This window comes from Triturus cristatus, chromosome 5_1 (genome assembly GCF_964204655.1).
Source record: "Triturus cristatus chromosome 5_1, aTriCri1.1, whole genome shotgun sequence".
In the NCBI taxonomy this organism is placed as follows: Eukaryota; Metazoa; Chordata; class Amphibia; order Caudata; family Salamandridae; genus Triturus; species Triturus cristatus.
The window spans coordinates 822,143,718-822,215,806 of record NC_140587.1 but is presented as its reverse complement, the minus strand read 5'-3'; the positions used below and the strand labels follow the sequence as shown (position 1 = coordinate 822,215,806).

At 47.4% G+C, this 72,089-nt stretch overlaps 1 long non-coding RNA gene across 1 annotated transcript; it reads left to right on the top strand.

Moving 5' to 3' along the window:
• Positions 1–19,795: 19,795 nt before the first annotated feature.
• LOC146831530 (uncharacterized) lies at positions 19,796–27,998 on the top strand. The gene is made up of 3 exons (XR_014961308.1): positions 19,796–19,905; positions 20,290–20,531; positions 27,727–27,998. It is a non-coding gene; the product is annotated as an uncharacterized LOC146831530 (long non-coding RNA).
• The last annotated feature ends 44,091 nt before the right edge of the window (positions 27,999–72,089 follow it).

The window sequence follows — 72,089 nt, the reverse complement described above, 5'->3', positions numbered from 1 at the left end:
CAACTTTCTAGTGATACGAGCGCTTAAACATTTGTCCACAATTATGTGTTGATAAATAAATATATGCTTAGTGCCAACCTGATCCCTTCATGCTCAGTAGATGTCTGTTGAGCCACTTTCATTGACACTGTCTTCCCCAAGCACCACGCACACCTGCGAGCACCACATGCATCAGAGAAACCTGGTAACGGCACACTCCTGCTCACTAGATGACTTTGGCGCATTTGGGCATGGTCACGGATACTGCTGCTCATTGTCTTTGCCCCACAATGTTCTCGCCTGCGGTATTTGTGGATCATGTTGGGTGTGCCTCAGGAGTCTGGTTTGCGTGCCTACCAGCCACGTCACTTCCAACACCCAGATATGGGCTCCGAGTGCCATGCCAAAACAAGAAACAAAAGTCACTGTGGTTATTGGTGTTATGCCTTTCACATACACTACACCCTGCCAATGGGGGTTTCTTGGGCCTACCTGAGGGTTGCCTTACATGTGAGAAAAAGGATGGGTAGAGCCTGGCAAGTGGATACACTTGCCACGTCGACATGGTAGTTTAAAACTGCACGCAGACACTACAGTGGCAGGTCTGAGATACATTTACAGGACTACTGTGAGTGGCACAATCAGTGCTGCAGGCCCACTAGAATCATTTGATTAACAGGCCCTGGCCACACCCAATGCACTTTACTAGGGACTTATCAGTAAATCAAATATGACAATCATGGATAACCAATCATAATCTACAGAGAGAGCAAATGCACTTTAGCACTGATTAGCAGTGGTAAAGTACCCAGAGTCCAAAATCCAACACAAACAGGTCAGGAAAAACAGGAGGAAGAAGCAAAAACAACTTGAGAATAACCCTGCAAAAAGGCCATTTTCAACAGCTATTCAGTACTGTTAATTAATGGTGCCTCCTCGTGCATAATGTCCCTAGCTGCTCCAAATGGGCATACTCCTGATATCACCTAAATTAAGTGAGCTACCCTTTAATTGAAAAGAGGGCCACTATTTTAAAACGACAGAGTGCAAGTAATGAATGTAAACTGCCACTCTGGATGCCGTTTGAGTTATGAGATATAGCATTAATCTGGATAAAATGCTCCACCCCCACCTTCTGGGCCCTGTTGTCCCAGCACCTGCTGCAGGAATGGAAGCCATCCCCTGCCCTGTGAACTCTCCTTCAGTGTGCCCGTCAGGCCGAGGTTCTGACTGAGCGGCCGATAATAAACTCGCCACGCTATGTGGGAACCAAGGGGCATATCAACAAGGGCTTTATCTCTGCTTTTTTGGCTTTAAAAGCCAAAAAAGCAGAGATAAAACTAGCACCCTATCAACAACAGGGTGCTAACATGCAAATTTGCATGTTAGCACCCTTTTACTCTACGCTTCCCCTTGCATCTCTAATGAGATGCAAAGGGGGCGTTCCAGAGTAAAATAATAGGAGAAATGTCGCTAAGCGATATTTCTCCTATTATCAAGAATATCGCTAACCCTGTTAGAGACAAAAAAAGCAGCGCTAACCTCGGTTAACGCTGCTTTTTTACGTCTGGTATTTTTCTGACTTAGCCATGATATCCTATGGAAGGAGGATATCATGGCTAAGTTTGTGAGTCCCTATCAACTAGCTAACATGAGATTATCGCTGGGTTTCCAGTGATAATCTCACGTTAGCCACTTAGCGTGAGGATTTTTATCGCTATTGAGATAAGCATTGCTAATAGCACGCTATCTCAGCGATAAAAATCCACGCTAGCCGGCGATAATTATCCTCACGCTAAGAGCGCTGAGCGATAATTATCGCCGGTTGTTGTTGATATGCCCCTAAACTTGTGCACATGCTGCCTGATAGCTTAACACCACTGACCCCTAGCCCAAAGAGACACATCAACTGGCCACTTAATACACAGTTTGGTACAGGCAGCCCCCTGCCCCGTCTGCTGACCGGAAACAGCCTTACTCCATTAGCTTTCCTCTGACATTCAAATAATGGATTTGAGCATGTAACCATGCTGTCTTTAAGAGGCGCGCTATAGCTACTTCATGCCCCCAACCAAATAGAAATGTTATTTAAATAAATAAATAATAGTAAATAAAATGCCAGGTTCTTCAGCCCCCGTATTACCCCCATATAGTGAAAAGAAGGAAAAGCCAGACAGGTTCGCAGGATCGCACCATAGAATGTCTGTGAATATTATTAGGGTAGAGATTCAGACATGCGGTTAAAATGATGAAATATACCCGCACATGCGGAGAGGAACAGAAAAGGAAACTTTGAAAACAGCAAACAAAGAGAAAATTAAGGCTAAAGATGAAAACACGGGAAGCGAAGAGTCCAATTAGCACTGTGCATAATCAAGGTCTGATGATAACATTTTTACTTTTTTTGTAGCTTTGTCAAAGTAAGGAGATGCAAACTGCGTTTTTTTTAGGATTTTATCTTCTGTGCTGCGAATTTGCTATGTCGAGGATGACCTACAACCACACTCTACAACATCCCCAGACTCACCTTGCTTTTGGGTATATTATCAAGCCAGGCGATGAAATTATCGCCGCTTTATCGGCAGAAAACTGCCGCTAAAACGGCGATAATGGGCTTGATAATATGCTCTATGGAATTCCAATTGAAGCCCATGTTAGATGTCCTTCAAATTTAACATGGGCTTCAATTGGAATTCCATAGAGCATATTATCAAGCCCATTATCGCCGTTTTAGCGGCGATACTTTTATCGCCTGGCTTGATAATATGCCCCTTTGGGGCATATCAACAAGGGCTTCATCTCTGCTTTTTTGGCTTTAAAAGCCAAAAAAGCAGAGATAAAACTAGCGCCCTATCAACAACAGGCTGCTAACATGCAAATTTGCATGTTAGCACCCTTTTACTCTACGCTTCCCCTTGCATCTCTAATAAGATGCAAAGGGGGCGTTCCAGAGTAAAATAATAGGAGAAATGTCGCTAAGTGACATTTCTCCTATTATCAAGAATGTCGCTAACACTGTTAGAGACAAAAAAAGCAGCGCTAACCGCGGTTAACGCTGCTTTTTTACGTCTGCTAATTTTCAGACTTAGCCATGATATCCTATGGAAGGAGGATATCATGGCTAAATTTGCCTGTCCCTATCAACAAGGTAACGTGAGATTATCGCTGGGTTTCCAGCGATAATCTCACGTTAGCCTGTTAGCGTGTAGATTTTTATCGCTATTGAGATAAGCGTTGCTAATAGCACGCTATCTTAGCGATAAAAATTCACGCTAGCCGGCGAAATTATCCTCACGCTAAGAGCGCTGAGCGATAATTATCGCCGGTTGTTGTTGATATGCCCCTTTGTTCGCCTACGACGCGGCTTCCGGTGCAGGTCCGGGGCCTCTGGAGATGTTGACTGTCATGTGGTCATGGGACAAAGAGGGAGCACGTTGGGCCCACCGACTTCTCAAAGGCCCTGCTGCCTCAGTGCCCCTGGATGACGTCACACCTGTCACAAGAAGAGAAGTCACTGGAGACCCCCTGGTAAGATCCTGGCGCGACTAGTGGTGTTCCTCTGCTATGGGTAGGGTACGCGGGCTCAAATGAATTGGAAGCGGCACAAAGGCAGTGGTGGACTTTGCATCCATCAGATGCCTCCATGCCTGAGCTCGCAGGCATGTGTAGGGGTCACAAAATGCATCCTGCATCATTTTTGCAGCCTCCTGTGTAAATGTTCTGATGCCAATGATACATTCAATTAATGTGAATGATTCAGTCACAATGCAAAATTAATCAAGATTTGTGAACAAACTGATACTAGTTTTCGAACAAGATTTGGGGGCATATTATCAAGCACGGCGTTAAAATTATCACCGCTTTAGCGGCAGAACTGCCGCTAAAGGGGCGATAATGGGCTTGATAATATGCCGCAGAGAATTTCCAATAGAAGCCCATGTTGACACCAGAACATTGGTTTCTATTGGAATGCTCAAGGGCATATTACCAAGACCATTATCGCCGCTTTAGCGGCAGCTTTCTGTCGCTAAAGGGGCGATAATCTTAATGCCGTTTCTTGATAATATGCCCCTCAGTAATTTTGGTCCTTAGGGGCATATCAGCAACAACCGGCGAAAATTATTGCTAAGCGCACTTAGCGCTAGGATAATTATCGCTGGCTAGCGTGGATTTTTATCGCTGAGATAGCGTGCTATTAGCGATGCTTATCTCAAAAGCGATAAAAATCCTAGCGCTAACTGCCAAAAGTGTGATTATTGCTTGAAACCCAGCGATAATCCCACAAAGTTTGGCGATAGCTTGCTGATAGGGCCTCACATACATAGCCATGATATCCACCTTCCATAGGATATCATGGCTAAGTCATTTTCAAAGCAGGCGTAAGGAAAGTAGCGATAACGGAGGTTATCGCTACTTTTCCTGCCGCTATGCTGCTTTGCGTGAGGCTTGATAATAGGAGAAATGTAAGCGACATTTCTCCCGTTATCCTGGGGAGGAACGCCCACTTTGCATCTCATTAGAGATGCAAAGATGGGCGTTAAGGGAAATGGAGATATGGCAAGGTTTCACACGATAGCGTGACCTTGCAGATAAGGCGATAAAATTATCGCCGCTTTTCGTCCGAAAACAGACGTAAGAGCGGCGATAATTTTTTACCGCCTGCTTGCTGATATGCCCCTTGGTTTCTTACACTGATTAAAAAAATAGACCATGCAGTGTCCTGCTGGACACATTCTAGTGACCCAGCATGGACTATTTTACCAGCCACACCCTTGAGGGCTTGCCTTGACACCCACCCCGCATCCATCCAACACAGGCGTCACCGGTCAGGTGACCCTGCCAATAAACGTGCCATAGTGCACGTGCTCGTGGCCAATTCAGTACAGTAACTAACATGTGTCCGTGGCATCATTCACTAAGTAAGTGTGTCTAGGGCCCACATTGGCGACAAGGGTTCTGACCCCCCCCTTCCTTGCATTGCAGCTCGCCGGCTCGGCCACTATCGCCAGCGCTATGGAGGAGAACGGGCTCAGCCTTGTGGCTGCAGCCCTCTGCTGTAGTGGAGGAGTGAACGGAGATTGGTTGCCTCCTACCTCCGCATGCCCCCGCCAGTCCCGTGAGGAGGGAGGAGAGTGACGCTGCGGGCAGAAACCCTGACAAGTGAGCAGTGCACCAAGCACTCATGGCAGCCGCCTATCGCTGAATACCACGTGTGGTGTCTTTGAAGATGTAATGCTGCCCAGTGAGAGGCGGCCCACTGCGCAATCCCAGCCTAGAAAGAGGATACCAGAGCAGGGTCACTGCAGCCCATGTGCACGCACCAGCAAGAGCTGCCTCCATCACCTGTTGGAGACCTAAGAAGCCGTGATGGGCCACTTTTCAGCGGAACAAGACCGGTATGCCCCCCGAGCAGTGTATCGGCCCAGCGAGAGGTGCGCAGCTGTGCATACAAGCAGTTGCAACACCACCCAGCCCGCAGTTAAGAAGAGCACAGCCTGACCTGTGGCTGCACCAGCTCTAAGTGTCAGCCCATCGGCAGCCCTGCGAGAGGTAGCAGCACAGACTGCAGCGTTGGTGATGCTGCTGCGCACCAAACATGTGGGTGCAGTGCCACCTAGTGGCTACTTGGTGCATCACCCACATGACTCAGTCTCAGGGCGGTCTTGGACGGGGCAGCAGGCAAAAAAAACAAATCATACAAAGGTGCTCAGCATTACCAAATAGCCTGCAGTGTCCCCCGCATACCTTCATCCATGTTTAGCAGGTGGCCCCCAAGCATTGTCAGCCCATCTGTAGCCACTGCCTGTATCACTTCTGTGAGCCTGCACCAACACTGAACATGGCCCGTGGCCACGCCAGCACGAATAGTGTACACCGCTACTCTTGCATCCCAACAGGCCCAACGCTCGCAGCATATGGGAAGGCTGCCGCGGCCTAGTGAAGCTTTCGCAGTGCCACCTGGTGGCCTCTGTGCCAGATTGCACCCAGTCCAGGAGACTGCTGCCAGGCCTCTTGCCCCTCTTGCCCCAGTGTGGTGTGTTCCTGCAGCGCCACCTAGTGGTCATTTTGCTACACCGCTGCCAGCATACTTATATAAGGCGAATACAACAGCAGTTTCCCCAGCTGCACACGCTGCCTCCCAGTTGAAAGCATGGCCCATTAGTCTGATGCCCTCACAGGTGAGCATTAGAAATGCACTAGTCATCATTGGTCAAAAAGAAGAAACAACCCATGGAAGAATTAGCAAAGGCTACCTGGGAGAGCCGCAGCATGGAAGCGAGTCCCCACCGCCTTTCACAGGTGCCCATGACAGAGTGAGAAGAGAAAATGACTTTCTTGTGAAAGGGGTAGGACAGCATGTACAACCCCTGGTGGCAATTGGTCACCACAGCAAGTTAGAAGAACAGCAGTTTGGGAGCCAGCTGAGTGCTCCCTTAAAGAGACTGAAATGCAACAAGCTGTCTGCCGTCTACCACCCAAGCACGGACAGCATCACCAGTGATCCCTAGTGACAAGAGGGGAGGACAGGCCTAGTGTGGCCCGAAGCCAGGAAGGGGATCACCTACACCCTTACTGCACTAGCACTGCCCTGCAGTGGGCAAAAGACTGAACAGGGAGAGACCTACCACACACTGCCTTAAGACTGAGTCACTTACCAACCAATTACAGACATGAATGAATGAATGAATGAATGAATGAATGAATGAATGAATGAATGAATAAGTACTTATAGAGCGCATTGTTACCAGAGGCTTCCCAGCGCTAGAGACAAAGCCACCAGACAATCAAGCGATCAGAAAGCTCCAGAGAACAGCAGAGTCTTCAGTTGTTTGCGAAAAGCGAGATGATTGGCCTCCAGTCGGATATGATCTGGGAGCTGATTCCAGCCTTTAGCCGAGATGAGGAGAGTGACACGCCCTCTAGCGGCAAGCTGCGACCACGGCAACCTGAAGAGGAGAAGAAACCCAGTCCTACAGACAGGACCGATGAGAGGTCCGTGCAACCATGACTGGCACCACGTGGCCTGATGCCACCTCGCAGCATGTGCAGAGAAGACCGGATGTGGCTGGATATCACATCACACTGCATGCTAGAAGAATAGAGCATGGCATGATTCCACATTACGAAGGACTGAAAAGGAGAGGAAAGAAGAGTGTGTGACCAGACCTGTCACTCTGAAGGACTGGACGGCTGCAGACTTGCCAGGTCGGTCGCTCCCCCCGCTGCGTGCGTTCCTGCTGTCACTGCCGAAGTCGAGGCCCTCCTCCACCCGCAGGCTACCACCTGCGCCTCATCCCTGGTGGCCAGAGGTGGCCTTAGGTTTGTATGTTTCTCTGAGTGCCCTTGTTGCCCCATTGCCGTTTTCTTCTGCTCTGTGTGCCCTTTTGTTCCTTCTGTGCCCCGCTGCCCATTTTTGCCTTCTGTTCCCCATGCTCTTGTGTGCCCTTTTGTTCCTTCTGTGCCACACTGGCAATTTTTGCCTTCTGTTCCCCGTGCTCTTGTGTGCCCTTTTGCTTCTTCTGTGCCCCGCTGCCCGTTTTTGCCTTCTATACCCCGTGCCCCATGTTGTGCCTGCTCGCCCCCCTTGCTGCTCCCGTTCCCGCCGCTGCATCCCCTGCGGCCCCGCCCCCCTCCGTGCCCATTCGCTGCCCCCTGTCACCCGCCTCCCGCCTCCCAGCAGCTCCTCCCTCCCACCTTCCCTTAAATGGCAGCTGCACAGCGGGCGCCCTGCTGGCGTGCGTGCCGGTGGTGTGGCGAAGGTGTGCCTAAGATAAGCCCGTCTGCACCATCCGCGCCTCGACCGCGCCCAGCACCAGAACCCCTGGCCCCCGCACCAGCCACGAAGACTGCCTCCGATACGACGCCAGCACCCTCAATGCTCACAACTCAGGATGGACCCTCACCTGCTGCATGGCTACCCCAAAGCGCACCCACGGTCCCTTCGCCTGCCGGAACTGCAGCTTCTCCTGCATCAAAGACGCTGAGACACCCGCCACGGCAGAACACAACCAGCTCCGATGCATCCTGATCAACACCCGCTCCGCAGGCAAACACGCCGTCGAGCTCTGGGACCTACTCGACACCGCATCACCAGACGTCACCTTTCTGACCGAGACCTGGATGAACGAAGCCTCTTCTCCAGACATCGCCATAGCCATCCCCGACGGATACAAGATCGCCCGCAGAGACCGCACCAACGAAGTAGAAGGAGGAATCGCCATCATCCACAAGAAGACCATCAGGGTCTCAACAAACACCGACTACACTCTCAGCACCGTGTGGTAAATAATTTAATTACCGGGACTTAATTTGATACAGAAACATAATAAAATAGCTCAGTAAATAAGAGGCAGAATCCGTGGTATTAGAGGTTCGGAATGGGCTTTATTCCAGTGGTCGATTATAATCGGTTGCTCCAGGTTCCATCACCACGAAGGTTCAGGAAGTGAAGTACATACATTATTAACAATCAATTACTTTTATACAATAGGCATTACAGTGAGGCAAATACAAGAGGCGTAACAATTGATAGTGGTGATAATGTATTCGTACGTAGCAAAAATAGGCGTAACTGGGAGTGATTTAAAGAACGTCATCAGATGTGATGTCATAAGAGGGTGGTTACATGAAAGAATTTCGCAATGTCAGCAGAAATACTTGGCAGATATGCGCGCGCAGCAGCATGACGTGTAATTGACGTGCAACTAGGGGGTGAAGGGGACTTGACATTTAGCTCTACATGTGGCGACAGAAGTCTGGAGGGTCAAGTCAACCTAATCCCAAATCATATCTAACATCCTATGTTTAAAGAACTAAGTTATCCAAAAGAGAGGTCTCTTCGAGTAGAATCTTATTCTATACTGACTATACTGACTGTTAGTGCGTGTACAAGCGTCTAAGTGTCTATACTAGATGCGAGGGCGGAATCTTCCATAGTAATAGGGCTATGAATTACTTGCATGAAGACAGAGAAACCGGGCCTTTGCTCGGTAGCTGGCAGAATGTTTACTTAAACTACTAGACAGGAATGCATTGGGCAGGGATCGGAGCAGATAACTTCGAAGGTGAAATACAGTTTTTGGCAGGCAGCAGGCTGATGTCAGGCTTCGTGAGCCGCGCAGAGAATGAGACAAAGTTCATGGTCACAGATGCAGGCTCAGACTGGAGCTTTCAGAGGCAGAAGGTAAGAAGAGTTTGATGACAGAATCAGGGCCTACTTGCCTGGACTGTAAAATGGCATAAGTGAACCATATAAAGCCGGTGGCCTTTCATACTTAGGAATGGAATATCCGGCCTATTCATGGCGGATCTGACAGAGGACATGTTAACGGTGGACGCACATGTATTTGCGTCTTCATAACTGGAACTGGAGGGAACATACATGTACTTGTAACATGCACATAGAACCGTTGGGGTCCAAGATAGGGGACATAACTGACCAGAAAAATCCATATTTCCACATTCCCTCCTTGTCCCCTACTTGCCCGTCAAGAGATATCAATCTTCATTAATCCATTGATCTGTTCATATAGCATCATTTGTTCTTCTTTCTTCTTCCGGGATCTTGAATGAAAATCTTGATGTGGAATGCACGATGTGGCACACAGACCACAAATCGCTGGTCCACATTGTAGACATAGACAGCAACTGAATAGTATGAGAAGGCCAATACCTAGGAAAGATAGGACCTTCCATCCAAAGGTAGATAATACACTCCAAAACCAACCGGACCAAGTCCAGGTGCCTGGATTCTGGTGTATCTGGCTTACAATCTTATGAAGACGAGTTATGGCTTTATATACAGATGGCGAATTTTCTGGTATGAAAATGCAACAGCTTGATCCGATGACCCTACAAGCTCCGCCCCTATCGGCCAGGATGACGTCAAGGACAAGACGATTTTGAAGCACAACAATCCGCATAGCAGACTGTTCTTCGGTTAAATTGCCTAAGGCGGAAATAGTTTCGTTCACTACTGCTTCAAGGGTTCTAGTTAATCTACGTATCAGCTTACTATTAGTAACGGTACCTATATAGGGAAAGAGACCTTTATTGAAATCTGTGTATTTTTCCCATGCTGTTTCAGTGTAATCGACTATCGGGAGATCTCTCCTTACTCTATTATATACTAAATGAATATTTCTGTGATAATCAGCAGGAGCTAGAAAAACAGGTGGCAAAAGGAATCCAATATAGCAAGTACCATCCCAATCTAGAGGTAAACGTACATATGCCGTCTGACCACATATGAAATAGGAATGGCGGGAAGCTCTAAATGTAGACTTGCCTTGATCACTAAATTCTACTACAGTGGTGCATTTACTATGGCCCATGTGTATGGAACCATTCTTTCTTATACATAATTCACCTTTTACTGGAAATATTGACATAGCGGGCAAAATTGAAGTAGCTTCTGATTCGACATTTAGGATCATAAGATTGAGCGTAAAATTACCTAATCCATACACTTCATTTTCTAGATCAGTTCCTGTTCTCTGGGGAAGTCCCTCCTTGTTAGGGTGGCAGACTTTAAGCAAAACTAAGTTCAAATTTCCCCATACCCAGTTATCTTGATAAACTGCAGAATTCGAATCTAGAGAATTAATTAAACTAAACCATGCTCCACAGGAGCCGTTGTGTGTGAACGGGTATGGAAAGAGAGGTAGAATTCCTTTATAATTCTGATAGGGAGGGAGTCGGCCACATATCCAACAATTTGTAGCATTGCTAACCTGATGGGAATGATGCAACATACTAATAAACGTGTTATTGCGCAGTGCAAATCTATAAGACAACTCAAGCGGAGGTAATTCACTAAAAGAATGTTCAGCAGTAACATTGTAAACATGTCTAGAAATAGGATAATATATGTGCAACAATATACTTGCAGTAATTATTAAAAGACTTGAGAAAAACAAAATTAATAACGTCACTATGCAATGACTACGCAGTGATTTACAGTACGCCTGTCGTTTCAACATTTTTCGGGTGCTTTCTCTATTCAGGTCCAAGGGATACATGTCAGAGACAATTCAACCGCTTCACCTTGGAGAGGACTTAAACAATCAAATTGCTCGACTGATTGGGCCTGAGCTTTAATTTATAATGTTCGGAATCACTTTTTTCCACAAAAGGAAGTTTTGAGTCAATGGGTGAAGACACACAAGGTGTGGTATTCACATCTGATTTTAGTCCATGAAATTTCTTGATATGACTTGAATGAATCCATCCTTTTCTGCCTTCGATCTTCACGGCTGTTCTTGTGGTGAGCAACACCAGCTGAGGTGACCTCCACCTAGGTTCCAGCTGAGTCTTTCGATCAAAGTTCCTCACGAGGACCAAGTCTCCCGGAACCACGTCATGGGGTTTCACCTCAGTGTTGTCAGGAAAAGCTGCAGCTACCTGTGAACGACAAGATTGTAGTGCAGACATCAAGGAAGCCAAGTAATCTGTCAGCATGTTACAGTCAATATCAGTTATTTTGCGTGGTATAGGCGTCCCCCACATATTTGGTGGTCTGCCGAAGATCACTTCATACGGGGATAGCCCTGTTCGAGAGTGTGCTACCATTCTTGTGTAAAAGAGTGCAACTGGTAATGCTACTACCCAGTCGACACCTTTCTCTCTGCATATTTTGGATAATCTTATTTTCAGAGTCCGATTATGTCTTTCTACGAGACCTGCTGCTTCGGGGTGTCGGACACAGTGGAATTTCCACTGATAGCCTAACAAAAGTGAAACGTGTTTCATTAATTCGGATGAGAACGGCTGGCCGTTATCTGAGTGAACAACACGTGGTAAACCGTATCGTGGGAAGAATTCTCGAACCAACTGTTTGGCAGTAGTCGGGGCAGTGTAATCTGAAACCGGGTATGCCTCCGTCCAACGGGAAAGAGCACACACAACTACGAGAACATATTTGAATCCTCTACATCGTTCCATCTGGATATAATCCATCTGGAGGACTTCAAAAGGATGATCAGGAGGATGAAATCCACCCTGTTCTACGGGAACGCTTTTTCCTGGGTTGAACTGGCAACAGATCATACAGGTACGAACTTTTTGTTTGGCTGCAGCTCGTAAATGTTTATTAAACCAAATGTGTTGAATGCTATCTAGCATAGCTTTTTCTCCTAGATGTGCTGGACTATGTACAGTGTTAATTATAACTTGGACCATTGAATCAGGAAGGAACCACACAGACTTTTCCTTCATCATCCATCCTTGATCGGTTTGGATCCCTCCTAATTCAGTCCATTTCTTTATTTCGTCTGGTGTAGCATGTGTCTGTATGTCAATTACGTCAAGAGTAGGATCTTTAACCGTCATACAATGTGTTGGCGTCGGGACTATTGTCTTTGTCATGTCGGATGTTTGAGTTTGAGCAGTCTGTTTAGCTGTTCTATCAGCTAAATCATTGCCTTGAGAAATGATATCAGTAACTTTCGTATGAGCTTTACATTTCATAATTGATATTGCAGTGGGTAGATGTATTGCATCTAATAAAGCATGAATGAGGGGTCCGTGCTGAATGTGGGCACCGTGAGAAGTTAAATAACCTCTCTCTCGCCACAGCACGCCGAAGTCATGTACGACTCCGAATGCATAACGTGAATCAGTGTATATGTTGACTTTTTTATTTGTGGCTTGAATACAGGCTTGTGTCAGAGCGACGAGCTCTGCTGCTTGAGCGGACAAGGTATTTATGCAATTTGTTTCAATGATTTCAGTGTCTGTTGTGACTGCGTAAGCGGCCACTAGTTCTCCTGTACCTTTTCTCATACATGAACCATCTACATACAACGTCAGGTCTGGGTCTGATAATGGGACATCGGTTAAATCTTGTCTGGGTTTCGTCGTGATTGTAATAACTTCAATACAATCATGTGCTAGTGGGTCTGTTCCATTTACAGGTAAAAGTGTGGCAGGATTCAATGTGTTACAACGTCTGATTTCTATATGTGGCTGAAACAGTGTTAGTTCATACCCTGTAAGTCTTGCTATAGTCAAATGTTGTGTTTGCGTTCGATTCACAAGAACCTCCACTGCATGTGGTACTTGTACTGTCAATGGATGTCCTAACACTATGGCATCGCTTTGTCTGATTGCTAAAGCTGTCGCTGCCACTGATGTCAGGCACGCAGGCAGAGCCTGAGCTACGGGATCTAATGTACTAGAAAAATAAGCACATGGTTTGTGTGCTCCTGCTTGTTCCTGTGTGAGTACTGACAAGGCAGTACCTTCGCGTTCTGTAATAAAGAGTGTAAACTGTTTACTGTAACATGGTGTTGCTAAAACAGGTGCTTGACATAAAGCTTTCTTTAAGCTTTCAAAAGCTTGTGTATGTTCCTGAGTCCAAGGGAGAACAGTCGATGTGGCTGCCTCCTGTGTTGTCAACTGAATGAGTGGTTTTGCTAGAAATGCATACTGAGGGATCCACTGCCTACAATATGAAGTGAGGCCTATGAAAGCCCGTATCTCCTTTTGTGTCTTGGGTATTGGCATGTTAGCTATTAACTGAATGCGGTCGGGTGTAAGCTGCCTTCCCTCCTTGGACAGCGAGTGTCCAAGATAAACAACTCGCTGGACACAGAATTGCAGCTTAGAAGGGGACACCTTGTGCCCCTTTTCGGCTAGAAATTGTAAAACTGTCAGTGATGCTTTCTCACATTCGGGTTCGCTTCTAGCGGTGATCAGCAGATCATCGACATATTGAAGCAAGGCAGTGTTAACTGGCATGTGGATACTGTCGAGTTCTCGTTTCAGTGCTTGGCTATAGATGCTGGGGCTTTCTGTAAATCCTTGAGGTGCGCGTGAGAATTTGAAGCTACGTCCATTTAAACTAAATCCGAACAAATATTGGCTTTCCGGATCTATTGGGACGCTGAAAAAGGCATTTTTGAGATCAATTACAGTAAAGAATGTTGCTTCGGAATCAATAGCTGTCAGTAATGATGAGATATCGGGGACCACAGGGAATTGTGGCACAATACACTTGTTTAATTCGCGCAGATCAATAACCAATCGATATACTGGCGGGGCCTTCGGATCTGTTCGTTTGAGAATCGGAATTATCGGTGAATTACATACATTGGAGTCTGTTTCTACAACCACTCCTTGGGCAATGAGCTCGTCAATGATTTGTAGTAAAGCCACTACAGCATCTGGTGGTAACTTGTATTGTCGCATTCGTGGTAGTACCACTCCTGCCTTTAGTGTAACTCGATATGGTGTAATATTCATGCAACCAACATCAGTAGGGCCTTGTGCCCATAGATGTGTAGGTAAAGTCTGCAATCGGGGATCCATGTCTCTAGACACATAATGACCTTTAAAATCACGTAAAAACAATCTTACTCCTTCCGGAGAACAACATATTATAGCTCCTAGAGCTTTCAATGTCTTTATTCCTAACAGGTTTTCTGGACATGATTTAGTAAGCAATAAATCTGTAATTCGGGTCAAAGGTCCTATCGTAAGTGGAAGAGGTTGTGACACTTCATTAACAATAGGTTTTCCTGAAAAACCAAGGGAAATATTCTGTGAGCCTGAGAGGGGTGCCCCTGGAACTTCACTACGTTTTATAGTTGTTCGACTTGCCCCTGTATCGAGTAAAAATTTTCTGTCTTGGCCTAATAATTCACTATGTACATAAGGTCCTTCTTGATCTACAGGGATCTCGATAAGGGGTAAGTCAACTTCCCTCTCTAGGCTGGTTCATGCATATCGTTGATAATCAGGATAGTCATACTGTGCGGTCTGGTACAGTTGTCGTGTCGTGGTTTGCGTGGCAGCAACAGGCAGCGCTGGTGCAGCTGGCACAAACTGTATAGTCTGTTGTGGAGCTGGCATGGACTGTGCATGCTGCAAGGCTCCTTGTTCATTCTGATCCTGTCTAAGTGGCCGTGGTCTTTCTTTTGTAATACCCGTGGCGATATTACGCTTCAGGACTGGACAATCGTGTACATGATGACCTAGTTGTTTACAATAGTTGCATGTCCCTTTTACAGGTCCTGCTAAATCGCCAGAATGTGTCGTACCCTTTTTATGTCCTTCAGCTGGGACTGTCTGGGAGACTAGCATTTTCATTTTCGTGTCTTTCATGCATCTTTGTTCATGATCTTGTTCCTCTCTAATTCTATTGTGATGATACTGTAACATTTGTAACATTTGTGATGGAGTGTTACCTTGCCAGGTACTCTCGAATTTTAATACTCTATTCTTCACTTGGGGCAAGGAATTTTCAACTAATTTTGTCACAAACAGATGTGGGTATGATTCGCTACTTGCTTTTATGCCACTATTTATACCGAAACATTTTTCAAATCGTGCATAGAAATCACTAGTGTCTTCATCTTGCTTTTGTTTACAGGCTGAAATTGCACCCCAGTCTTCCTTTTTAGTGGTTAATAAACGTGGCAGTACCTGTACTAGTAAACCTGGTAGTGCTTTAGTTTTGTCCCCAAGCCCCGAACCTGGACCTCGGGCCTTTTCTTCATTTTCTAATGCTGTCCAATCTATCTTTTGGTCTCCCACCTCCCACTCTTTTTCCTTGAGTTTTTCATAAATGCCAGCAGGCATTAATACCTTTAATATTGTCATAATGTCGGGATAGGTATACTCTCCCATGAGTAACATGTCTTTAATTTCTCGGTGGAAACCCGCTGGGTCTTTGTCATGACTGGGTACCACTTTCTTCATTTCTAACAATTCTATTTTCGATATGGGTGTATATACAAATACACGTTTAAACTCATTGTCCTCGCCTTTTATTGGGTGCACTTCTCGTAAGGGATTCTGTCTGTCCATGTAATACGTGGTTCTTTCCTTAATGGGCAGTGAGACATGTCCTGTACATACAAAAAGAATGTACTGCTTTCTTGATTCTAGTATTTCTTTAATTAGCTTAGTACCTGAACCTCTCCATTTATTCGTGAGTAATTCAGTCAATATATCAGGTAAGGGACCAGGATCTGAATGTTGGCTTTTATATAGTTTAAGAAGTTGTTGAATCATATAAATCCCAGCTAAACGCTGTTCATCTGGGGTGAGATTCAAAAATGTGTGTGCTACTGTATCATCACTATACTTCCCGGGACTGTCAACCCAATGGACAGCTGACCTGGCTAATTCTTGTTCATCCATAGAATCGAGAAAATGATAACCCCTTCGTTCTCGCAGTAATTTGTCAGCGGCTTGGAACGAATGCTCGGGGGACCTTCTATTTATTATAGGTGTTTGAAAATTCCTGTTATTTTCTAGACATATCGGACGTATCGGGTCAGTAAGACATCTAGTATTATTACAAGATCTTCCTCTACCTACATAGGCTATAGTTTCTGACTGTCCTGTGGGCAGTCCTGATGTTTCTTCCTCGCTTTGTTCGAACTGGTCTACCGCTAATCTTTCTTCGTGTAGGCGTTCTATTTCTTTACGGATCTTTCGGCACATGGCTATTATACAGTTTTGCTTATCATGTCTCCCTTCTGATATATTCTGGCTCCATCTGGTAAGAATTTGCATTGCTTCCAGGTCTACCCCCGGTCGGTCTTGATTTCTGATCACACAATTTATGAGGAAACGTAACAGTTCCCCCTGTATTTCCACTTTCTGGTATTCCATAGCTCTGTTAATACATTCAGAATCTCGCCCTGTTTGGACGAAATGGTATATATTATCGAGATGCGCAGTCATTCCTGGTAACTTCCCTAAATACACCGCGGCTCGTCTGATACGTAATGATGCTAGGGTCATTTCGTCCTCTTTTCCGGGCACAGGGTCATATCTACAATCTATAAGAAGTTCCTTAAGCGTACGGGCATTTATGAGTTTGGGGGTACGTGAATGTGCTGACTCTTGAAAAGTAAGTTTATTTATTCTAGGTGGCGTAGAAAAGATATTGGTAGCACCTCCGGTAGCCCCGTCTGGGGTATCGGGTGTGAAAGGATTCGTTGAACGTGATACAGCAACTATAGGTGTGGATACAGCTATAGAAGTAGCTGTAGGAACAGATGCAGAAACAGATGTGCTTGCCGGAACTTGTGTCAGAACTTGTTGCTGTAGGGATACGGGTACTGGATCTTGGCGTTGAACCTCCCTGGCAGGCGGTCTATGTGGGGCGGGATTAGCATACTCGGGAGCTGCGTCATCTAAATATGAGGAAAGAAAAACATCTTCTGCGGTTCTAGGATGCCCCTTAGGATGTACCTTTATTGGAAATAATGGGGTTGGCAAGTCTTTTGGTATCCCTGGAGTAGCCTTAGGTAATCCTTCGGCCAGAAGGGGATACATACCATTCATAAGGGCATTTCTTTGTCTGTCTACTTGTTCTGATTTCACTCGTGCACCTTCTTCAATTAATAGATTTTCTCGGACTTCATTTGAATTCTCTTTACTCTTCTCTTCCTGTCTACGTGCTTTTTCTGTACGTCTATACGATTCTTTACGCCATAATTCAATGGCGTCTTTCTGTGATTGTCTAGCTTTCTTTTTCCATAATTCTTCCTCTACTTTCACGATGCACTCTGCATCCCAGGTCCCAGCCGCGGGCCACCTCTGACTTTCTGGTAATTCCTTAGTGTAGTCTACCCATAAATCAAGAAATAATATAGCGTCTAAGCCATGTTTATGATACATAAAGTGCCCTGGAGTGTCCCTAGGAGGAATAGGAACGGCTTCTTCGAGTACCCCTTTTCTTGTTGTGATCTGTCTTAATTTCGAAAAGAGCGGCATATTGAAAACTGATCTGATACTTGATTTTGAACAAACTTAATACATTAAACACAATAATGAACAGTCATTCACACCACAATATGCAGAACGTTATTAAAACATTTAACATTTAACATTTAACTGAGCAACGATGATGATGACGATCTAAGAAAAACTTAATCACTAAACATAATACTCGACTTGAACTGAATTATTCTGAATTTATATACTTGATATACTAGATATACTGCTAAACAGTACAGATACACTGCTGAAACAGTGCAGACCGGATTTGTGTACCCAAACCCGTCTGGACCAGCACAACTTATGTGCACGCCAGAACGCCTCCCCAGTAATGGTACTCACCGGGTAGCTCGGAACGGAAGGCCTCGGAAACTGAACTGAACTTGAACCGGACTGGACTCGACTCGAACACTTCGGACACTGGACTCGACTTGGGACTTCGGAAAACTGGTGGGCCTCTGTATACCTCGGATCTTGCTCTCTCAGCTAGGCTCTGGTCGGGATACTTCGCACTTCTCACCGCCTCGTCTGGGTGTTGATTGCAGCCTCAGTCGCCCCCGCTTGACCGGAGGGAGATACAGGAAATCCTGCTGGTACGCGTTATTGTCCGTCCAGCTGTGGCAGGAGACCGGGCCTGCAACGCACCGCCGGCGCGTGAGATGAGAAAGTGTCCCTGTTCGGGCGCCATTCATGTGGTAAATAATTTAATTACCGGGACTTAATTTGATACAGAAACATAATAAAATAGCTCAGTAAATAAGAGGCAGAATCCGTGGTATTAGAGGTTCGGAATGGGCTTTATTCCAGTGGTCGATTATAATCGGTTGCTCCAGGTTCCATCACCACGAAGGTTCAGGAAGTGAAGTACATACATTATTAACAATCAATTACTTTTATACAATAGGCATTACAGTGAGGCAAATACAAGAGGCGTAACAATTGATAGTGGTGATAATGTATTCGTACGTAGCAAAAATAGGCGTAACTGGGAGTGATTTAAAGAACGTCATCAGATGTGATGTCATAAGAGGGTGGTTACATGAAAGAATTTCGCAATGTCAGCAGAAATACTTGGCAGATATGCGCGCGCAGCAGCATGACGTGTAATTGACGTGCAACTAGGGGGTGAAGGGGACTTGACATTTAGCTCTACATGTGGCGACAGAAGTCTGGAGGGTCAAGTCAACCTAATCCCAAATCATATCTAACATCCTATGTTTAAAGAACTAAGTTATCCAAAAGAGAGGTCTCTTCGAGTAGAATCTTATTCTATACTGACTATACTGACTGTTAGTGCGTGTACAAGCGTCTAAGTGTCTATACTAGATGCAAGGGCGGAATCTTCCATAGTAATAGGGCTATGAATTACTTGCATGAAGACAGAGAAACCGGGCCTTTGCTCGGTAGCTGGCAGAATGTTTACTTAAACTGTAGAAGCCACGTTCTGTGGTGATACCAAATGCAGCAAATTTGTAGGCCCTGTTAAGTTAGCATGGCAAACTCTGCGCACTAGCATTTTTGTTCTACAAAGAAATAGCTTCAGTAACGCAAGGCTTGCTCATAAACAAATACGTGGCAGGACAAGATGCTCGCTTCAGCACGTACACTCGCATATCACATTTCTCAACCATGTCTTTGGACATCTCTATTGTGTTGCAATCATTAACTGGAAAAGCACCAGACTGATATCTTGCATTATAGTGGAAAGTCCCAGAAGCAGATTAGGGTCACGCAGCCAGCAACAGTACTTCTCGGTCCTTAAATGGTATGCAACCATTTAGGACCTCGCTAATTGGTCAGGCGAACTATGCTTAATTTGTGCAACGTATAGTATGATGCTACATCCTTTGTGGTTTGGGCCTATAAAACCTGTCAAACACGTCACCTCAGTGGGCACTCAGCATCTAGGCTGGTACCCCCGTGCTGCACGTTATCCTGTTGTTGGTTTTACCAATAAACGCTCTTGTTTCACCCTTGACTGAGAACTGTTTGTGCGGATTCATTTCTTGCATTTATTTCAGATTCCACATTTGGTGGAGAATGCAGCTTCCAGAACATTGACGATTTCGCTGACTGGTGACCTGGACTCCAGCTTCCTTCAGGGTTCGGAGACCTGAGGTTCAAGGACCTTTTTTACTTTGTCTTCCTCTCTCCTCCGCCTCCCTTGGAACGCTGGGGGCCTGCCTGCCAGTAAATTGACTTCGCCTTGCCTCTGCCCTCCTCTGCTCTCTCTTCTTTCCCTGTCTCATTCTCATGTCAAGGGTTGTTTGCTTATGCCCTGGCGGCATCTATCGGGCCTGTGTTACTGACTGGTCGGACACGCAAATGGCCATCATTGCGCCTATACTTATCACCTTCTTCTGTGTTCTTTTTGTGGCCCTCGTGATTTATGTTTCAGTTTGTCACCATTCACGTGAGGACTGCGCTCCTGTTTAGTGTTTTGCTCACCGTTATTACAAATTGATAGTCTCTCTCTCTCTCCCTTTTCTCATGCCGGGCGTGGTTTTGATCTCTGACACTGCTGCTGCCCTCTGCCAGAATACTTTACATGTGCATCTTTGCCCTTTGACACAGTTTCTGGTCCGGACACCCTCCCCACCTGGCCGGTGACAGCGCCCTTCTGCAAGTTCCCAGCCCGCGGTGACTCCCCGGTGCCCAGCAGCTCCTGCCTTACGGTGCATCACGGAGGGCGACCTACTGCATCCCCTGTCTTGCTGGCAGAGAGTCTTCGGCCGATGGGGGTGGTGGACGACCAAGGATTTTTTCCTTTGACTGCAACAGAGGTCGGTACGCTTTGCCAGACTCAACAGACGCCGGTAAGTCTTCTTTGGGAGTTACATACTCCAGTTTGGGTGGTAGCGGGTAGCTCCTCGTTTTAGAGTTGTGGCAGTTAAGCTCCCCAGGTTTTGGGTGGTAGCAGGTAGTCCCTCGTTTTAGAGTTGTGACAGTTGGCTCCCCAGGTTCAGGTGATGGCGGTTTTGCGCCCCTGACAGCGCGCTTCCTGTTGGTACAGGTACAATATCGTGGAGGCTGCGGTCTAGGTACTGCCCTCTTGTGGTTGCAACGGTCTCTCTCTCTTTGGCGCCCGTTCCCAAGGTCCCGGTACTCCGGTATAAGTCCCATTGACCAGCCCCAGCACCCCTGGACCCGGGTACCCAGTGCGGTGCTGCCCCTTTCTGGACACCTGAGGCGGTCTCCAGCTGTGCCTAGGGGATTCCCTAGGCACAGAGGGGGGGGAGTATCGCATGACCTGTTTGTTGTCCTTAATATCTTTTGATGTTGTTTATATTTGTGGGTGCTGCCCCATGGGTTGTTTTAGGTCAATTTGCAGGCTGCTGTAGATTACATAGATCTGTCATATATATTATAACGCTCTCTTTAGGGTTCGAGACCACCGCTGGTCCCTGTCAGAGATAATTCCTCCTTTGGGTATAACGACGCTGACATAACTGACACCTTGATGCTGCTAATATTTCTGACTGCCCCATATCATCAGTCCGGTACGCCAACGCCCAACATATAACATAGAACACCTAATTACTCCTCTGGGCTTAATGTAAATTACGTACACATATACTCAGCACACCACATCTTCCACAGCGCGGCGCGTTTGTTTTTATGTTTGCCTGCGTTGCATGTAGAGTTCACCACTTGCACTATCTAGCACATTGCCTGGAGGACTCCAATTCCGCCTAGCCGCCCCTTCCGCCAGCTTATGGGATAACGGAAGATTGCAAGGAGGCGGAATTACTATCTTTCTTCCTCAACACTTTCTGTCACCTTCCCCTTCATTCATGGGACGCCAGTAACAAGCACCCAGAACTTTCTTCCTAAACACTTTCTGTCATCTTCCCCTTCGTTCATGGGACGCCAGTAATAAGCACCCAGAACTATTTTTCTTCCTTACTCGTGCTGGCTTGGGTGAACTTGAAGTGAATGTTCTGTCCGGCTGCCTGACGAATGGCTCCCTTGCTATCTCACCAGCTGGAGAGTGGCTGCACAGTGTATGTTTATGTGCGTTAATAAAATTTTGGGGGCACTTGTTCTGTGTCCAGCGCGAAGCCCCCACCCATCTGTCTGGTGTGTCTGCTTTGTCCCTGTTTAACGTCTACACTTGACGCATTCCACACTGACCTTGCACCATGGGGACATCACTAGGAAAAAGTAAACTGGATACCGCCCAGCCAGCACCACCGAAAGATTCCCCGGCGTACCAGGTGGCCCTAAGCCAAGGACTTCACTCTATACTATATGTACACAAATGGCATGACCTGACTGCTAGGAGACAAGACTTACAATTCCCACGCCACGGAACGTACGACATAAAAAAATTACTATATTTGAGGCAAATGTTGAAACTTAAGGGCAAAAAGATACGCCCAGTGGAATGGGAATGCTACCATAGCTGGGACCTCGTAGTACGTGACAGACGTGCGACAAATGACGTAAAGTCCAAGGTTCACAAAGAACTGATAGAAGTGAAAAATAGGGTGTTGAATGAAATAAGCAAAACAAAAATAAAGGAGGATTGGAGGAAGACACAATTAGATATTGTAGGGGTATACCCATGTATACCATTAGCAACGGATAATAAAACAGCAAAAGAAGGTCAGGGGGAAGAAGACACAATACTAGAAGACTTATTGTTGGGGCGGATGCGACCAACGTCAGCATCACACTCAACTCCCACAGACGAACCTCCTGAGCTATCAAAGGAGCAGCAGGCAGGCGCCATAGACTTAACGCATAAGCTTATCAATGAGGAAGTTACCAAAATACACTTGGACGCCGTCCAAAACATTGCGGTTTTGCAGCTGATGAGGACGGAAGCAGTTCTCGCAGCCAGAAAATACAGTAAACAGAAAAAACAGTTGCTGTCTCAATGTACAAGGGAAGGCATAACACAACCGAAACTGATAGACCATAAATGGCAGCAACAATTTGAGGACGAATCAGGAGACTACGCTAGACCCCTACCCAGGTGGCAGGCCCTGGTGTGGGACGTGTGCACCTACATATTACAAACAAAGCATGACATAAAATTGCTCGAACAGGCGGCCGAAGGCCCTTCACAGGCACAGCAGGCCGTACCCTCGGGCAGACGTCACAGTCTAGGAGACATACACTCACCACACACACATAGAAGAGTACTGAAATCAGACACAAAGAAATGTCAGGACTTATTACAGAAACTGGTGGAGGACAAATTAACGGTAGCTGCCCTCATACCACAGTATAACAGACAGTATCTAACAGAAGTACTGTCACTAGCGCGCGCTCAATTACTGGACAAAGGCGCACACGTTCACAACCTATACATACAGAAGGGAAAGGCAGCATACACAGGTACTACAGGAATAGTCCCCCAACTACCTCCACAATATGAGTGGGACACGGCACAGTTCGGTTTCACGGACTCAGACTTGCAGACATATACAGAGGACGAACTGAAAGACAAACTACAGTATGCAGTGCACAAGCTGCAACAGTGGAAACAGCTGATACAGACGTTTGCCGTATTAGAAGTAGCACAGTCCCTCTCCCCTCAGATAGAGACCCCAGCGCAATCCACAGCTGCTACACACACACTGGTGATGCCCCTCAGGGAAATACCCGGTGGCTCACAGGACGAATTAGCGTATGTCCATGTCCCCTGGTCCAGACAAGATATTATGTGTTTTACCAAGGACTTCCCGAAGCTTAGAGACGAACCAAGGAAATGGTACACCGAACTAGATAGGATGGCGGGCTTGGGAGGACTCTTATGGCGAGATTTTGATGTCCTGTTCAATATAATAGTTCCGAAGGACCTGTGGGAGGACTGTAAAAAGCATGTGGACTGGCCCACGGGGGAACCAGCAAGAGGGAAGGGAGGGGCACCAGGAGGTGAAGTAAATGACAAGTATAAAGAAGTAGTAAAATATTTACAAGGCAAAATACCAGAAGACAAGGTGGACTGGAACAAGATCACACACACCAAGCAAGACAAGGATGAGAGCGTGAACGCGTATTATGACCGCTTGCTACAGGTCTATCAGCAGAATAGTGGGTTGAAAAACCCAATGGGGGAAGCAATGCCAGCTTTCGTCACCACTTTTGTCCAAGGTCTGAGGCCACCCATTAAAACACACCTACAAACTTCTTTTGTTTGCTGGCAGCAAGAGCCGGTAGAAAAGGTGCTAGCAGCAGCGCGATACTGCTCTGACTACCAGTTAAACGAACAGTCCATGGAGGCAGAAAAGATAAAAAAGGAAAAAAGTTAGACTAATGGTGGCGCAGGAAAGATTCTACTCAAACAGGCCAGGAAGAGAGAGGGGCAAGGGTAGGGGTAGGGGCATAGGTAGGCAACAGAATAACAGATCCACCTCCCTACCACCCCCAGGTACAGCTTGCTTCAACTGCAAGGACCCGAGCCACTGGAAAGCAGATTGCCCCCTACTAAAAAAGAAATACCAAGAAGAACGGCCAAGGCAGAATAGGAGACAAAATGAACAACAATACCAGCACAATGCCCCGCACACAGACTATAGGAACAATGAACAACAGGGATACCAGTCGATAGATATGCCCCCACCACCACAGGACTGGGCCGGGAGGGATGGGTGGGGACAGCAAGACAATTCTTTCCCACCGCCACCACAGAATTTATTTTAGGGGTGCCCGAAAGTGAAAGACTGCATAATCGCTCCAGTAATAGCAGTGGACCAATCAGGTCCATACATACAAGGGACGGTCCAGGGCAAGACTGTGACCTTCTTGATAGATACAGGAGCGCAAAGATCAATGCTAATGGCATCAGTGATGCCGGAGGCACCACTTTCGGGAACAAAGATTACTGCAGTCGGAATGTCAGGACAACCAATAGATGAATTCCTAACACAACCATTACAGCTACTGGTGGGCACAATAACTGTCAACCACCAGTTCATCCTCAGCAGATTCTGCCCAGTAAACTTACTAGGGAGGGATTTACTTTGTAAAATGCAATGCACCATACACTGCTCACCAACGGGGGTATTCCTGGAGAGTAGACCACACGGCCTAATGTTGCAGGCCTTCATGACCTTCACTGACTTCGTCATCCCATCAGAATTGCGGGACAGTGTGCCACCCCAGGTTTGGGCCACCAGCGCAAATGACGTGGGGCAAGTGCTAAATTACCCCCCAGTGCAGGTCACCTTGAAGCCTGGAGCACCCCTCCCGAGAGTACCACAGTACAAAATATCAAAGGAAGGGGAGGAGGGCATAGCACCAGTGATCAAGGACCTCCTAAGGCAGGGAATAATTAGAGAAATACGCTCTAGCCCGTGCAACACGCCCATACTCCCTGTAAAGAAAGCATCCAAGGGCCCAGGTGGAGCCCCTGTATACCGTTTTACACAAGATTTGAGAGAATTGAACAAGATAGTGGTTCCCTCCTTCCCAGTGGTTCCAAACCCAGCAACGATATTGTCTAATATCCCAGTGACAGCAACACACTTCACAGTACTGGATTTGAGTTCAGCCTTCTTCACCATTCCACTGCACCCTAACAGCCAGCCATATTTCTCGTTCTGTTATAGGTCAAAACGATACACATGGTCTCGCCTTCCACAAGGTTTTACAGAATCCCCCTCTATCTTCGCAAATGCCCTGAAGACAGATCTAGACACCCTAGTGCTAGGAGGCGGCTCAACTCTTGTCCAGTACATAGATGACTTGCTACTGGCTTCCCCTTCAAGAGAGGCTTGCATACAGGACACCATCGCTGTCCTACGCCATCTAGCGATGAAAGGATACAAGGTTTCCCCGAAGAAATTACAGTTTTGCCTCACCGCTGTGAAGTATCTAGGCCATGAACTATCGGAAGGGACAAGGAAACTATTACCGGACAGGATCTCAGCTATTACTCATTTCCCCCGACCACGTACACAAAAGGATGTTAGGGCATTTTTGGGAGTGGCAGGATATTGCCGCCACTGGATCCCAAATTTCTCCCTCATCGCGAAACCATTGCAAGCACTGACACACAAAGAGGTCCCAGACACAGTACCTTGGCCCCCGGATTGTGAGACAGCATTTAACAAGCTAAAGAGCGAACTGAGTGGGGCACCAGCGTTAGGGCTCCCAGACTACAGCAAAGATTTCCACCTGTTTTGTCACGAAAAGGGAGGATGCTCACTGGGGGTACTGAGTCAGAAGCATGGATCTTACTACCGCCCAGTGGCATACTACTCAGCCACATTAGACCCCGTGGCTTCTGCCCTCCCGCCTTGCCTCCGAGCGGTGGCGGCAGCAGCACTAGCAGTAGAACAGTCAGAGAACATAGTGCTGGCACACACCATGATGTTGCACGTCCCCCATGCAGTAGACACCCTACTGACGTCCACAAAGACCCAGCACCTAACAAATGCACGTCTCACTAGGTATGAACTAATTCTATTAGCACCACACATAATGATCAGGAGATGTACCACTTTGAATCCAGCATGCCTTTTGCCAACAGAGCATGAGCTGGACGACCTACAATCAGATGATGCCTTTCATGATTGCACCTTAGCAATTGATAGACATACCAAGGTGCGCCCAGACCTACAGGATACGCCACTTCCCGATGCACAAAGAGACCTGTTTGTAGATGGGTCATGTCTTAGGGACGGTCAGGGAATATTGCAGGCCTCCTATGCCGTAGGCACAGCCCATAAACTGCTGGAGGGTGGTCGACTAGTAAAAGCTAAAAGCGCACAGGCAGCTGAACTCGTGGCACTCACGAGGGCATGCACATTGGCCAAGGGAATAAGAGCAAACATATACACCGACAGCCAATATGCCTTCGGGGTGGTCCATGACTTTGGCCAGCTCTGGTCAATGAGGGGATTCCTCACATCAGCAGGCCAACACATACAACATGCACAATTGATAAGCGACCTCCTCCACGCCCTGCTACTACCTTCAAAGGTGGCTGTCATAAAATGCGCGGCACATACTTCAGCAAAAAACTATGTGTCAAAGGGGAACGCATTCATTGATGGGGAAGCACGAAGAATAGCACTGACCGGCTGTCAACTAGCCATGCTACAAATGACAAGTCCACGCAACAACACAGAGGCCACAAATGATACTTTACATTTTGACCCCATACATATTCAGAGCAGAGTAGAGAAAGAAGAAAAAGATGAGTGGGCAAAGGGTGGGTGTGTGCAAAACAGGGAGGGACTGTGGACAGGGCCCAATGGGAAAATATGCCTACCTTCATCAATGCTCCCCTCCATGGCACGCCTCTTTCACGGTCCCACACACATTGGCAGGGACGGCATGATCAGACTATTTGCCCAATGTTGGTACAACTGCAAATTCCGCCAGACAGCAGAGAGACTTTGCAGACAGTGCACTGTTTGCGCACAGTACAATACTGGGAAGGGCACGCAAACTGCACCTGGTCATTTCCCCCCTCCCCACGGACCATTTGAAAGCCTCCAAATGGACTTCATTGAAATGCCCCCCACCCACAAGTACAAATACGTGTTAGTGATCGTATGCATGTTCAGTAAATGGACAGAAGCATACCCGACAAAGAACTGTGATGCACATACGGTTGCTAAATGCCTCCTCCAAGAACTGATCCCACGCTTTGGAATACCTGCCCTTTTGAGCTCCGACAATGGGCCAGCATTCATCTCCCATGTCATAGGGGGAATATGCAAAGGACTTGGGGTAAAACAAAAATTACACTGCGCCTATCACCCCCCTGCTGCGGGCGCAGTGGAAAGGAAGAATGGGGTGATTAAAAATAAAATTGGGAAAATATGTGCATCAACTGAACTTTCATGGGTAGATGCACTACCACTAGCTCTGCTGGCAATGAGAAGCACACCAGATAGAGTAACGAAGCTCAGCCCCCATGAGATACTGTTTGGCCGTCCCATGAACATTGCAGGCCATATGTCAACAGCCCCACTAGCAGTCACAGATGATTTACTTTTATGTTATTGCAAGAAACTAACTGAGACTTTACATTATCTTCACCGTCAGGTACTGCAGGCTCTTCCAGAGGCAATAACACCACAGCCGCATGACCTGCAGCCTGGCGACTGGATCTGGATAAAGGCCCACACCCGACGGCACTGCCTCCAGCCAAGGTGGAAAGGCCCACACCAGGTCATCCTCAGCACAGCAACAGCAGTGAAGTGCAAAGGCCTGACGTCTTGGATCCACAGCTCCCACACCAAGAAGGCGGACGGACCAGACAACGAGAAGCAAGCGCCGCCCGCACCATCTGCGGCATCTGAGGCACCTCGCAGGTACAACCTCCGATAAACGACGCAACACAAAGACAACGGAAGATAAGAGGCAGACACCTGCTCGGGGCAGGCCAGGCCTCCAACGGACAACAGAAGACACCAGAAAGAAGCTGCATTTCAAGGGAGTGCCTACTGTCATGTGCTAGTAACCTCTGACAGTACCACATCCAGGCATCAACGTTTTCTTCTAATGGTTGACTGGTGCCTGCACCAATGAAAACTTAGGAGGTGCAGCGCCCGCTAGTTAGAATAGAAGGTGGTGCTCCAGAACTGAACAGTACGCAGAGGCCTACAACAGACGCAAGCCGCGATCAATGACAACAAACAGGTCGGGACGGCTTCGGTCTGTAAAAGTAGGAGTTGAAGAGTCACGATTAACAATTCACATCGGGTTGTTGTGTCCTGGACTAGGCGTTGGTGTGCTAGAACTAACTGTGCCAAACCCTCCCCTGTTGAGTGGGCTGAGGGATCTGATTCTGCAGGACATTTCATTCCCCACCTTTGGGCTACAAGCCACAACGCAAGACATTGCCAACACACGCCTTGATATCTTGGACTGCATAACTGAGGAAATCAGAAACATCGGATTGAGCATCACCAAAGACTGTACCTGAACTGATGGGAGACAGAGCAGCAATGCAGAAAAGAAAGAAAAACGAAAGGATATGGCCTTCAGTGCTAGTAGCGGTATCAACACCAGTACCCGCAATAATAGTGACTGCATTAATAATAATATTTGCAAATGAACTTGAAATACCGTTCCTTAACGGCAGGCAAGGAGAGAAGGGGGGCAACAATGTGACTAAGGATGTCGAACTATTTGAGTTTGAAAATGACATGATTCTCGGCAAGGGTGGCAATAAAGATGAAGGGGACGGGGTACTGTGGGATGAGTACAATGGAAACCAATATGTGGAAATGGTGAAAATGTACGTACACATAATGAATATATCAGGATGTTACGTCTGTACGCACTTACCAACTAACACAGAAAGCGGGATGAGCTACAATGTGTTACCAGTTTCCAAATATGTGGGGTGCATTCTAATGCGAGATCTGCTCCTCAAACAACACAATATGTCAGTGTCAGTTGCCCCACCACCAGACAGCAGAAAGACAACAAAGCAGGGTAGGAAAGCACCTGAGGGAAAGAAAGGGCCCTGCACGAAGTTAACACACACCACAAGGGACACAGAAATGTTAGCAACAATAGAGGAGGTTGAAAAAACGGAAGGGTGGAAGAGAAGGATAGGGTGGAACAACCTGGGGGTCATGAAGGAGGGAAAAATGAAGGTACCACGGTTCCAGATAGAACAGCTACGACATGCCCCTTCATGTATTCTAAACAACAAAGTAATGCAGATAACAAGACGACCCAAATTGCCCCCGGAGGGAAAGAGCTGCACAATACAAACACTACTGCAGAAAGACGCATGGAAAGACTGCATCGCATTCGGATGCACGATAGTAGAAATGGCACAAGGGAGCAAGGGTCTGCTAGACTGCGAAGATAGGATAAACAAAATTAAGGGAATAGAAGCAATGGGCACAGAAGAGGAGGCGGCGGGACAAATATTTGTGGGCACGAGTAACTGCACGCACACAACCCGGCTGTCAAGAATAAGGAATAAGAAAGAGGGTTTATCACCAGGTTTAGTGGGGTACAAAGGGTTGTTCTTCGTGTGTGGCCAGTGGGCTTACTTCTATCTACCACCAGGATGGTACGGTAGCTGCTATCTCGCCTCCATCATACCAAGGATGACCCATTTCTCCGACATAGGCCAGATCGCACTCCAAGGTGCATTGCCCAAGAGGGTCAGAAGAACACCAGAATGGTTGGACCACGTAATGTCAGCCGTAGGGGCACTGGTTCCCCCGGCAGGGCTTATCTACACCACTGAAAGAATACATCAGCTAGCACGCATGATTGAGGATTTAGCTGAAAGCACGGCTGTAGGAATGGGAAACATTACGGAAGAACTCACAGCCATGAGGGCAGTAGTGATGCAGAATAGAGTTGCATTAGACATCATTCTGGCAAAAGAGGGTGGCGTCTGCCACGTCCTCCAACAAAAATGCTGTTCATATATACCTGACAACAGCCACAATATTGATGATGCTATACACCACATCATAGACATTAGAGATGAGGCACACGGCATACACACCGGGAGCATGTGGGAAAAGGTGATGGTGTGGCTCGCAGGCTGGGGCTCATGGATACTGGAAGTAGGCATAGTTATAATAACAGCACTAATTACCCTGTGTGTAATGTGCCACGTTTGCCCAACATGCTGCACTGCCTTGGTGTCCCGTTTTGCGCATCATGGACACCACAGCAAGTGGCGTGCACAACATAGACCCGACTCAAAGTATGACACAGGAACAGATGAAGAAGGAGAGGAGCTGGGGGTAATAGCATAGGGGATGGTGATTTGGTATCAGATGGGGCAATGTAGAAGCCACGTTCTGTGGTGATACCAAATGCAGCAAATTTGTAGGCCCTGTTAAGTTAGCATGGCAAACTCTGCGCACTAGCATTTTTGTTCTACAAAGAAATAGCTTCAGTAACGCAAGGCTTGCTCATAAACAAATACGTGGCAGGACAAGATGCTCGCTTCAGCACGTACACTCGCATATCACATTTCTCAACCATGTCTTTGGACATCTCTATTGTGTTGCAATCATTAACTGGAAAAGCACCAGACTGATATCTTGCATTATAGTGGAAAGTCCCAGAAGCAGATTTGGGTCACGCAGCCAGCAACAGTACTTCTCGGTCCTTAAATGGTATGCAACCATTTAGGACCTCGCTAATTGGTCAGGCGAACTATGCTTAATTTGTGCAACGTATAGTATGATGCTACATCCTTTGTGGTTTGGGCCTATAAAACCTGTCAAACACGTCACCTCAGTGGGCACTCAGCATCTAGGCTGGTACCCCCGTGCTGCACGTTATCCTGTTGTTGGTTTTACCAATAAACGCTCTTGTTTCACCCTTGACTGAGAACTGTTTGTGCGGATTCATTTCTTGCATTTATTTCAGATTCCACAAAACTACTAGACAGGAATGCATTGGGCAGGGATCGGAGCAGATAACTTCGAAGGTGAAATACAGTTTTTGGCAGGCAGCAGGCTGATGTCAGGCTTCGTGAGCCGCGCAGAGAATGAGACAAAGTTCATGGTCACAGATGCAGGCTCAGACTGGAGCTTTCAGAGGCAGAAGGCAAGAAGAGTTTGATGACAGAATCAGGGCCTACTTGCCTGGACTGTAAAATGGCATAAGTGAACCATATAAAGCCGGTGGCCTTTCATACTTAGGAATGGAATATCCGGCCTATTCATGGCGGATCTGACAGAGGACATGTTAACGGTGGACGCACATGTATTTGCGTCTTCATAACTGGAACTGGAGGGAACATACATGTACTTGTAACATGCACATAGAACCGTTGGGGTCCAAGATAGGGGACATAACTGACCAGAAAAATCCATATTTCCACAACCGCCGAACACATGCACTTCCAGATACACACGGACCCCAAGACCACCCTAAGAGGCACCCTCGTCTACAGACCACCGGACCCGACCACAATTCTGCGACGCCATCGCCAACTTAATCAGCACGCACGCACTGACCTCCACCGACTACATCCTCCTCGGAGACCTGAACTTCCATCTGGAGAACAACAACGACAGTAACTCCTCCACCCTGATAGACAACCTCGCCAACCTCGGACTGAAACAGCTCATCACGACGCCGACCCACATCGCCGGACACACGCTTGATGCCATCTTCTCCTCAAGCCCCCACGTCTCCTTCAGCCACGTCTCCGAACCCAACTGGACCGACCACCACTGCATCCACTTCACCTTCCGGAAATCCGTCGCACATCACCGCACCCTACAGATCTCCCGTCACTGCTGGGGCAAAATCACCGAAGTACAACTGCAGACAAACCTCGCACTCAACCCACCGACCAACCCCTCCAACCCCGACGATGGTGCTCGCACCCTCAGATGATGGATGGACGACTGCACCAACACCTTAGCCCCGCTGAAAAAACAAACCCTCAAAGACACCAGCAAGAGAGCTAACTGGTTCACCCCGGAACTCCTAGCGTCAAAGCGCACCTGCCGGAAGTTGGAGAACATATGGCACAGCGAGAAATCGCCGGGCATCTGCGCAGCCCACAAAGACGCCATCTGCAACCACCACCACCTCATCAGGACCGCCAAGGGAACCTCCTTCAAAGACCGCCTCGACAACAACGCACACAACAGCAAGGAGCTCTTCAACATCATGAAGGAACTCTCCAACCCCAGCTCCAACGACATCCCACCGTCGCAAGCCCTGTGCGACTCCTTCGCCACCGCAAGATCGCCGACATCCACGACAGCTTCAACCCCCGGACGACCCTAACAGGCCCCAACACGCTGGACCCACCACACCACACCGACCACGACCCCCTGACAACCTGGGCCAACATGAGCATCGAAGACACAATCAAGACCATGGGCACAATCCACTCCGGCTCCCCGTCTGACCCTTTTCCTCACCACATCTTCAACAAAGCCGGAAGCTCCATCGCACCCCACCTGCGCAACATCATCAACCTCTCCTTCGAGACCGTGACCTTCCCTGAGAGCTGGAAACACGCTGAGATCAACGCCCTACTGAAGAAACCCAAGGCGGACCCGAGCAAACTCAAAAACTTCCGGCCCATCTCCCTGCTTCCGTTTCCAGCTAAAGTCATCGAGAAGATAGTCAACATCCAGCTCACCCGCTACCTCGAAGACAACAGCATCCTGGACCCCTCCCAGTCAGGACTCCGCAGCAACCACAGCACCGAGCCTGCCCTCATCGCCGCCACAGACGACATCAGGATCCTACTGGACAATGGCGAGACAGTGGCCCTCATCCTTCTGGACCTCTCCGCCACCTTCGACACCGTCTGCCACCACACACCACGCACACGACTCCACGACGCAGGGATCCGAGACAAGGCCCTGGAATGGACCTCCTCCTTCCTCTCCGGCAGAACCCAGAGAGTCCGCCTCCCCCCATTCCGATCCAAAGCCTCCGAGATCATCTGCGGCGTCCCACAGGGATCCTCCCTCAGCCCGACGCTGTTCAACGTCTACATGGCGCCTCTCGCACGCATCGCCTGACATCACAACCTCAACATAATCTCCTACGCCGACGACATGCAACTGATCCTCTCCCTCACCAAGGACCACCGCACGGCCAAATCCAACCTCCACCAGGGAATGAAGGCCGTCGCCGACTGGATGGAGGATAGCCACCTTAAGCTGAACACAGACAAGACAGAGATCCTCATCCTCTGGCCCAACTCCTCAGCATGGGACGACTCCTGGTGGCCCGCATCGCTGGGGACACACCCGCACCTAACAACCACGCACGCAACCTGGGAGTCATCCTCGACTCGAAACTCACCATGACCAAACAAGTCAACGCTGTCTCCTCCACCTGCTTCAACACCCTCCATATGCTCCGCAAGATCTACAGATGGATCCCGAAAGACACAAGGAAAACAGTCACCCAGGCCCTAGTCAGCAGCAGACTCGACTACGGAAATGCCCTCTATGCTGGAGCCCTGACCAAGCTCATCAACAGACTGCAAAGAATCCAGAATGCCTCTGCACGCCTGATCCTCGACGTCCCGTGCCCCGACCATATCACCCCTCCACCTAAGGAACCTACACTGGCTCCCCATCGACAAAAGAATCTCCTTCAAGCTCCTGATCCACGCACACAAGGCACTCCATAAGACCGGCCCAGCCTATCTCAACAGGCAACTCTCCTTCTACGTACCCAACAGGAAACTCCGCTCCGCAGACCTCTCCCTGGCTACCGTCCCACGCATCCGTAGAACCACAGCCGGAGGCAGATCCTTCTCCCACTGCGCCGCCAAGACCTGGAACACCCTCCCCCTCAACCTATGACAAACCGAAGACCTTCTAACCTTCAGGAGACGACTCAAGACCTGGCTGTTCGACCAGTAGCAACAGCACCCCCCCCCCTCCCCACCCTCAGTGCCTTGAAACCCTTGTGGGTAAGTAGTGCGCTTTACAAATTATTTGATTGATTGATTGATTGATTGAGATGTGCAAGAGCACAAGATCACAGGGTGACGAGACGGTGGACTCATGCCACTATCGGAGAGTGCCACGGCAGCCACAAGCTAGTCACCAAGTTGGACTGACGTCCCTGGTGACAACTCAGCTGGAAAACCAAACGTAACCCGCCAGCAAGCGCAAACCGTATCTCAACCCCACTCTTCCCAGTGTGACCGTCAGTTCCCAAGCGTTGGCTGCTTGAGACAGATGGCATCCCTGCTCGCAACTGCATATGCCAAGGGGGAAGAACAGCACCAGCAAAGACACCGAGCTACGTGGCTGCAAAGTCCCTACTTTCACACTTACTCCATGCAGGTCATCACCACCTGTCATCCAGGTGCCGTATTACATAAAGTGCCCCGAGGGCACAACGGGCATTTGTGCCTGCTTTGCCTACACCCAATGCACTTTGGTTTTACAGAGGGGGACGCAGATGCTTGTGCGGCCCCTTCTGTAATACCAATAGCGCTGGCGCACATAAAGCGCCAGCACTATCTTCAAAGAGGTGTTCCCTCATTTGCATGGGGGTGTGCCCCATGCAAATGAGGGTGTCCCTTTGCCTAAGGGCTCACGTTGTATTACCGACATGGGCGCAGAAGCAAAGAAGCCCTCAGGAGGTGCACTGAGAGTGCTCCATCTAAAAGGTGGCGCACTGTCAGTGCGCCCCCTGATGGCAGCCCTCTGGAGGGGGAAAGGGGAACCCATGGAACCCCCAAACATCCAGTCACTGACTGCACCCACCTGCAAGGGGATCTCTAATTCCCTTCAAAAGTGCAGGCGGTTTGCCTCCTGCTCTGTCAAAACACAGAGCGGCTATAAAGCAGCTGCTCTGTTTTTCACAGGAATGTGCTCCCCCCATGGCAGCAGGTGTTTGCGGTTGCCCTGGAGGCAGCACATTCATGGTAATAGGGCACATTTTCACTGTTTGTGACCGGCCAAAACAATTAAAAGGCACAATTACCATAATACGGTCCCAGGTCATCTAATGGCAAACACACCCTCATTGTCACATGCATCACCCAATCCGTTGAACGAGCATTTCATCACCAGGATGGAGCCTCATACCTGCAAACATCCAGAGACCAAAGAGGTGCCGCTGACATCATCAGGGATTAAGTGTCCAGAGCACCGGGGTCCTGTTGGTAAGCACACCAACCAGGAATCACTAACCCTTGTGGTTGCGCGAATGACTTGGCCGTGGATTCTGTCAGCAGTCCTGCAGTGGCCCCTAGGAGGCCAACACACAGCACTGCACAGTCTGTGCGTTCCCGTTTTTAACCCAGCGAAAAGAGCCTCAGGGACATCCCTGCATGAAGATATCCTGGTAAGAGAGATGGTCTGGAAGCTGATACACTGACAAGGTACCGGGAGGCACAGGGCTTCAGAGCAAGAGGTCCCAAGCACCGTCAACGCCATCCCAGTCCTGAATAAACTTGCCTTCATGGAATTAGGATGCCCCAAGAGTAAACTCTGCATCAGACGCCACCTACGCTCCTGATGCATCAAGTTTGAACTGTTTGACACCAAACGCATCGCCGCAAGAGCAATCAGGACTGAGCATCAGTACATGAGTGGACATTGACCCAACTGACATGTTGTCAAAGGATCCAGACTCACTCTGCACAGTGTTCATGCCCAGTGGTACCTGGGTAAATTATGGAAGTGTGAAAAGATGCCCGGGTGCTTCCAGCTGCCCCTGTCCACTGCTGTCCTGCGGACTGCCTCTTGAGGCTGAGAGACTAAGTGTCTTGTGTGTACTGTTTTATTTCAAGAGGTTGGGCTCGTTTTTATTTTCAATGCAGTTTGGGAGGAATGTAATGTCCTGCTAGACACGTTCTAGTGTCCAAGCATGGACTAGTTAAACAGCCACTCCCTTGAGGGCTGGCCTTGACACACACCCCACACCCATCCAACACAGGCGTCACCGGTCTGGTGACCCTGCCAATAGACGTGCCAGAGAACACGTGCTCGTGGCCAATTCAGTAAAGTAACTAACATGTATCTGTGTCATTACTCACTAAGTATGTGGACCTAAGGCCCATGACTTTACCGACCACTTAAACATACGGTTGAAGCACAGGAACTTAAGTGGGCTATTGTATCTGATGCACAAACCACACAATGAGCCCAATTTGCAGAGTAATTTGCTGAAAATGCATACATTTACAGCTGTCAATAATTCACAAAGGGAATCCTGACAATCGTAAATGGTTTTACCACTGTGCACTTGGATACCAACTGCTTTCTAATTTCTGTAATCTTTCAATGGTTTTAGACTGCAGAAGAACTTTCAAAGAATTGATACATATTCTTATGCATAGTAGGAAAGGAAGAATGCACCTTTACTTCCCCTTTTCACTTGCAAGTCATAAGTTGCACATATGTGACTCCGGTTTTGCATTTGAAATTCCTGCCAGGTAGGCTTTGTGAATGAGAAGTCCTTCCGTACACCAAGACTTAAAATGCACTCGTTTTTAAGGTGGGACCTCCGTGCATACGATTTGTTAAAAGTCACAAACGTGTAACCCATTTTACTGGTGAACAAGCCTTGGGATGCTCAAATAAGCCATTAAGTGCAGATTTGTTCATAAGGAAATGCCACTGTACTAGCAACATTTCTGCTTGAGAAAATCCCATTTTACAAAGCAAAATCGTATAATTCCCCTTTCTGTAAATCAGCAAGGAATGGCATTTTATCCCTTGAAAATTGCACATTTACTATTAGCGTTTTGCTGGTTGTAAGAAATTGGGGTATTAATTGAGTGGTGAATAAACACCTTAAACAATAACCGCAACCCTAGTCAGCGTGCACCCTTAAAGTCACTAAAGTAACCTAAGCTTTACCCCGTAGTGGCTATTGCCTAGAACAGACAAGCTTAACTTAGAAGCAATTGTAAAGTATTTTTGCAATACCAAAACATTCATAAAATGAAAACACAACACAAGAAAAATCCCAAACCAATTTAGAAAATAGAGTACATTTTAATAAATAGAATGACATAAAAACAACAACAATCCAATAAGGGAAACCGAAGTTATGATTTTTTTTATAACTGAAATGTGAAAATAGCACCAACCACGGTCATTTGGTTGCGTTTGGCCGGTACCTAGGCACAAGTTAAGGTCGGCCGCAATGGAATGTGGGCGGTATGCCTTGTGTTCCTTTGCTTCGATTTGATCTGATGCAAAGCCATAGTAGACCTGGGACCATGTATTTCAATATGTAATCCCCTGCATTTCAATTAAATAAAGATATTCACCTTGCAACAATACTACAATAACTGATTGAACAGTGCTGAGATCATCGAATTCCCTTTAAAAATGCAGCCTGCATCAGTCGAGTGACATCAAATATGTGTAGCGGTGACTGAAGGACGGACATCCAGTTTTTGTGGAGGGCGGGAAAGAGCTAAGCGTTATCCGGGTTTGGCGGGAAACACTCAGTAAACAAAACAGCTTCCTGCTTTACAGATTGATACAAAAACAGTCGATAGTTGAGAAAATGAACTCCTTGTCTATTATTTGCTACTGAGAAGCGCAACAATGGCATTCATTTACAAAGCTCATTGAACTGTGAATGCTGGCGGAACAGATTAATGGTTTTGATTCCATGTCAGGATGGGAGTCTCATAACTTGACAGCTACTTAGTGATAGGAAAGTAGTTCTATAGCAGGTGTGAACAACTGTGAAATTAAATTGTAGCATGAGAATACATTGCTGTTGTCTTCGCTGATTCGGATTCAATCTAAATTACTTCCATTTGGATAGTTCCAGATATATTTATGCATGGTCCTGACTGGGAAATATCTTCAAGGAGTCGAAATTATGGGTTTTTCTCAAATAACTGCTGGTTGTTTATATATTTCTGTGCACACGTGCATGAAACAAACATTTGATTTCCATTCTTAATAAAGCAAATTAGTTCCAGCCAAGATGCAAAGGTTTGGATTTCAGTATTCGTCGAGTTTGTGACAAATAAACAAGCATTTGCAATGCAATCGGTCTCGCCTTTGGGACATGTATTTAGCTATGCAGCAAATTAGCCTGGATGCTGAAACATCCACAGATCTTTAACATGGATGGAAAGTAAGCACCTAACTGTGTGACATGCCAGGTATGGGAACACATGGAGAGAAATATTGCCTTTCAGCTGGAAATGGTATTGTCCAAAGCTCTGTTTTTAATATAAAATCAGGGCCTTTTATGGTCATATCACTGAAAATACGAGATTTAAAAAAATAAATTATTGTCTACGGGTGCTCGTGGAAGACAATTTCTATGGACTGGAATCTAGAGAATTCTATAGTGATTCTGGTATTTTACTGACCTCTGCTGGTCGTTTTCTATCAAGAAAGTTAAATAGAGGCAGTTGCCAGAAACATAAAAAAAGAAAAAAGGAAAGTCGCCCAGCAGAAAGCAAATCTGGTATTTTACTGACCTCTGCTGGTCGTTTTTCATCAAGACAGTTAAATAGACGCAGTTGAATAGATACAAAAGTCCTTAAGCGAAGCAGACAAGTCCTAGGGCGGATCTCCAGAGCCCACAAAGTACATACAAATATACGTATATACTGAAATGTACAAGTATATACTAAAGTATATACAAGAGGTCTTGAATGCTCGACCTAAAAATAAAAGAACTGTGTAGCTTAAGCTTATGGAGTAAAATGGAGCAAAAGGCAGTTGTAGGCGAAGGAGTCCCTTTTTCAGGTGGAGTTGCACAGACAGGCTGAGTAGAACAGTGGCAGTACGCTAGTGGGCGTTGTACCACACTATTACTGTCCGTAACACTGACATACAGATATATCGAGCCTATAAAATGGTCATCCGAACATAGCAGAGACAATAACAGTAAATCTACTCTTACCTTGATGATTTCTCAGGATTCTATAGTATGGACACAAGACATCAATCGTGTGACTTACAACCCACTTGCTATTGGTAAAGAAAGTTTGGAGAAAGAGGGATGGCTACAGACCACCAGGAATTGTGTTTGCAGGATGCTTGTCAGATTTCTGAAATCAAATAGAGACAGTGTGAGCTGGGACCCTCAGTGAGTAGGTTGAACATGATACTTTGGTGCAAAGACTTGTTGGCAATCCTGAAGTAAAATAAAAAAAGAGCACTTATGCACTGAAGTCAGCAGGTCTTTCTGTATTCCAAATAAAATTTACAGGTCATAGGCAGAGGCTCAGAAAAGGAGATAAAAACACTATAATGAAGAGGACAGTGAACCTCATCTCTATGAAGAACTGAGCGATTCGAGATCCTATTAAATAGTGAGTCTGCCTTTACAAAGCAATGATTGGGTCTCACAATTTCGAGAGTCTGAGGCAATATCACGCTCTGAGTGTGTCTGTACTGTATCATAAGATGTGAGAAAAGCAAAGTGTCTGTCCTTGATTTAAACCTGAGTAAGTTGGAGAAATAACCAAGTGCTGGCTGGGCTGGAACATATTCAAACATGAAGTGAGGTTCAATCATTCTGGACTTTAAGAAGTGAGCAAGGCTAAGATTAATCAAGAACTCATTAGGAAGAACATTTAAAACTTGATTAAGTATGGGAAATATTAAGTGCTTAGAGTTAGTGGTGTTCCACCAGAATATCAAGTACAAAATATTAATGGGGCCAAAATGTAGAGGCCTAAATATACAGAATAACATTAATGTGTAAGTATATATGGATAATTGGGCAAATATAGGTTTCCTATACTTAAATAAACAAACATGTGCACATATATATATATATATATATATATATACATATATATATATATATATATATATATATACTTTGCGAAGGAGTGGGCAGAGAACATAGTTCAGTGGACGAAATTCAGCAGTATTCACCTTACAAAACTTAAACTGAGCATCCCATGTGCAAAGAAACTGCGCATGAAGCGCAATTGTAGCAGTGACCATCAATTGAGAGAGGTCCAGACAGACTTGTCCAACCGCTTGGCCCAGCGTGGCTATCGGAGTAAAACACTTATTACCGCTCGAGACAAAGTTGACAACAAAAGAAGTGAAAATCTGCTTTTTGGGACAAATAAGAGCAAACGTAGAAACACAGACTCCAGTCAGATACGCCTGACCACTGGTTTTTCGACGTATCATGCCAGACTCCGGAACATTTTATACAGACGCTGGTGGCTGATAAAGAGTGATCCCATAATAGGGCAAGACATACCCCGAGTACCTCTCATCTCATATAGAAGCGCTAAATCAAAGAGAAATGAACTGGTCCAAAGTACACCTAAACAAAGCAGTGGATCAGAGTGGCTGACATACAATAAAGGCTTTCAGAGATGTTTCAGACGTAAAGCCTGTAAACACAGTAGGAATGTGAAAACTATACAGTAACGTTTGAGAAATTCACCTGTTACCATCAAGGGTAGATATAACTGCAAGACAGATTTTGCAGTGTACATATTGTAATGTACATGCCCCAAGCAATACGTAGGTAGCACCATACACATGGTTCACATCAGGATAATGCAGTATCTCAGGGCAATTACCAACCAAGAGCTACCCTGTAGCCAGACATATCCATGAACACCACTATGGTTCTGCAAAGGATCGGGTGTACTATGTGGTTGACGCCATTCCCACAACCCCCAGAGGAGGCAATCGAGAGCAACAATTGAGAAAGCTAGAATCAAGATATATCATCTTGCTCAATAGCAAAATCCCACATGGTTTGAACTCTCATGAAGAGATAATCTCACACCTGTAACCTTGCTTAGCTATACCCACTCCGGAGCAGCCTGCATGTGCACTGCATGTGTTGATTTTCTTTTATAATTTGTATGCCATGGGTTAATAACATTGGGTCCAATTGTACAATATGGCTTGGTTGTGCGTAATAACAATTATTGCATATGCACTCAGCACATGGTTGTTAGAGTTGAAGCCCAGCTTGTTGTAGAGTATAAACTAGGTTTGAGATCCTATGCCCACTTGGGCTGGTTGTGTAGGCACATACACTGTATTGACATTTATTGGACTTAAAGGTACTAACCATTTGTGTAGATGACCAAGCACAACAGTATACTTTACATACAATGAGCAATGTATAAGTACACGTGATGCTTAGGGCACCCCCTTACCCCTGAAGCTGTGTGACATCCAATGATTAGCATGTGTAGGTTACATCCAATAAAATGTGTCAAGTAATGCGCAGCCCGGAGTACAACAAACATGTCTAATGCCACATTTTGTTTAATTTGTTTTATTTTATCATATGAACAATTTCATTTTAACAAAGTATGTGACAGTCATTGTGATGTTAACATGCCTGCCATAATAGAATATGTATATTTTTTCCTATTTCCATTATAGCAGCATGGTTCCCATGGCAACGGCTTTAAATGTATTCAATTTATTGGCTCTGACTTGTGTGCACAAGGTGGTCCGTCCACCGAAACGCATCTCAGAGCCTTCTGAACAAGTACATTTACTGTGATTGCACTCCAGCGTGTCGGTGCCGGTTTCTTCGAGTAATGTCAGGATTGCTGTTGATATATGTGAACAAGGCTCGGACGAGCCGAAACGTTATGGCGACATACCGCACTAAATAAATTATATGCACTAATTATTTGGTCCGTGTCCGTGAGTGCTTCGATGCCTGATTACGGAAACTGGTGATATATATATATGTGTGCACATGGGCTGTTGGGAGGAGCAGGTGCTCAGAGTTGATTTCAAAACAGAATGGAGGGACAACGTCAGAGCCTGGTATTGATTTATCGATGATCTTTTTATTGTTTGGCGGGGCTCTTTGAAAAGTGCCAATGCTTTTATAATTGCTATTAATGTTAATGTACTTAGGGGGTCATTAGGATAGCGGGCAGATTGCCACCGCCCGTATGGCAGTCGGGCTCCGCCTGCCAAAAACCACCAATCGCATTGAATTTTCCCCCGGCCACATTACCATGGCAGGGGGGGACCCCGACGGACGGAAAGACCGTCTGCCGGTTTTCCACAGGTAGGCAATCCGCCCGATTGCCTACCGGGAGGAAAAGCAGTTAATATGGTGGTGTTGTCTGGTAGACACCGCCATCCTTATTATGATACAAGTGGGGTGTTGCCGCCATGGAAAGGCAGGCCGTTCTGGCAATTAGGGGCCCGTAGCAGGCATTTTTGGCACCGCCCGCCGCAATGTCAAGAATGCAGGATGCGCCCGCCAGTGTGGCGGGCGCATCCTAATGTCACCCACGGGACCCCCGCACCTATGGCGGGCGGTCCCATTCTAAGAAAGGTCCGTCCGCCATCCTAATGATGCCCATAATTTGGCATTCACCAAAACTATCAACGATAACAGCTTACACTACCTAGATCTAGAAGTTTTTATTCAAAATGACACATTACATACACAAACCTTTAGGAAAGAAACAGCAGGGAATGCCATTTTACACTCAGAAAGCTTCCACCCAACAAATCTGAAGATGAGCATCCCGAAGGTCTGACAGAATATCGACGGACAGAAAATCGACCTACAAAAATATTGCGAAAAAAAATATTGCTGTTAAAAATATCGATGTTAAAAATATAGTTTTTTAAAAATGTTTTAACAATAATATAAATTTAAGTAAATAAAACATATAAATAAAAGAAACATAGTTAAAAATATTATAACATGTTTAAAAAATAATAACTAATACATATAATGTTAATATAAATTAAACATATACATATAAATTAATATATATATACTTATTCCACAAAGTGCAACAGTAGGGAAAGCGTTGGATTGCTTAGGGGTAAAATGTACTATTCCCACTCCAGAGAGTGCAACAGTAGGGAAAGCGTTGGATAGCATCGGGGTAAAATGTACTATTCCCACTCCAGAGAGTGCAACAGTAGGGAAAGCGTTGGATAGCATAGGGGTAAGATTTACTATTCCCACTCCAGAGAGTGCAACAGTAGGGAAAGCGTTGGATAGCGTAGGGGTTAAAATTACTATTCCCACTCCAGTGAGTGCAACAATAGGGAAAGCGTTGGATAGCATAGGGGTAAAAATTACTATTCCCACTCCAGGGAGTGCAACAGTAGGGACAGCGATGGATAGCGTAGGGGTAAAAATTACTATTCCCACGCCAGGGAGTGCAACAGTAGGGAAAGCATTGGATAGCGTAGGGGTTAAAATTACTATTTCCACTCCAGTGAGTGCAACAGTAGGAAAAGCGTTGGATAGCGTAGGGGTAACATTTACAATTCCCACTCCAGGGAATGCAACAGTAGGGAAAGCGTTGGATGGCGTAGGGGTAAAAATTACTATTCCCACTCCAGTGAGTGACACAATAGGGACAGCGTTGGATAGCGCAGGGGTAAAAATTACTATTCCTACTCCAGTGAGGGCAACAGTAGGGAAAGCGTTGGATAGAGTAGGGGTTTAAATTATTATTCCCACTCCAGTGAGTGCAACAGTAGGGAAAGCGTTGGATAGCGTAGGGGTTAAATTAATATACTTATTAATTAAATGAATTTAGTAAAATTAATAACATATTAATAATTAATTGACAAAAAACATTAATAATAAATACCAATACAATTTAATTAATATTTACTTAAATAACTTTAAATTACTTCCCACCCTATTCCTCCATAAACACACAACCCACAACACATAAAAGTAACACAGTTAATTTATTTATCAATTCATCAATTAATAAAAAAATATTACCAATTACTAATAAATTAACAATAAATTAATTAAGAATACCATAAAATAATAATACATTAATTATAATTAAATTACTTCCCACCCTATTCCCCTATAAACCCACAACCCGCTACACATAAAAATTAACATAATTTTTTAAATATCAATTAATCAAATAATACAAATTAATTACCAATTATTAATTGATTAAAAATACATTAATTAACAATAAATAAAAAATAATAATAAATTAATTATAATTAATATGATGATAAATTAATAAATTAATAAAAATAATGACCAATTAATAATTAACAATAAATTAATAATCACTAACAACACATAAAGACATATTATTTAATTAATTATAATTAAATTACTTCCCACCCTTTTCCCCTATTAACCCACAACATGCTCTGATACTAAAACGCAAAATTTACTCCAAAACAATTACTAAAGTCTAAATATTTATTACATATATTTAAAAATAATAAAAATACATTACAAAAATTGATAAACATGCATATAAAATACATACTAAAATACATACCACTAATTTAAATGTCGATATTATTAACAACAATATTTTTGCTGATGATATTACTTACTTCGATATTACTTACTTCGATATTTTAAAAAACAATATTACTTACCTTAAGGTCGATATTCTGGTCACCGATATTCTTGACATCGATATTCTGTCCCTACGATATCAAAAACTCAATATTATTGTAGGTCTATATAAAAAAATCGATATTTTGACTGCGCACCGAGTATCCCATATGCGGAACAATTATGCATGAAAAGAAATTGTAGTGAAGGGAACTCATTGGCGTCAGCTCAGGCAGAACTGACAGGAAGATTCAGGGAAAGAGGGTACAGCGAAGCAGTTTTAAATCAAGCATTGGCAAAAGTAGAGACTAAGGGGCCGATTCCGATACTGGAAAAAGGCTGTACGAATCGTTGTACGGAGCGGTTTCTCCGTACGACTCGTACCCGGTAAACTTTCCGTACAACCTAGAAAGTACGTTTCGTACAGAAAGCCTATTTCCGTACATTTCGTACAACAGCCCATACGGGTCAAAAAAACCTACGATTCTGATCCGGAACAGCTTGTACGCGACGTCCAGACGTATTCAGGCAGCGGTTTCCGGCCCAGCAAGTAAGATTCGTCCCTACGTCTCTCCGTACGGCTCTTTTTTTACAGGGGCCAAACACAGCCAGAAAAGCAGAGTCCTACGCGAACCGCTACGCAACGGAGCCCCGGTACGCGACGTACACGCCATGAACCCCATCGTACGTGTCATCTCGGTCCTCCTGGCCTACGACCTGGTGCACCGGACCCGATGCACACACCGCAGAAGGTGAGAACAACACCCAGGGGGTGAGGGGCAGGAAACATACCCCATACCCAAAGCCAAACCTATAATATGGAGCCCATACATTACCACCAGGGTCTGGTCACTTGGGGGGGCGTGGCCAGCAACCCCTGCGTACCGCAACAACGGAAGTGGACGTGTACGGTGCATTGCACACGTACCCCTACGGCACCAGTACAATAGTGATATGGACCGTACACACGCAATGAATGCGTGGGTACGGTGCACTTCACATGTATCCCTACGGCACCACTACAATAGTGATACGGACCGTACACACGCAATGAATGTGTGGATACAGTGCATTTCACACATAGCCCTACGGCACCAGTACAATAGTGATACGGACCGTACACATGCAATGAATGCGTGGGTACGGTGCATTTCACACGTACCCCTACAGCACCAGTACAATAGTGATACGGACCATACACACGCAATGAATGCGGGGGTACGGTGCGTTTCACCCGTACCCCTATGGCACCAGTACATTTGGGATACGAGGCGTACACACGCCATGAATGTGGGGTTAATGTCTGGCCCTGCATGTTACCTTCATATTGGTGTGTGTGTAGGTCCAGGCCAGCGGATGTATGACGTTACAACACATACTTTTACAACGCATGCACTTACAATGCAATTTTTACAACGCAATATCCACTACAACGCATTCCATTACATCGCATGACATTACAACGCATTTTAAAAAACTACCTTTACAACGCATTCCATTACATCGCATACTACCTTTACAATGCATACCATTACAACGCATAATGTTACATTGCATTTAAGGTAAGTATTGGATAGTATAGGGGTAAAAATTACTATTTTTACTCCAGGGGGTGCAACAGTAGGGTAAGTGTTGAATAGTATAGGGGTAAAAATTACTATTCTTACTCCAGGGGGTGCAACAGTAGGGTAAGTGTTGGATAGTATAGGGGTAAAAATTACTATTCTAACTCCAGGGGGTGCAACAGTAGGGTAAGTGTTGGATAGTATAGGGGTAAAAATTACTATTCTAACTCCAGGGGGTGCAACAGTAGGGTAAGTGTTGGATAGTATAGGGGTAAAAATTACTATTCTAACTCCAGGGGGTGTAACAGTAGGGTAAGTGTTGGATAGTATAGGGGTAAAAATTACTATTCTAACTCCAGGGGGTGCAAGAGTAGGGTAAGTGTTGGATAGTGTAGGGGTTAAAAATTACTATTCTAACTCCAGGGGGTGCAACAGTAGGGTAAGTGTTGGATAGTGTAGGGGTTAAAACTTACTATTCTAACTCCAGGGGGTGCAACAGTAGGGTAAGTGTTGGATAGTGTAGGGGTTAAAAATTAATATTCTAACTCCAATGGTATGCATTGTAATGGTATGCATCTTAATGGTATGCGTTGTAATGCCTGCGTTGTAGTGACATGCGATGTAGTGTCTGCGTTGTAATGGTATGCGTTGTAAAGGATGTTGCGTTGTAATGCCTGCGTTGTAAGTGTAGTGCGATGTAATAGTTGCGTTGTAAAGGTTGTTTCCCAGGCCAGCAGTGTACTGCACCAAGGGGGCGGGTGGGTGGGTGCAGAGGATTCCCAGGAGTGGCCAGCAATATGGGGGGGCTGCAGATCAATACCAGCAGTGTCCAGACATGTGGGGGTGGCTGTAGAGGACTCCCAGCAGTGGTCAGCCTTATAGGGGTGGCTGCAGATGAATACCTGCAGTGTCCAGACATATGGGGGTGGGTGCATATGACTACCAGCAGTGGACAGAGACATGGGGGTGGGTGCATATGACTACCAGCAGCGGACAGAGACATGGGGGTGGGGTCATATGACTACCAGCAGTGGACAGAGACATGGGGGTGGGTGCATATGACTACCAGCAGTGGACAGAGATATGGGGGTGGGTGCATATGACTCCCAGCAGTGGCATGCAATATGAGGGATGGGTGCAGAGGACTTCCAGCAGTGGACAGAGACATGGGGGTGGGTGCAGAGGACTCCCAGCAGTGGACAGAGATATGGGGGTGGGTGCATATGACTCCCAGCAGTGGACAGAGACATGGGGGTGGGTGCATATGACTACCAGCAGTGGACAGAGACATGGGGGAGGGTGCATATGACTACCAGCAGTGGACAGAGACATGGGGGTGGGTGCATTTGACTCCCAGCAGTGGACAGAGACATGGGGGTGGGTGCAGAGGACTCCCAGCAGTGGACAGAGATATGGGGGGGGTGCAGAGGACTCCCAGCAGTGGACAGAGATATGGGGGTGGGTGCATATGACTCCCAACAGTGAACAGAGACATGGGAGTGGGTGCATATGACTTCCAGCAGTGGCATGCAATTTGAGGGGTGGGTGCAGAGGACTCCCAGCAGTGGACAGAGACATGGGGGTGGGTGCAGAGGACTCCCAGCAGTGGACAGAGAGATGGGGGTGGATGCATATGACTACCAGCAGTGGCATGCAATATGAGGGGTGGGTGCAGAGGACTCCCAGCAGTGGACAGAGATATGGGGGTGGGTGCAGAGGACTCCCAGCAGTGGACAGACATATGGGGGTGGGTGCAGAGGACTCCCAGCAGTGGACAGAGACATGGGGGTGGGTGCAGAGGACTCCCAGCAGTGGACAGAGACATGTGGGTGGGTGCCTATGACTCCCAGCAGTGGACAGAGACATGGGGGTGGGTGCATATGACTACCAGCAGTGGCATGCAATATGAGGGGTGGGTGCAGAGGACTCCCAGCAGTGGACAGAGACATGGGGGTGGGTGCATATGACTCCCAGCAGTGGACAGAGACATGTGGGTGGGTGCATATGACTACCAGCAGTGGCATTTAATATGAGGGGTGGGTGCAGAGGACTCCCAGCAGTGGACAGAGACATGGGGGTGGGTGCAAAGGACTCCCAGCAGTGGACAGAGATATGGGGGTGGGTGCAGAGGACTCCCAGCAGTGGACAGAGACATGGGGGTGGGTGCATATGACTCCCAGCAGTGGACAGAGACATGGGGGTGGGAGCATATGACTACCAGCAGTGGCATGCAATATGAGGGGTGGGTGCAGAGGAGTCCCAGCAGTGGACAGAGACATGGGGGTGGGTGTAGAGGACTCCCAGCAGTGGACACAGACATGGGGGTGGGTGCAGAGGACTCCCAGCAGTGGACAGAGACATGGGGATGGGTGCAGAGAACTCCCAGCAGTGGACATAGATATGGGGGGGTGTACATCATTATCAGATGACCACACCTACATGGTGGTATGTACGCATCCCTAACTTTGTACTCTGATGACAGTGCCATAACAACACATCACTGACAGCAGTGTCCCACTCCCAGGAGGACGGATGTCTTTCACCCACTGCATGACACACCACATGTGGGTGTGAGGACAAGTAACACATTCATACCCACCCATGGTGGATGCAGCACAATACACACCCTGATATCATGCCACAAGACTGTATAGTCATGTAACTGCCTACAAAACGAAGATAGCCAAAGGGAACACACACTGTCAGGCACATCCCAGGACTGATAGGAATGTCCAGGTGCTGGTCCAGCCACCAAGATGTTGTCTCTCATGGACGGAATAGGGTGGAGGTCCCCTAGATACAATGCCCACAATTGTGAGTCACGTGCCCAAATACCCTGCATAACAAGTACCATTTGTGTGGTAGGCTGTGATTACACACATGCATAGTGCTGAAAAGGGTGAAATTGTCCCTGAAGGCATTTCGACATACTCAAAACACAAGTACAGTGACTAGCAAGGATGGCACAGATGATTCAGCAGGAGACATCACTGAGCAGGGATGGCCATTGTTGAAGGGATCCGTCACCAAGAAAGGAAATGTTGACACAGGTCAGCACAACAATAGTGCAACTGTTTGCAGGGAAGATGTCAGGTGCCACAGAGGAAGGAACACTCCTTGGGACAATGTCTAACAAAAAAAATGAACACACACTACCAATGATTCTTTGCAGAGACAATGTGATGGCACACAGATACCATGGTCCACCTCATGACCATCATACAAAAACATTTATCAGAACCCTAACACATTACCAGAACACCAACTCCAGGAGCCTCGGACCAACATCAAGTACCTGAAATTAGGCCTGGGCGAAAATTTCGTTCCGTTCGCAGAAATTGCGATAATTTGACATTTTCGCGTTCCGCGTAGAGCGCGAAAATGTCAAAATTTCCACATTCCGCAGCTTGGCGATAATTTGTTTCTTGCTCGCGCTGTAAAATAATACATTCTCGCGCGTGCGCGATTGCCTTACCTGAATCCCTGCGTTCGCCGACAAGTTTTCTTGATCCGGTCGCGTTCTCCATGAGATGTTGTATTGTTTTTAGCCATTTGGGCTGTCTCGCGACAGTTCGCGCCCGCAGTGACGTCATGCGTCGCGCGATCATGTCTTTCTTCTCGCGATCATGCACCGTGAGACAACTGAAAACAAGATGGCCGCGCCCGTGAGCAACCGCATGGGTAAGTTGGCGAGCCGCAACCATGCAGAAAATCTCGCGAACATGCGGGAAAAAAACTTCCGCAACTTCGCGATATTTCCGCGTGTTTGCGATAATTTTTAACATTTTCGCGATAATTTGCGAAAGTGGATTTCGCAAATTCCGCCCACCCCTACCTGAAATGCAATAGTGTTGAAAGTAAAAATAAAGGCTTTATTCAGCACAAGAACAAATTACCAAAAATGGACTATTTACAGAGGCCAATGGCCAGTCCATACGGAAAGTCCAAGGGGGGACGTAGGGGACCGCGTCTACCCCTAGCTTGCCTGCACAAATGAACCTCAAGGTTCGTCGGACGGGGAGGGGGGCATCATCTGTGGCAGGACCAGGCACCGCAGGGACAGGAGGGGGAAGGGTAGGTGTGGTGGGTGCAGGGGTGGACGTCTCCACCATAGGGGGCGGGGCAGCGAGCGCCGAAGGTGGAGGTGAGCTCGGCGCTGCACACCGCTGCCAGTACCTCCATCCGAACTCCTGCACCTGAGGATTCCCCTAGGTCAATGGAGGGTGTGGTGGGCGAGGGATGGGGTGCAGTGCTCCTGGGGGAGGGGGATGATGTGGTGGGGGACACAACTCCCATGCCTGGGGACTTCCTCACCCGCTTGTGGGGTGGTGGCTCATCGGGGGCAAGGTCCAGCACACCCAGAAAGTGCTCCTTGGGTGACCGTTTCTCAGGGGAGTCAAGGGGAGTGATTTTGGAGGGACAGGGTTGTGAGGACTGCGGACTGCGACTGGGGCTGCGTGTATATCGTCTGTCCCCAGACCCTGTGGGTGTGTCTACATCCCCCTGAGTGTGCATGCCAGGAGGAGTGCGCTTTGCCTTACTTGGGGGTGTGCTGCCTGTGTCTGGTGGGGTGCGTGATCGTGAATGTCTGGGTGTGCGTTGGACAGGTATGGGAGAGGGAAGTGTGGATGGGTCTGGGGTAGGGAGGGGGACGGAGCACTGCAGGAGAGTAACTGCTGCCGTCAGGGAAGAGTCCATGGACCGCAGCATCCTGCGTTGGTCAGACATCGTTGCTGACATGCCCTGCATGAACGACACCATCTGTGTAAGCAGTTTAGTGTGGCCATGGAGGACAATCAGCACTGATGCCTGCCCAACCTGCAACTGCTGCAGTATGTCCACAGACTCTTCACTGAGGGCAGCAGGGGTGACAGGGGCAGGAGGTGCGGTGCCTGGGCCAAAGGAGACATGGTTGGCCTCTGCATGGACAGAAGGGACGGGAGCAACTGGGAGGGCGGAGATGGTAACGGAGGAGGCGGGGACAGATGTGGGGATGCTGCCAGGTGGTGTTGCAGCCTCCGCCTCCTCGAGGAGGTCAGCGTCGGACCCGTCGGCGTCGTAGCTGGTATCGCCTCCAGTCTGGTCCTCGGACTGACTCCCCTCGCCCTCCATGCCACTGCCTCCTTCTGACTCTACAGCACTGGTGGCACTGTTGCTGGGTCCCTCCTCCAGGTCTGTGCAGGTGTCTGCTTCGGTTTCCGATGATGATACTGTGGGCAAGGAGAAGAAACAGAAATGCATCAGTCACCTGTATATATATGACACATGAGCACAAAAACAATAGGTCACAGTGCATATCAGACAATGCATCATGAGGAACAGCTAGATAACTCCGCACATATGTAAGCCCTGTACTGTCCAGTTGGTAGACCCACTATGCGACTTGGACACAAGGAAAAAAAGAACACACCAGGCCACAACTTGAATGACAAATACACTGAGAAGCTAGTGTCTTTGAACAGGTGAGCACAGCAATACAATGAAGTCATGCCACCTCTTGTTTAACCTGAAAGAAACAGTAGTGGTGCACCCAACGTAAACTAACACACCTCACTACTCAAGGTGTCACCACACTCAGAGACCTGTAAGTACTTTGGAACACAAAACGGAAAAATGTTGTTACCTTGGGACTCTCAATACTTTACACAATCGACATGTATTGAATGTGGCAATTCGCCATTTCGTGAAAAGAACACTCATGTGCCTGCATGAAAGATGTCTCCCAAGGAAGTGCACACAAAACTACATTTACACTGTCATTGAAGAAAGCTGGCACCCTTTTCAAAGAAGCCACTGTTAGAAATAAACGGTGTTGCAGAAAGTACATATACATGGGCCCATGGAGGTCTTGATGTCTTGACACACGTTAGTTTGTATCACCAACAACAAAGGAGTTTCACAAAATCAAGACCACTGTGGGAACATGTATACGGAGGATCTGCAACACCATTTAATTCTAACACTGGCTTCTTTGAAAAGGTGCCAGCGTGTTTCATGAAAGGGGAAATGTCGTTTGGTGTGCACTTCCTTGGGAGACATCTTTCATGCAGCCACATTAGTGTTCTTAACACAAATCATCAAATTACCACATTTAAAACATGAAGAACAGTCAACAAGTGCTGTGAGTGCCAAGGTACAAACATTTTTGACTAACAACTTGAATTATGTCAGTTGTCACATGGCCATCCGTTACCTGATGACACAGTTGGCTACACAAATGACCCGCTGCCTGTCCAAACCCAGGACAATGCATAACCTAATGGGCCTGCAATTGGGTTGTAAAAAAACATAGCTGTACTGTGGAGACACCCTCATGGCAAGCCAGAATGTCCACACAGATGTCAGCACACAAAGACCAAACTGCGTTGCATCTGATCCACACACATGTGCCAATAATTTATGAGCAGTAGTCATGTTGTTAAAAAAATGACACAGGCTGCAAAGCACGAACATTAAGCACTGGCCACCATCACAGGAGCACTGCACGGTGATTCTTTGTACAGCCAATTCTCACACACATGTCAGACCTGGCAAGGAGAAATCTGGGGTGCCCATGTAGGCCTCTTCCGCACAACCCCCATACCTGAGTCAATGTGATTGATACAGATCAAGAAGTGACACCTCTTAATAAGGGTTCCAAAAACTGTGCAGCAACAATTGCTAAATTGACACAACATCACCTCGTGGGGCTGCCAACACATATTTGTGACAAACAACCATCAACAGATTGTTGTGAATAGCCACACAGGCACTGCCCAGTGTGAGTATGCACAAGCCAAATGGTGTATCCCTGTCCAGTGGACACATGTAGCACACTTTTGAAATATGCAAACTAGGCCAGAGAACAATGCCACAGAGGCAGACCTATGCTGAACCCACAGAGAATGTGCACAGTGTTGGATGACACACATGATTAGGAGGCCAGGGTGTCTCAGGGGATTGTAGTGGGCACACTGCTCTGTGTTCCTGGAATGAGCTGACTGTACCATCAGCAACCGTCATGGCACTATGCATATCTCCCACTCATGCACATCATGTCTGAGGCCACAACATTGGTCATGCATGCTGCAAGGGTGTTCATTTGAAACCTCACACTCCTATGTTGAGACTCATCATCAGTGGAAACAAATATGGACCCCCAACATAGTGAACAGGTCATGGCACAGGCAAGGTACCAACACATGTCACAGACCACCCTCCCACATGATGCGGAAAGCAATGTGCACTTTGATTTTCTGGCACCCTAGGGGAAGAGATGAAAAAGAGCACCAGGTGACATTGGGGAACAGAAAATGCACTGCACATATAAACTATGGGAGTGTATCCAGGCTACAGAGCACTTCCAAAAGCTGATGACACATAACACAACAAACAGCCATGTACCTACCCCCTCATTGCTACAGTCTCTCCTATAACTGCCTATCGAGGTCAGGGAAGACCACCGCTAGGACACGGGCCATGTGGGAGGACAGGCGTCGGCGCCCGCCGTGGGGGCGAGGAGGGTCAAGCCCCAGCTAGACCCGGGCGATCCGCCGGGTCCAGCACCGGATGTCCTGCCACTGTTTTCGGACCTGTGGTAGGCACCGACTGCGATCCCCCGCCGATCTCACGGCCCTGACGATGTCCTACCAGATCCCCATCTTCCCGTAGGCAGTTATGCAGCACATGCAACAGCAGGCAGATGGACAGCACGTGCCAAGAAGTCACATGTCCCACTCCACTTATGCACCCTCAGCAGACTTGACAGACACACCCAGGCACAGATCACTCGCCTGTCAGTGACAACAGCGAATACAACCCTCACTCTGCACATGTGCCACTTGCCTGTGGGGTGTCACAGGTGTGGTGCTAGCTCTGCAAGTCAGACACGGCTTACTTGTCACATCAGATGGGTAGAGCTGTTTCCTCCTCCATGCAGCTGTGGTGCAACACTTCACATAGACACTCACCCACATGACAAGGAACATTCACACACATCAATGTCCATGAGGTCGTACAATCATTTAGACACTCTCACCACAGGTCCACTCAACTCACACACATCTGTGGGTACAGTCACCTGTCACACCGGGGGGGACCACTGAATCACCTCAGGACAATAGGAAAAAAAGCCACAAAGGATTTGCCAGGCTGAATGTGTCATGCACTATGCAGTGAATGTCACAGTAAGCACAATGCAAGTGAGGAGTGCACACAGGAACTACCTCATGCTCTGCATGAGAGACATAAGCATGTTCCCCCCTGGGACCCACTCTAAACAACATTGCATGTCTGTCACACCTGGACACAATGCCAGAAGTGACAGTCACACAACAGGTGCATAGGGAAAGGTAGTGGAGTCAGCACTCACCTGCTCCCCTGGTCTCCCATAACGTTTGGGGTACTGTGGGAGGAGGGCGTCCAGCAATGCCTCATTCTCCTCTAGGGGGAATGGCTGGGTCCTCTCCACAGTACGCGACATGGTCCAGAGGAAGCAGAGACAGCAGCAGTGTGGTCGACTGGAAAGTTGTGCAGGCAAGTGCCCTCTCATGGGTTCTGGCTGCCTTATATCTGTCTTGCTGAGGGGCTTTCATTTAGAGGAGTACATAGTGATTGGTCAGACTCATTCGCATCATACGTTTACTCCAATCCCTTTAAACATACACCAATGACTTTAAACATACACCAATGACACGCGTTCACATCGTTCAAATTTTGAGCATCGTGTCAAGTCAACAACCACTTTGCAACATTGTATTATTTGGCCAACTGACTGTTCCAGGACACCTGATGGACACATTGCAAATGAAAAATCTGTATCCATGACAACCAGCATTCATTTTGGGCCTAATACTTGTCCCCTATGTGTCCCCTATGTAATTTTGAAATCCACACACATGTACGGTGCGTTTCACACTTACGGCACCAGTAGAACAGTGATACGGACCGTACACACACAATGAATGCGGGTGTACGGTGTGTTTCACACATACCCGTACGGCACCAGTAGAACAGTGATACGGACCGTACACATGCAATGAATGCGGGTGTACGGTGCATTTCACACGTACCCGTACGGCACCAGTAGAACAGTGATACGGACCGTACACACGCAATGAATGCAGGTGTACGGTGTGTTTCACACGTACCCGTACGGCACCAGTAGAACAGTGATACGGACCGTACACACGCAATGAGTGCGGGTGTACGGTGCGTTTCACACGTACCTGTACGGCACCAGTAGAACAGTGATACGGACCGTACACTCGCAATGAATGCGGGTGTACGGTGCGTTTCACAAGTACCCGTTCGGCACCAGTAAAACAGTGATACCAGGCGTACACACGGCAGGAATGGAGGGCTACGAGTCGCACAAGGATGTCCATCAAGTACCTGTCATTGCATACTTTCATGTGCAGGCCCTAGGTGTGTCAGCCAGTGATAATTGCACAGGTCCACTCATCTATTTGCACAATTGATGTGTGATGACCTGTGGACACATGTCATGTGTGATGGGGCACTATGTGGCACACATCACCTTGACACTTGCCACATGTGTGTCTGTAGTCCAACTGGGTCATGCACAGCAGCAGTGGGATGACACAGTCATCACCACCCGCACCTGTCTCCTGATGGAAGGGACAGGGGCAATCTATTAACTGACATGTCACGATCATCGTGCCCCTATGTGACTATGTCAGGTGTGTGTCATGTGTTCCCATGAGCTTCCTGTTAGTGTTCTGTCAACTGCATCTGCTGTTGGTGCATCCAACATGGGTCTGTGTGGAGATGGGCATGGCGCATATCTACCCACATCATGCCACATGTGGATTCCCACGGCTGTAGGGTCTGTGTGCATTGGACAACATATTTTCCCAGGCATACATGTCTGTGTCGTCTCAATGGCTGTGTTTATTTGTTGTCACGTGTACCCCTTCATCACAATGTGTTTCATATGTACATATGACATTCCATGTGACCTGTGCGTGTGCATTGCGGTCAACTGTCTGGATGAGATGACATCCTTCCAATGTTGCTATGTGGATGTGTGTCACTCCGGTGATATCACTGGCTGTTCACTCAGACTTGCCCTCAGCTCATTTCAGGGCATGTCATGTAGACTTGACAATCAACAGGTGTATCTGGCTTTTCGTAGGAGTGCAAGCAAGCTGGCATATGTGTCCTGGATGTATTGCACACACCAGACTCCATAGTTACCTGATGTTTAGTAGCAGTTTAGCATGTGCTATGTCCATTGACATTGATGTTGGCAGACTATCAATCTTCATTATTCCTACCAATGTCTTGCAGGGCACCGCCTGTCTCAAGAACAATGCCAGACTTGGCTGCCATGAGGGAACGTGCCTGCATCCGATGTTACAGATTCACTCAACAGTTGATTGAGGACTTGACCGACAAGCTGGCACCACACCTCCAACCGCGACACATGTATCCTACTGCGCTGACCCCAAAGATGAAGGTGATGGCAGCCCTACATTTTTTGCCACCGGTACGTTTCAATTGACCATAGCTGATGTTGGTGGGATGTCACAGACAATGTTCAGCCGTGTCCTGCGTGAAGTTTTGGCAGCCATGTTGGAGCACCTTGATGAATTCATCAAATTTCCTACTCCTGAGGAGTTGACAGATGTGAAGGGTGAGTTCTATGCCCTGGGAGGGATGCCCCATGTCATTGGGTCCATTGATGGGACACATGTGGCTTTGGTACCACCACAGGCACAGGAGCAAGCCTATTGCAACCGTAAACATTACCACTCAGTAAATGCCCTTGTCATGTGTCTTGCTAACATGCTGATTTCCCATGTCTATGCACGTTTTCCAGGATCAGCACACGATGCCTATATCATGAGGCGTAGCAGGGTGCCACAAATGATGCTGCGGCTGCAAAACGAACGAGCATGACTTTTTGGTAGGTATACTCTCTTGGTCCTGTGTGTTGCGGTATCTTTGGCTCTTACAGCATCTCCTGACCCACTTATTTACATGATGTTTCCATGTAGGGGACTCTGGATATCCCAACATGCCATGGCTAATGACACCTCTCCGCAACCCAAGAACAGCTGCAGACCACAGGTACAACAATGCACACGGGCAGACCAGGCGAGTGATTGAGAGGATGTTTGGCCTCCTGAAGAGCCGATTCCGGTGCCTTGTCAAGACAGGCGGGTCCCTCCCATATGCACCGGAGAAGGTGTGCAAAATCTTCATTGTGTGCTGCATGCTGCACAACATGGCCGTTGAGAAGGCAGTGCCACTCATCCTTGATCCTGATGAGCAGCAACACTCACCCGTGGAGGATCCAGGACTTGGTCACGAGGCAAGTGATGAGGAGGAGGAGGATGATATCTGGAGTCTGCTCATACGCAACTTCTTCTCATAATGGTGAGTCACTGGGTATGAGTGTGCAAGCTTGTAGCATTGAGTGGCATGTGGTGCAATGTGTGTGTCCAGCTGACTGAATGCAAAGTGACTTTGATGTGTGTACTGATGTGGCACTCGAGTGATGATGTCATGCCACACAGTTTTGCGGAGAGACTTTCTTTGGAATTTGCATGTGTCCAACATTGTTCATGTTTCGTAACTGACCATGTGTGCGACGAGATTTGTTTTAGGTGACTTCTTGTGTGTCTGTCATTCCCAGGTTTTTGCACCTGTTGTCTCCTCGTGTCATCTTTGCCCTCCTGCTATTCCTCATGAGGATTGCAACGTGTGCTGAATCCATGCACGGACATGTGGAAATGTCAGTTTGGGTAAGGATTGCAGCAAGACTTTTTGGTCGTGGTACGGGTTGGAATGTGTGGGGACTGATTCTGTGCATGTTGTGGTACCATGCATACATGTCTTCTGGAGCATATAACATGTAGCATCACTCCCATGACATGTTAGTCACCCTTCTTGACAGTCATCTGTAGTGGAGTGTGGAGTCTGATGAAGGCATCAATGTGCGTAAAACTTGCCTCTGAAACATTGCTGATGCCACGGGTGGACATAGTGTGGGACATCACAACAACAGGCTCTATGGTGATTTGCAGCCTCTCCGTGTGCAGCAGGATGTGTTTGGCTCATTCCCTTAACTTGTGTGCCAGTTCATTGGGATTTACAACATCCGTGTTGTGAAGGGGGGGTCCAGCGTATGTCCCACATGTTCTGTCAACTGACCTGTGAGTCTGTTCGTATGGATGCATTTCCCTTTGTGTGAGTTTGTACAATAAAGGTGTTCAGCACAATCCAAAGTGCCTCATCTCTGTCACTGCAGATCTCTTGCCAGTTTGCATGCGTCATCTATAGCATAATTGTCAAAGATTGAGCATATGAGTGTATGTGTACTTCGGCAACATGCATGCATTTCTTCATGCATAATAATCTCTATTGTGCATGAAGTACCTGGTTGTGTATGTATTTGTGCAGGTTGCTCCCCACAATGGGACGTCAATGCCTGCTGACGGTGTGTCTCCTGTGTGCCGCTCCGCATTTTGTTGCCTGATCCTGTGGCCGTCATTTTTGTTGATTCTTCATCCATTTTCTCGGAGTGACCCATGAGTAACCTGACACTCCTTCCTTTACAGACACCTGTTGCACTGTGCCTTTCTAACCTCCTTGTCTTTGTGTGCTACTTTTTGCCTAGTTTTTCACCCCTTCCACCTGCTGCTGCCTCACCTGCGGCACTGCCCCACCAAGTGCCCTGATTCTGCAACCCACACACCTCCAAAATGCTCCTCCCTTCCCCCCTCTACCCATTCTTAATGCAGCTAGCAGCTTGTCTGTGCGAACTGTTGCGCCAACGCCGTGCCAAAGGCAGGACCGCCTGTGCCTGCAACGTGCACAGTGCATGACCCTCTGGTCTTTGCATGACCCACGTCACACAACAGGCTCATGCTGCAGCCATCCCTCAAAGCAATGTCCACCAGACAAGCAACCGCATGCTATCAGGCAACCCCTAAGCGCACACACGACACCTTTGCATGCTGAGTGTGCAACTCCAAATGCCTACACAGTGCTGCCCCGCCTACCAGACCGTGTCAGAACAACCAGGTCATGTGCCTCCTACTCCACACCCGCTCCGACCACCAGCACGCCATTGGACTCTGTTACCTCCTCAACACAACAGCCCCACACATCACCTTCATGACAGTAACCTGGATAAAAGCATCCTCAGCACACAACTTCTTCATTGCCATCTCTGACGGATACAAGATCACCTGCAGGGATGGCCCCAACAATCCCTGCAGATGACTTGCAATTTATTCACAAGTACACCCTCAGAGTCACAAATCCGGTTTTGCACCAACCCCCTGGCAACCCTCAGAGTAACTCTCATTTACAGATCTCCAGGCCTACATCCACAAATCCCCAAAGCCATCAACACGTACATCTGCACGCATGCCCTCATCTCCACAGGCTACATGTGGCTGGGGGCCAGTAACTTCTTGCTGGTGGAGAACCACACCACCATCCATCATTGGTCCATCAACATTTGCATCCACATCTCCGACAAGCAACACGCTGCCCCACACCCCGCTACTGATCCCCCAAAGATGCTTGATGTAAGTCACCACAGACAAGCTGTGTGGGACACTCGAACCAACACCCCCGCCACACCCTGCAAACTCACACACTAGATCAGCAACTGATCCAACAATCTTGCCACATTGACGGACATTCCTGTGAAGCTCAATAACAGTTAAGCCACCTGGGACAAGGCAGACCTACTGGACTCATACAGATCTAGCCGGACTCTTGTGCAAACCTTGCAACACAAAGAACCATCAGTTACCTTACAGCCCTGGAAAACGCCACACACAGCCATCACCATATCATCAGCAAGGACAAGTGGAGATCCTTCAGATAGGGCAGAGGCACCACAACACACGACATAAAGGAGCTCATCAGCATTGTGAGTGGACTGACAGCAGCTCTCCATCCAAAAGACACCCCACCCTTGCAAGGTAGATCAAATCCCTTGCAAATTTCTACCACTGCAAGCTCATGGACATACACAACAGCCTTGGCACACAGAGGCAGACAGCACTATTATCCGCGGGACAAACACCCCTCAGGTTCTGGACTCCCATCAGCAGCAAATACACCACCTGGCTCATGTGCACCATCCACTCTGGCTCTACATCAGGCCCCTTCCCACACAACAGCTCAACCACATCAGTCCCCATCCTTGAAGCCCACATCCAGCACGTCATGAATGTCTCCTTTGAGTTTGCAACATTCCATGGGAGCTGGAGACATGCAGAGACCCAGGCCCTTCTTAAACAACGGACGGCAGTACCGCCGGAACTCCTGGAACATCAACCTGCTTCCCTACCCAGCAAATGTCATCAGGAAGACACTCAACGAGCAACTGACAAACTTCCTCCACGCAAACATCTCCAGGCAACCGGCACCAGACCATCTTCCACAGTAATCACAACACTGCAACCGTCATAATTGCCACCACCAACAACAACTTTGCCCTGCTCAACAATGGTGAGACCACCCCCCTTGACCTCTCAACGGCATTCTACACCATGTGCTACCACACTGTCAGCTCACACATCTCCAACACTGGTATCCAGAGGAGGGCCCATGATTAAATCAACAAGTAGCTCACCAGCAAGGCCCAGGGAGTCGGCCTCCACCCTTCAGTATGTGGTACACTTGGGTCATCTGGCCCATGCCCCAGGACTCATCTCTCAGCGTGACGATCTTCAATGTCTTCAGGACCCCCCTCTCCACCATCACATGCGCACACGTCCTCATCATCATCTCGTATGCCATTGACAACCCAGCTGCTCCTCACCCTCACCAAAGACCCAGCCATTGGCAGATCCAACCTTCAAGAAGGTATGAGATCCGTTGACGAATGGCTGAACATCAGCCACCTGAGTCTGGACTTGGACAGGACTGAGGTCATCATCTGAGGATTGTCCCCCTACGGCTGGGTCAACTCCTTGTGTCCCACCGGCCTGGGCACCGCACCAGCACCCAGTGGCCACGCACGCAAGCTGGCGTTCATCATGGACTCATCGCTCACAATTACCATGCAACTCAACACCATCTGTACCTCATGATGCAACACCCTCCGCATGCTGCAAATGATCCGCAGATAGATCCACTCCAAGGCAAGACAGATTGTCCCCCAGGTCCACGACACCAGCCGGGACAACTACAGCACCGCCCTGTATGGAGGGCCAACAGCAAAACTGCAGGAGAACTTGTCCACATCCAGGGTGCATCCGCACACCTCATCTTCAACATCCCCTGCCCCAGCCACATCACCGTCGACCTGAGATAGCTACAATGGCTCTCTGTCTGCTGCAGGATCACCTTCAGACTCCTCACCCACACTCAGGAGGCAGTCCACAACCCCAGACCCAAAACCGACCTTGGACGTCTGTCATCCAACACCCCGTTGGCCCAACTCCGTGCAGCCAACCTTGCCCTGGCCACCATTCATCACATCCACAGAACAACTGCATGCAGGTGATAGTTCTCCCACCTCGCCAAACAGACCTGGGACTCCCTCCCAGGGCACCTCAACATGACCCATGACCTCTACGCCTTAATGATACTCTTCCAAATTGGTCTGTCCGAGCAGTATTGCAAGCCCCCCCTCAGCAGCTTGAGGCCATCACGGGTGAGTATTGGGCTCCATGTCTGAATTTGATGATACATTATGACCCATGTGTGTCCTCGACCGGACTCAGATCCCAGTGTATGGATGGCTGGAGTTAGTTCCACACTCAGGCATACTTTGACATATCCCCACACTTATGTTGTGGACTCATGCGAAATGACTGCTACATCAAATTATTATTTTTTTTTTTTATTATAGGTCTGGGCCGTGATTTGTGCAAGAAAAAGGTGCAATACAGGGACCATAGAATCCAAAGTTCCCAGGGGGAGATGGGATCCTTGGCATTTGAAAGCAGCAGAGTCCAGACCACAGTGTTTGGCATCATTGGTCAGACTGTGACCAGCAAGTCCATGTGGCAGAGAATGTCTGTCAATGAGATGTTGCTGTTGCACATGAAGGCCAGGTGCCAGGCCAGGTCACCTGGGAGATGTGGATGGCCCGCTGCCTCTCACGGTCTTTTCCGTGGACGACCCACCTTCCTTAGGGGACCCTCAGATGCAGGCCTTGACGATGCTTGGGACGCTCCGTCAGACAAATCCTCCTCCTCCTCCCTCCCTGTGGCTGGTGGTGGTCTTCGTCCTGGTGGCACAGGGAGGGTTGCCCATGTTGTCTGCGATCCGACAGAGTGAATGGCTTATGTCCCTTTGCACCAGGAGATCAGCCAGTCTTGCCTCCATCCGTCCTTGGTGTTCTTGTTGACTGGCGTGTTGCTCGGCCTGCTGGTTCTTCATCTCTGTGATGGTCCCCTTTATCTCTGTGAGTGTCCCAACTACCTGGCTGATCTCACGGGTGTCACACCGGCATGCCTCCATGATGTTGTGTTTGTGTGACATACCGGTCTCTTCAGCTGGCTGGTCAGGTTCTCGCCTCCGCCTGCCTCCACTCCCACCATCCCTGCCCACACGAGCCTGGCCTGCCGTTGTGGGCACATCGGGTCTACGGGACCCCTGAGGGATGGCAGTGGTGGTGTTGTCTGCCTCCTCCTGGGTGCCCGGCCAACCTTGTCCCTCCTGGTCAGACTGGCTCAGTTGTTCACTGCGGGCAGGGCTCCTCGGTGTCTCCTGGGATGTGGCAGGAATGGGGGTGGTGGTTGGCACAGATTTTCCTGAAGCAGGTGCTGCAGGGGCTTGGACAGCAGAGGGTCGGTCCAGGTCGGTCGGGGTCATCCGCGGAGTGTTGAGAGGCGTCGCTGCCGGTGGGATCAGGTTCCTCCTGAGCCTGGGACTGTGATTCTTCACCCCCATTGTTGGGGGGAGATTCCTCACATTGCCCTGTGTGTGAGAGACAGTCAATGTTAATGCTGTTTCATGCAACATCCATGTTTCATACACATTCTAGTTGGCACTGTTCCTCCAAGTAGTTGTATGTGCCTAGCATTCTCCTCAATGTTCACTTGTGGATGGGTTTATTGCGGGGGACAGATTGATATGTTTTCCTGAGTCTTTGACTTGTTGATTTTTTGCTTGGATGCTTCTTCGGCTATGTATTGGTCTTGTTGTGTTACATGTCCATTGTGACAGTGGGTAAATCCATTGCCTGTCCTGGGGGTGTCTGCTTGTGTAAGGGGTGTGTGTGACAGGGCCTGCTGGTGGGTGTAGTGTGATTTTGCACTGGGGCTCCCAGGTGAAGTAGCTGTCCCCCCATGGAGCATGCTGCCATGACAGTGAGTGTGAGTTCCTGTCCTAGATATCTGGCCTTGTTGTCTTGGTGTTTGTGTTTGCACTGGTAACAGGAGGGCCTTGGGCTGCCTACACCAAGGCCCAGTGTCAGCTATCTTGTCAGTACTTTCCCAGTCCCTGTGCATTGAGCATGGTGCATGGGTATGTACCTGGGCCATATAGGATGAGGGCAATTGTGTCTGATTTGGAGTTCAACAAAGCGTTTAGTGACACCCACCCTGCCAGCGTACCGAACATCCATTCTTGGGTTAGTGCTTCGTGTAGCATGGGACATAGCATGGCCTTGCTTTCTCAATGGGGCATACACATGTTAGTGGCATTAGCGTTGTTTTTGACTACGGTTCTGGCCAGTGAGTGTTTGGAGGTAGTTGCGTGCATTTTGTGTAGTTGGGGTGTGGATGCCATTACCCCCATGTTAACTAAGTTGTTTGTGTACTCACCAGGTTCTGGAACTCCTTGAAGTCCATGTACTCCCACCGGCGGAAGCAGGGCCATCACCTTCTCCTCTCAGGGATGGAAATGTACTGGTCTGCGGGGCCGGCCACCTCCAGTGATGTTGCTCTGGGCATAGTCATCATTCATTTTTCGCTTGATTGCCCTCTGCAGATCGTACCACCTGGCTTGGCATTCAGTCCTGGTCCTTCTGATGGGTGCAACAGCATTCACCCTATCGACGATCCTCTGCCACAGGTGTGATTTTTCATCTATGCTGGTCTGTCTGACCAATGTTCCAAACAGCTGTGGCTCGACTCTGATGACTTCATTGACAAGGATCTCCAGCTCCTCCCTTGTGAACTTTGGATTCTTGTCTGTGGGCATGGTGTGGGGTGAGGGTGTGGATGGTTGTGGGTGTGTGGGTCTGAATGTGAAGTTGTGTGTCTGAATGTGAAGAGGGGGTATGTGTGAAGGAGGTTGTGTGAAGGTGTATATGTTAAGGTGGATGGGCGCAGTTGTTGGTGTGTGCTCTCTAGTTGCAGTGAGTCTGTTGCAAAGGCTCATGGTTTGTGTGTGTGGGCCCTTTTTATTGGTCCATTTGTGGGTGGGCCTCAGTTAGAATTTTTGGTGGGTGTGTTATAAGGGGTGGTTGTGAGTTTGGCCTGCTGTTTGCCTGTTTGGATGTGGCCAGGTCAGTAATTTCCATGTTTTTGCACTGTAGACGTGTTTTGTGGTGTTGTGCGAGTTGAATAGACCCTCCTTGTGCTGTTTTACATTGCCTATGTACAGTGTGTACATACGCGATGTTGTTGTGAGGTGCGTACATACGTGATGTTGGGGTACGTACCGTACATTTGCGATGATGTTGTTGTAAGGTGTGTACATAAGCGATGATGTTGTTGTGAGGTGCGTACATACGTGATGTTGGGGTACGCACTGTACATACGCGATGATGTTGTTGTAAGGTGTGTACATACGCGATGATGTTGTTGTGAGGTGCGTACATACGCGATGTTGGGGTACGCACCGTACATACGCGATGATGTTGTTGTGAGGTGCATACATACGTGATGTTGGGGTACGCACCATCCATACGCGATGATGTTGTTGTGAGGTGCGTACATACACGATGATGTTGTTGTGAGGTGCGTACATACGCGATGTTGGGGTACGCACCGTACATATGCGATGATGTTGTTGTGAGGTGCGTACATACACGATGTTGGGGTACGCACCGTACATACGCGATGATGTTGTTGTAAGGTGTGTACATACGCGATGATGTTGTTGTGAGGTGCGTACATACGTGATGTTGGGGTACGCACCGTACATACGCGATGATGTTGTTGTGAGGTGCGTACATACGCGATGTTGGGGTACGCACCGTACCTACGCGATGATGTTGTTGTAAGGTGCGTACATACGCGATGTTGTTGTTGTGAGGTGTGTACATACGCGATGTTGGGGTACGCACCGTACATACACGATGATGTTGTTGTGAGGTGTGTACATACGCGATGATGTTGTTGTGAGGTGCGTACATACGTGATTTGGGGGTACGCACCGTACATAGGCGATGATGTTGTTGTGAGGTGCGTACATACGCGATGTTGGGGCACGCACCGTACATACACAATGTTGTTGTTAGGTGCGTACATACGCGATGTTGGGGTACGCACCATACATATTCGATGATGTTGTTGTAAGGTGTGTACATACGCGATGATGTTGTTGTGAGGTGCGTACATACGCGATGTTGGGGTATGCACCGTACATACGCGATGATGTTTTTGTAAGGTGTGTACATACACAATGATGTTGTTGTGAGGTGCGTACATACGCGATGTTGGGGTACGCACCGTACATACGCGATGATGTTGTTGTGAGGTGCATACATACGCAATGTTGGGGTACGCACCGTCCATACGCGATGATGTTGTGAGGTGCGTACATACGCGATGTTGGGGTGCTGTACTGCTCGATTTTTCCGGTCTTATTGTGTTGAAGGGTGATTTAGGTGACTTCAGTCTCTTTCCATTCAAGTCTAAGGGTTAGAGTAGTGTATAGAGCCTATTTATTAGGCACTTCGACATAATCCTGTGTTCTTCCCCATAGATCAGGGTTTGCATACATATCCTAGGGGATAGATTCGTTAGCATTAGGGGTAATCTGTTCTGTAGTGAGGGTATTTCATGGAGCCGTGCTGAATTCAGGCCTGGTAGGCCTTAAACGGGAGAGACTCCATCTTTCCTCCTGCTCTGGCAGCTTGGGATGTTTCTAGGTCATAGGCAGTGTTTTAGTTAGGAGGTGTTATTCGCTTGGAGAGAACCGGTTCAGGCCGGCCCTTATCGAAGGATTGTATTTTTCTTCATGCCGAAGACACTACATCAGGCCGGCCGGCTGGGAACGTGTCCTTGGCACGGGGAGGTACAAGAATTTGGTGGGCGGCAGGTTACGGGCTGGAATTTTCCATGAGGAAATGCACATCTATATTAGTGAAAGTTTGAGGCAGATACTGGCACTTTCTTTTAGTCCGTAGGCGGCACCTGGCCGTTAGCAGGAAAGCTACTACTTATTCCAGGGAAGACAGCTGACGAACTTGAAGGTGGAGAAAAACCGAGAGACAGATATTCTTCTAACAGAATAGCCAAAGAGAAGAGAGTAGCCGATGAGGAAGAGGTCCCAGTGACTCGGAGAAGAGAGAAGGGAGTAGATCTGTGACTGCGGAGGTGTGACTTCCAGGCGAAGGCGAGGCGCAGACGAGAAGGGAACCTAGATGACCATTGAGTGCAGGCTACATACGACCAAGGTGATGTCAACCCCTTACTATTAGAGTGTACAACTTAATCTTCCACTTTGCTTTGCAGGTTATGTGATATGTATTATGTTCTGTGAGCGTGTATGTAGTAACTAGATAAAGTATTCAGTTCGTAGCTTTGCAGGTTATGTGATATGTATTATGTTCTGTGAGCGTGTATGTAGTAACTAGATAAAGTATTCAGTTTGTAGCTTTGCAGGTTATGTGATATGTATTATGTTCTGTGAGCGTGTATGTAGTAACTAAATAAAGTATTCAGTTTGTAGCGAATCAATATGTGCTGCGTGTTCTTGTATAAGAGGGTAACCTATTCTTCTAGTCAGCTGTGACTTGCAGGTAGGTGGTAACTGAATAAGGGAGAAAGGAGCCCCTCGAACTGGGGAACAGGTTGTGCTCACCCAGCAGTCTTTGTGTGCCCTTGTGGTATGTCCTGGTAATTATAGTGAATCAACATGTACTGCGTGTTCTTGTATAAGAGGGTAGCCTATTCTTCTAGTCAGCTGTGACTTGACATGAACAGATGTTAATCCTGATCAGGTAGGTGGTAACTGAGTAAGGGAGAAAGGAGCCCCTCGAACTGGGGAACAGGTTGTGCTCAACTAGCAGTCTTTGTGTGCCCTTGTTGTATGTCCTGGTAATTATAGTGAATCAACATGTACTGCGTGTTCTTGTATAAGAGGGTAGCCTATTCTTCTAGTCAGCTGTGACTTGACATGAACAGATGTTAATCCTGATCAGGTAAGTGGTAACTGAGTAAGGGAGAAAGGAGCCCCTCGAACTGGGGAACAGGTTGTGCTCAACTAGCAGTCTTTGTGTGCCCTTGTTGTATGTCCTGGTAATTATAGTGAATCAACATGTACTGCGTGTTCTTGTATAAGAGGGTAGCCTATTCTTCTAGTCAGCTGTGACTTGACATGAACAGATGTTAATCCTGATCAGGTAGGTGGTAACTGAATAAGGGAGAAAGGAGCCCCTCGAACTGGGGAACAAGTTGTGCTCAACTAGCTGTCTTTGTGTGATCTGATATATAGTAACACTGATTCCCTTGTTGTATGTCGTGGTAATTATAGGATGAACTCGTGCTAAGGCTGCCGTCTGGGCAGGAAGTCCTGGGTCCGTTTGGGACCGCGAGGCTGTGGCTGCCGTCTGGGCAGGAAGTCCTGGGTCCGTTTGGGACCGCGAGGCTGTGGCTTCCGTCTGGGCAGGAAGTCCTGGGTCCGTTTGGGACCGCGAGGCTGTGGCTGCCGTCTGGGCAGGATGTCCTGGGTCCGTTTGGGACCGCGAGGCTGTGGCTGCCGTCTGGGCAGGAAGTCCTGGGTCCGTTTGGGACCGCGAGGCTGTGGCTGCCGTCTGGGCAGGAAGTCCTGGGTCCGTTTGGGACCGCGAGGCTGTGACTGCCGTCTGGGCAGGAAGTCCTGGGTCCGTTTGGGACCGCGAGGCTGTGGCTGCCGTCTGGGCAGGAAGTCCTGGGTCCGTTTGGGACCGCGAGGCTGTGACTTGTAGGTCTTGGTATATATAGTAGGAATTCCCTGTCCTTAGGTGGTACATATATGTGGTTATTTAGGTGTAAATAGGCCCTAGGGAGGGGGTAACGTTCTGGTTTGGGTTAGAGAGGCTCTGTTGAGCGGGTTCTATCTGATCCGAAAACCCAAGCAGAACATTTGGCGTCACGAACCCTTTACGAAACCTGTGTGCGTTGTGTTGTATCGTGTTTGCTGTCGGCGTGTGCGTGGTTTTGTTTGTATATTCTTTGTGATATATTTGTGTGTCTAGCTCTTCTTCTTCTTTCTTTTCTTTTTTTCTTCTTTCTTTTTCACGATGTTTTCTAGAAAATCTACATATACTTTTAAGGTGCCCGTTGATATTCCCGGATGGGATTCAACGCCTTGTGAAGCCTTAGCCCGTGAGTGGGCGGAGAAATTGAAAGCAGACTCTTAGATATCAATTGATTTATTTGCATGGGGGTAGACCATATGATGTGCTGGCTCGTGAAGTGAGCTAATTGTGCTGAGTTAGAATTGGTATGTGTGTGTTTACGCGTGTTTTGTAAAAAGTGCTTATAAATAGCTTGCTACGTGAGGCAGGAAGGACTGGATCCCTTTCGAGTGTTGGTTAAGGAATGCATATCTAATGTTTTCAGTTGCAAAGTGAATGTAAGATATCAGAGCATGACTCTGAAACGCGGGACTCCCTTGAGATTCCAGTCTCCGAAGTTGCAATGAAGGGTGTTATTCAGCAGGGGATTAATGACATTTTAGAGAGAGAGACAGCGGTGTTATTTTAATGTGTTGGTTAATATGCATCACACATATGGGCATTTGCAATAAGAACGTAGTGAGTTGAAAACAGAGCTAGTTGATGCCCAGTTTGAAAATATATCTTTGAAGACAGAATTAAACGTGTACCAGACTGTGAAGTTGTTTACTTTACCATGCCCGAATGATTCAGATGTGATAAATGTAACAGAGAATGCAGTCTGGCTACGAGCTACACAGACGGTTTTAATTAATTCTTCTGAGGAGCTTTCTCAGCCAAACAGGAATGTGCATGAAAGTAAACAGACTAATGTTTTAGGCTTCACGATCACCGGTTGCGGACATAAATTAGACATGACAGTGAATGATACATTTTGCTTTGAAAGAGAATTGCAACAATGTGCCCTTTTTTAGTTACAGGTAAGTGCAGGGAAATAATAGGTCACTTTTAAATTCAGATGCTGGACACATGTTGTGCTTTTGCGCACCAACAAATACTGGACAGAACAGAGTTAGAGTCAATGTGGTTTGCCTCTGGGATATTGCACGGGTTATTAAGTGGCATGTACAGACAGAAATACAGTTTGCACAGGATTTGATCGACAGTCCTGAAGTGGAGTTTGAAACACAAGATTTTCCAGTGAAGGTGCCCTATGTTACGAAGGAAATTAATTTGAAACAGTACGGAATGCCTGATGGGCGTGAAGGGATCAGGGAGATCATGAAGGGCTTGACAGACTGAAGTGGTAACCCTAATTGTGTAGCCTGTGTGCTAATATACCTTCTTTGACTGATGCTGTCCCAGATATTGTTACAGAAGTAGCATGGGACTTGATATGTGCCTTTTGATATTGCCAATGCTTTTTTCTTTTTGATATGTCAAGAGCAGTTTCGTTTTTTTCTCATGGGGTGATAGACTAATGTCAGTTAAGAATTTGCTAGAATTGGTTGGACAGAATGGGAGAGCATTTTCAGATTAAAGAATGTGAAGTCTTGCTGGAGGTAAGGAGTGGTTACAGCTGTTTTTCCTCTCAGACATGTGAAGAGTTGTTCTGGAAGTGGGTCATTTGAAAGCGTCTTTCGGATTGATGTGTGGGAGGCTTGCAGTGAGATCATCCAGCAACGCTGAGCAGAGCTCGGGCTTTCTGTGAAGTCCGAGAAGGAATTCCTACGGGAGGGGTCATCCCATCTCAGCTCCTCTCCTCCATAGGCAGGGACAGCTTCATGGAGATAGATGTCTGGGAGGCTTGCACAGGCGCAGGCCCCCCCCCATGAGGAGCCAAGAAACTTGGCAGGAGTGCAGATCACTCCGACCTTGAAGGAGATAAGGTGTGAGCTACAGACAGCCGGAGAAGTCTCTGCTTGTTATGTTTGGCAAGGGGCCATTTAGTGTCCGCGGAGATTTGTGAAGGGGGGCAGCGCCTGTGAGGAGTACATTGAGAGAAGTGAGAGAAGGAGACTGCCCCAGCCCTTCTTGCTGTGTATAGAAAAAGAGGGATTTTATCAAGACTTCAGAGGCTAAAGCGTTAGCAGTATTCTTACATGATTCCCCAGAGCTGGAGGAGACCTATGTAGACAGAAATTGAAATATTGTATGTTTAGAAATGCTAAACGGAAGAAGTGTACTTTTGAAAGATGTTTTTTTTTTTTTTTGCAAGAAGAGTGATGCTTGTTTCTTTTTCAGATTCGCCCAGTTCTCCGCGTGTGAGTGGGACTCCCTTCTCCCGTGTGAGTGGGGCCCTCCCTCTCCCCCCCCCCTCCCCCCTTCCCTCCCCCCCCCAAGCCTGGAGTGATCACCAGACGAGACGGTGGCGGCTGATGCCTGTGGCTATCCAGACTGGATGGGGTCCTCCCTTATCAAGGAGATACAGCTGCTACTATATACCGGAGAGCATGATGGACTGCTTCTTTCCAAGCAATATGGGATCAGCAAAGTGTGGAACTGTTTCCTTCACGTGAGGCCAACTTTATATGCATGAAGGCTGTGTGCCTTTCACACAAGGTGACTGCTTGTGTGACGGTGGAAACAAACGACAAAAGTGGGAATTACAGGATGTGCTTTGCCAGAACTGTTGTCTCAACGTGAAGTTCGGATGCGATGGAAGGCGGCTGTGTGTTTTTTCACACTGAAGGACTTTTTTTTTTTAGGGATGGAGACCAATAGAGACGCTTTGCAGCGATCAGAGTAGATATTTTCTACGTTAGTGAACAGTAATAACCTGTAGCTGTTGCTACAATATATGAGTTTGGTGGTGGAGTTTCCAGTTTAACCATTAGAGGCATTAGGAGCATTCAAAAGCTTGATTCATTTATTTTGTGTATCCATTCGACATGTATCCAGATATCTATGAGCTATTTCTAGATGCACCTGAGTTATTGCTACTACATGTGTTTAGAGAATGCAGACTTTATTTGCTCTAAAGTGATTATCATATACCTTTGATGAGTTTTTCAGGTTTGCAGTGGAGCATTTCGATCATAGTTGCTTTTTAGTCATGATTTGTTTTGAATTATGTATTTTTGTGTAGCCACTTCAACACATGAGTTGCTGTTTCAACATGTGCTTTTTAGTAGTTGTGACTTTTAATTTAGACATGTGGTTTTTAAATGGTTTTGCTTTCAATTGAGATATGCAGTAATGATAGTTTTGCTTTTCAGTTATGTAATACAGTTGCTATTTGCTAGATTTTGTTTTTGACATATGTGAATGGTGATGATCAAGGGTCATGAGGTGCTATGTAGTGAATCAGCCACTTTTGTGGTCTGACACCCTATGGTGGCCCTCAACCACCACCATTCTGTACTGACTTAAGTGTGTTCTGCCTTTTAGTGGAATAGTCTTTCCAAGAATAGAAGGTATGGTATGTTGAGGTGCAGTCTTGTGGGTGGTGGTGCACACATGTGCTCAATGTTGTATACTGAGGGATTTAGCGTATAATGTTATTTGGGTTAGGTGAATTATGATTTTGACCTATTGGCTTTGACGTGGTCTAATGTGATTCTGCCTTTTGACTCTACCTTGCTTCAAACTTTTTGTGTGCACAGTGGTGCTTGTAAGTTGTGTGGATGAGAATTATTGGTGTTCCTGCTTTGGCAGTCTATAATGCCAAATCTATTGGGAAAATGGCCTGCTGGATGGTGACATCCATTAATAATACTTCTACAGTCCTGTCTGACATGCTATTGGACGCCCAGGGTGAACGTAGGGCCATTTTTCAACATCGAGCGGCCATTGATTGTCTTTTGCTTAAACATGGACACGATTGTTAGGTATTCTGATTATTATCGGCATCTTGA